Here is a 72,089-nt window from a genome sequence, read left to right as displayed (position 1 = left end):
TATAATCCTCACCACCACTATATATAATTCTCACCAACACCACTATATATAATCCTCACCAACACCACTATATATAATCCTCACCACCACCACTATATATAATCCTCACCACCACTATTATTATCCTCACCACCACCACCACTATATATAATCCTCACCAACACCACTATATATAATCCTCACCACCATCACTATATATAATCCTCCCCACCATCACTATATACACTCACCTAAAGGATTATTAGGAACACCATACTAATACTGTGTCTGACCCCCGTTCGCCTTCAGAACTGCCTTAATTCTACATGGCATTGATTCAACAGGGTGCTGAAAGCATTCTTTAGAAATGTTGGCCTATATTGATAGGATAGCATCTTTCAGTTGATGGAGATTTGTGGGATGCACATCCAGGGCACGAAGCTCCCGTTCCACCACATCCCAAAGATGCTCTATTGGGTTGAGATCTGGTGACTGTGGGGGCCATTTCAGTACAGTGAACTCATTGTCATTTGAAATGATTCGAACTTTGTGACATGGTGCATTATCCTGCTGGAAGTAGCCATCAGAGGATGGGTACATGGTGGTCATAAAGGGATGGACATGGTCAGAAACAATGCTCAGGTAGGCCGTGGCATTTAAATGATGCCCAATTGGCACTAAGGGGCCTAAAGTGTGCCAAGAAAACATCCCCCACACAATTACACCACCACCACCAGCCTGCACAGTGGTAACAAGGCATGATGGATCCATGTTCTCATTCTGTTTACGCCAAATTCTGACTCTACCATCTGAATGTCTCAACAGAAATCGAGACTCATCAATCCAGGCAACATACTGGATGTTTTTCCCTTGTCACACCATTCTTTGTAAACCCTAGAAATGGTTGTGCGTGAAAATCCCAGTAACTGAGCAGATTGTGAAATACTTAGACCAGCCCGTCTGGCACCAACAACCATGCCACGCTCAAAATTGCTTAAATCACCTCTCTTTCCCATTCTGACATTCAGTTTGGAGTTCAGGAGATTGTCTTGACCAGGACCACACCCCTAAATGCATTGAAGCAACTGCCATGTGATTGGTTGATTAGATAATTGAATTAATGAGAAATTGAACAGGTGTTCCTAATAATCCTTTAGGTGAGTGTATAATCCTCACCACCATCACTATATATAATCCTCACCACCACCACCACTATACATAATCCTCACCACCACCACTATACATAATCCTCACCACCACCACCACTATACATAATCCTCACCACCACCACCACTATACATAATCCTCACCACCACTATATATAATCCTCACCACCACTATATATAATCCTCACCACCACTATATATAATCCTCACCACCACTATATATAATCCTCACCACCACTATATATAATCCTCACCACCACTATATATTCATAATCATCACAACCACTGTATATAATCATCGTCATCACAACCACTATATATAATCATATCATCATTGTCATCATACCAGTGCCATTATCACCACCACAACAATCAGTGGAACTTTAATCATGAAAAGCAGGAGTATTGTGCTTTTCAGAACAGCATAAGTATGATGAAGATTGTACTGGACTGTATAACTGTATATTTGGTGAGGTGAACCAACCTGTCTGTCCATAAGCGAAGATACAGACATTGTATCCCTCGAAGGCATGGAGCAACATCTCTTCCCCAATGTCCTTATATACCTGGCGCTGGGAGGCAAATGCCTCATCCTCTGGCTGAGAGAGTGAAACGGTCATTACATTTGGCTCAACATAAATAAATGTGGGAAATAGTGAAATTGTCAGTGCACCCAGCTTGTAATGGAGGAGAACCAACACAGGATACTGGTTTACTGAAAAGTAGAAACTGTGGATAAGGCAGTTCAATGTGGTGATGGGGGGGCTTACCATAGTGTGTGATGTGGGGGGGTTTACCGTTGTGTGATGTGGGGCGGCTTATCGTTGTGTGTGGTATGGGGGGCTTACTGTTGTGTGTGGTATGGGGGGCTTACTGTTGTGTGTGGTGTGGGGGGGGCTTACCGTAGTTTGTGGTGTGGGGGGGCTTACCGTAGTGTGCGACCAGTAAGAGTAGTCAAAGGTAAAACTTTTGGCTTCAGTCTTCGGCTGTTTGGGGTTAGAGATGCCTGGAGAAAGTACAGACAGACAGACACACATATCACTTTGAAGATAGTCTGAACGCTGCTAATTAGACCATACTCTGAATTACATGTAGACTTTTGTTTGTAACTGTGTAGGTGTGTACTTGGTAGTACAGACATTGTTGACTGTAATTGTGTGGGTGCTTACTTGGTAGTACAGACATGTTTGACTGTAATGGAGTGGGTGCTTACTTGGTAGTACAGACGTGGTTGACTATAATGGTGTGGGTGCTTACTTGGTATTATAGACAGGGTTGATTGTAAAGGTGTGGATGATTACTTGGTAGTATAGACATGGTTCAGTGTAAAGGTGTGGGTACTGACAAGGTAGACCAAACAAAGTCAACACAACATAGACTGGAGTTTGGGTATTAATGACTCAAAAAGTTTCTGATATTATTCTGATATGAGTCTAAACCAGAATTGCTGTGGAGGTAACTGGGGCTTTCCTCTGTCCTGGTTGCATATGGAAATGTTGTCTAAACCAAAATGTATTGTTCCTATCTTGAATAAGTTCTGTATGTTTTATTCTTCAGTCAGTGTGTCAGGTTATCTCCATGGTAACCAAGGATTCTTTCTGCCCTCTAAAATACCGTAAAACCCTGAGCGGTTAAATGCAAAACAACAACAAAATGTAAAAGAAACTACTGTATTTAGAAGAAACTATCATTCTTAAAAGAAATCATGCTTAAGATTGTATGAACGGGGCCCAGGTCTTAACCCCTCACACCCTGAACATGCTGTATGAACGGGGCCAAGGTCCTAACCCCTCACCCTGAACATGCTGTATGAACGGGGCCCAGGTCCTAACCCCTCACACCCTGAACATGCTGTATGAACGGGGCCCAGGTCCTAACCCCTCACACCCTGAACATGCTGTATGAACGAGGCCCAGGTCCTAACCCCTCACACCCTGAACATGCTGTATGAACGGGGCCCAGGTCCTAACCCCTCACACCCTGAACATGCTGTATGAACGGGGCCCAAGTCCTAACCCCTCACCCTGAACATGCTGTATGAACGGGGCCCAGGTCCTAACCCCTCACACCCTGAACATGCTGTATGAACGGGGCCCAAGTCCTAACCCCTCACACCCTGAACATGCTGTATGAACGGGGCCCAAGTCCTAACCCCTCACCCTGAACATGTAAAAATAACAGCAGACTGCAAGGTCACATGACACAGGAATTCTGGGAGTGCTGCTGAGGCCTACTTCACGAGACACGTGTCATACACAAACACAAACAACACACATATATAGACAGATAGGTATGTATATACAGCTCTGGGAAAAAAAGAGACCACTGCACCTTTTTCTTTCCCTTCCAAAAAATATGAAAAGGATAGTTTTGAGTGAGGAACAGAAGCGTTCAAATTGCAGTGGTCTCTTCATTTTAACACTACTGTTCTTCACTCAAAACCTTCCTTTTCAAATGTTTCTTTTATTTTTGGAAAGAATAGAAAAAGGTGCAGTGGTCCAATTTTTGTCAGGAGCTGTATAAACATATATACACACACATACATACACTCACCTAAAGGATTATTAGGAACACCCTTTCGCCTTCAGAACTGCCTTAATTCTACGTGGCATGTATGTGTATGTATGTATGTATGTGCATATATATGCATGTGTGTGTGTACATATACACACACACACACACACACACACACACACACACACACATATATATATATATACACATATACATATACATACACATATATACATATACATATATATACATATATATACATATACACATATATATATATATATATATGTGTATGTTATATATGTGTATATGTACGTGTATGTTATATATGTGTATATGTACGTGTATGTTATATATGTGTATATGTACGTGTATGTTATATCTATATATCTATATATCTATATCTATCTATATCTATCTATATCTATCTATGTCTCTATATCTATCTACCTACCTACACATATATACAATGATGTGCAAATAGTTTAATCCCTATACTTATTTGAAAATAGTACAAAGACAATTTATCAAAAGTTGAAACTGAGAAATGTCAAAATTATTTCTCAGTTTTAATATATGCCCATTTGATGCCAACAACACGTCAAGTTGGGACAGGGGCACGTAATCTTGACTTCCATTGAGCTGCAGAGAAAGAACGCACCAAAATACCACCACAAGATTAACTTTCCTAAGAAATGGATATAAACCCCAACCACCCCTGCATTCGGGAAGGCTCCTCCCATCCTATAGACAACGCCTAAAACAGGAGAAACCGGTTTCTTAGACAGTTCAACACTGGAATGAAGGATCTATTACTGCTCTACAGGACTGCTTTAACACAACAGATTGGCAGGTGTTCTGTGATGCAGTTGATGGGAACATTGATGAATACACAGACTCTCTCAGCATGTATCTCCAAATGCATTGAAGATGTCGTTCCGATGTTCAATGTCAGGACTTTCCCCAACCAAAGGCCTTGGTTAAATGGTAATATCTGTGATGAGCTCAGAGCATGGTCCTCTGCCTATAGCTCTGGTGACCTGAAGGCTTTGAGGAGATCCAGATATAATGACCTATGGAAGGCAGTCAGGGATGAAAAGAGAATACAGGGATAAGTTGGAGTCTAACTACCACAGCTCTGACCCCAGACACATGTGGGGAGGACTGAGACACATCAGAGTACAAAGGGAGGAATAGAAATGATGCCTGTCCTTGCTGAGGACCAGGATGACTACATTCTTGCTGCATTTCCACTGGTGTTTTACCCCGGTACCAGGGCCACACCAGTGATTTATGCTAATGATCGCTCCAGAGTTTTCGGTTTCCACTATACATTTCGTACCAAGACTTAAGGAGGGGCTCAGGTGGGGAGGGAGGAGTAAACTATCAATGTGATTTGGTTTTCCATTACAAAAAAAAAGGCAATATTTTTCTGGTATTAAAATAAACAACAATGCCATGCTCAGCTTGTTTACAATACAGCATTTGAACTTAACTAATAAAACACTTTTCAAATTCCTGCGACCGGCTCCTTCTACACCTACACCTGACAATGCAACAAAACCAGTTTAATAAGTATTTTGTCAGAACTATCTTTCTTTAATAGAAGGATCTGGGAGAATTCTGAGGTAATTTTTTGTTATAGGTTCTGCAGGCAATGTCTCAGTCTCAGCACTCTGTTTTCTATTGAGTCAATGGCATCGTACCACATTCAGTCGTTCCAACTTTTTCTGTTCTGAGTCTTTGCTGCCCTTAATTTTCTTTTTTGTTGTCAGGGATCTGTTTGTTCGATCGAATGAAAACCATTAAGTGAAGCTTAAAGCAAACGATAGACATCGCTATTCGAATAGAACAACATGCCGCTTTTTCACACAACGTAACGCATCAATCTGCAAACCCTCCCTAAATCCTAAATTCCAGGCCTTGGCACCAAGTGAGAGCTGGGCTACTCGACCATGGCCTAGTGGCTGACTGGCGCTGGCCCGTGTCAGTGGAAACAGAAAATAATCTGGACTTTAGGGTGAAACACCAGTGTTTGGCACCAGTGGAAACAGAAAACCTGGACTTTAGGGTGAAACCCCAGTGTTTGGCACCAGTGGAAACAGAAAATAATCTGGACTTTAGGGTGAAACACCAGTGTTTGGCACCAGTGGAAACCAGATAGCATTCCAGGCTGTGTCATCGGGGGTGCCGACCAGCTTGCGGAGGTTTTCACCTCCATATTCAACCTCTCCCAGCTCCAAACAGACCACCATCGTCCCTGTACCGAATAAATCTTCCATCACCTGCCAGAATGATTACCGCCCTGTAGCACTGACCTCCATCATCATTAGGTTCTTCGAGCAGCTGATCAGAACTCACATCTGCCCCACACTTCCTGACACCTTGGAATCCTTTCAATTTGCATACCGCCCCAACAGATCTACGCACGATGCCATCGCCCTGACAACACATACCACACTCTCCCACCTGGATAAAGGCAAAACATACATGAGGATGCTGTTTGTGGACTACAGCTCAGCATTCAACACTATTGTGCCTGCCAAGCTTGTTCCTAAGCTCAGGACCCTGGGACTTAACTCCTCCCTCTACAATTGGATCCTGGACTTCCTGATCGGCAGACCCCAGGTGTACAGAATGGGCAACCTCACCTCCTTTGTACTGACCCTCACAGGGCTGTGTACTCATTCCCCTCCTGTACTCCCTGTTCACGCAAGAAAGCATGGCCACATACATTTTTTTTTTTACATTTACCACTGTTGCATCTCCTCTTTTTTTAACAGCATACTTCAACGGAGGAAACCAATTGCTGTAGTTTTGAAAGTGAATTGTTTTCCCAATCTTGCTTGATATAGGATTTCAGCTGCTCAACAGTTTCGCGTCTCCTTCGTCTTATTTGTTTGTTTCATAATGCACCAAATGTTTTCAATGGGGGACAGGTCTGGACTGCAGGCAGGCCAGTTTTTTACTACGGAGCCATGTTGTTGTAATATGGGCAGAATGTGGTTTGGCATTTTCTTGCTGAAATAGGCAATGCCCTCCCTGAAAAAGATGTCTGGATGGCAGCATATGTTGCTCCCAAACCTGCATATATTGTTCAGCATTAATGGTGCCTTCAAAGATGTGCAAGTCACTCATGCCATGTGCACTAATGCACCCCCATACCATCACGGATGTAGGCTTTTGAAATGTGCGGTGAGAAGTCAGATTCTACCTTTCCTTTTTAGCCTGGAGGACGCAGCGTTCATGATTCCCAAAAATAATTTCACATTTTGATTTGTCAGACCACAGGACAGTTTTCCATTTCGCCTTAGTCCATCTTAAATGAACTCAGAGAAGGTGGCAGCGTTTCTGGATCTTGTTTATATATTGTTTCTACTTTGCATGGTGGAGTTTTAACTTGCATTTGTGGATGCAGCGATTTACTGTGTTCATAGATAATGGTTTTTGGAAGTGTTCCTGAGCCCATGCGGTGATTTCCACTACAGAATCGTGTCTCTTTTTAATGTAGGGACACCTGATGGCCTGATGATCGCGGCCAACCAATATTGGTTGATTTCTGAAAGACTCATCCTCTCTGGGATGCTCTTTTTATATGCCGTCTTTGTACTATTGTCTATTGAATATAGGGTTTGAATATCTTTGCATTCTGTTTTTAATGACATTTTACAAAGCATACCAACTTTTGTGGAAACAGGGTTGTGTATGCGTGTATATATGTATATATAGCTTTGGAAAAAATTAAGAGACCTTTTTCTTTTCTTTCCAAAAAAGTCGAAAAGGAAGGTTTTGAGTGAGGAGCAGAAGGGTTAAAATTAAGATACCACTGCAAATTGAACGCTTCTGTTCCTCACTCAAAACTATCCTTTTCAAAATTTTTGGAAGGAAAAGAAAAAGTTCAGTGGTCTCTTAATTTTTTCCGGAGCTGTATGTACATTGAAATTAGACACTTGTTTTTGCCCCCATTTATCATGAGCTGAACTCAAAGATCTAAGACTTTTTCTATGTACACAAAAGGCCTATTCCTCTCAAATATTGTTCACCAATCTGTCTAAATCTGTGTTAGTGAGCACTTCTCCTTTCCCGAGATAATTCATCCAACTCACAGGTGTGGCATATCAAGAAGCTGATCAGACAGCATGATTATTGCACAGGTGTGCCTTAGGCTGGCCACAATAAAAGGCCACTCAAAAATGTGCAGTTTTACTGTATTGTAAAACGCACCTATGTTCGTTGTCCATAACACACGCCTGCCCATACCATAACCCCACCGCCACCATGGGCCACGCGATCAGCAAACTTTTCACCCACAAGACGCCAAAAACACGCCGCCTGCCATCTGCCTTGTACAGTGAAAACCAGGATTCATCCATGAAGAGAACACCTCACCAAAATGCCAGACGCCATCAAATGTGAGCATTTGTCCACTCGAGCCGGTTACGACGACGAACTGCAGTCAGGTCGAGACTCCGATGAGGACAAAGAGCATGCAGATGAGCTTCCCTGGGACGGTTTCTGACAGTTTGTGCAGAAATTCTTCGGTTATTCAAACCGATTGTTGCAGCAGCTGTCTAGGTGGCTTGGAGGTGAAGATTCTGGATGTGGAGGTCCTGGGCTGGTGTGGTTACATGTGGTCTGTGGTTGTGAGGCCGGTTGGATGTACTGCCAAATTCTCTGAAATGCCTTTGGAGACGGCTTATGGTAGAGAAATGAATATTCAATTCACAGGCAACAACTCTGGTTGACATTCCTCCAGTCAGCATGCTAATAGCACGCTCCCTCAAAACTTGCGACATCTGTGGCATTGTGCTGTGTGATGAAAGTGCACATTTTAGTGTGACAAGTCATCAATAGTCTTGATTAAGGCACACCTGTACAATAATCATGCTGTCTGATCAGCATCTTGATATGCCACACCTGTGAGGTGGATGGATTATCTTGGCAAAGGAGAAGTGCTCAATAACACAGATTTAGACAGATTTGTAAATAATATTTGAGAGAAATAGGCCTTTTGTGTACATAGGGAAAGTCTTAGATCATTGAGTTTAGCTCATGATAAATGGGGGCAAAAAACTAAAAAGTGTTGCGTATATAATATTGTTCAGGGTATGTGTGTGTGTGTATATATATAATGTACACTATGGAGTGGAAGACTGAACACCAAGGAGGTACAGACTGAACACCAAGGAGGTACAGACTGAACACCAAGGAGGTACAGACTGAACACCAAGGAGGTACAGACTGAACACCAAGGAGTGGGAGACTGAACACCAAGGAGTGGGAGACTGAACACCAAGGAGTGGGAGACTGAACACCCTGAAGCGGATAAACACCCATCACCACAGGCTTCTCTAGGTATGCGTGTGTGTTGGTATGTGTTTTGGTGTGTGGGTTTAGGGTTGTGTGACCGGTTTTAGAGGGCAGATGTGAAAGAGACCAGGTGCAGATCAGGTGTCTGGGAGGATAAAGGGAGAGAAGGATTGAAAGAAGGAAAGAGGCAACAAGAGCCCACTAGAAAGACAAAGACAAACTGAAAGGCGAACAGACGAAAAGAAAGACCATATCCAGAGGCGTAACCTGGACTAGCCAATCTCTTTATCCAGAGGGGTCACCTGGACTAGCCAATCTCTTTATCCAGAGGGGTCACCTGGACTAGACCATCTCTTTATCCAGAGGGGTCACCTGGACTAGACCATCTCTTTATCCAGAGGGGTCACCTGGACTAGACCATCTCTTTATCCAGAGGGGTCACCTGGACTAGACCATCTCTTTATCCAGAGGGGTCACCTGGACTAGACCATCTCTTTATCCAGAGGGGTCACCTGGACTAGACCATCTCTTTATCCAGAGGGGTCACCTGGACTAGACCATCTCTTTATCCAGAGGGGTCACCTGGACTAGACCATCTCTTTATCCAGAGGGGTCACCTGGACTAGACCATCTCTTTATCCAGAGGGGTCACCTGGACTAGACCATCTCTTTATCCAGAGGGGTCACCTGGACAAGACTATCTCTTTATCCAGAGGGGTCACCTGGACTAGACCATCTCTTTATCCAGAGGGGTCACCTGGACAAGACCATCTCTTTATCCAGAGGGGTCACCTGGACAAGACCATCTCTTTATCCAGAGGGGTCACCTGGACTAGACCATCTCTTTATCCAGAGGGGTCACCTGGACAAGACCATCTCTTTATCCAGAGGGGTCACCTGGACTAGACCATCTCTTTATCAAGAGGGGTAACCTGGGCTGGACCATCTCTTTATCCAGAGGGGTCACCTGGACTAGACCATCTCTTTATCCAGAGGGGTCATCTGGACTAGACCATCTCTTTATCCAGAGGGGTCATCTGGACTATACCATCTCTTTATCAAGAGGGGTAACCTGGGCTGGACCATCTCTTTATCCAAGGGGTCACCTGGACTAGACAATTTATCCAGAGGAGAGCATTTAGCAAATGCAAAAACAAAATTCCTCATCTGTGAGATTTATGCAAAGGTGCTGTGTGTGTGTGTGTTTGTGGTGTGTTTGGTGAGTGTGGTGTGTATGTAACTTACAGGTGGAGTTGCCCTGCATCTGGATAACACACTTGGCGTCTCGGCTGGTCTCCCGGGTGTTGAAAGGTCGCACACGGACCGCCACCTTCACCGAGGCTCCTGCCATGATGACCTCTGAACCCTTAAACACAGAACAAATCGGCGTCACTCAGAACCAAACAGAACCCTAACCCTCCTGCCATGATGACCTCTGAACCCTTAAACACAGAACAAATCGGCGTCACTCAGAACCAAACAGAACCCTAACCCTCCTGCCATGATGACCTCTGAACCCTTAAACACAGAATAAATTGGCGTCACTCAGAACCAAACAGAACCCTAACCCTCCTGCCATGATGACCTCTGAACCCTTAAACACAGAATAAATCATTACAGCAAAGAACGTTTTAGAGTCATGCAGAACCAAACAATATCTAGTTCCTCTATAGAACCCATAAGTCTTGTTTGAAGTTAATGTGTTCCCCAGGATGGGCAGATAATGTTCTACTCTTCAGCCGAGTGTCATGCATGTTTAGAAAGAATGTTCTGGTTGAACGCCAGGGAGGCTTTTCCTTAAGACAACATACACAGCTGTTCACAGTTGGATCTAGTGTGTGTGTCTGTGATTATGTATGTGTCTGTGATTATGTATGTGTGTCTGTCAGATGCCGGAGCACACAGCCACATCTCTTCAAACACATTCCAACAGCGTGATGGTGTGAACTGACTTCACCGTGTGAAGTTCCATCCAACACCCAAACATGAGTCATCATTATCAATCATGTCACCAAAACATTGTCATAACCAGTCGTCATAGCCAGTTGTCAATAAAACATCATAACCAATCATAAATATATAATTATAATCAATCATTATAATCAGTAATCATCCATATCCTCATAATCAATAGGCATTTAATCAGCCATCAATTATTAATTAATCATTAGTCATTTACAACAGTACCAATGGTAAACTAAAAGCTTTGTACCTGAAATCCACCAGTGTATGAGCCAAAATAAACCCAAAGAAATGAAAGTAATCCCTCCATTTTGATTGACCCCATTATATTTAAAAATCACAGTGTAATCACAGTGTACCAGACACACACACACCCACCAGACACACACACACACACACACACACCAGACACACACACACACACACACACACACACCAGACACACACACACACACACCAGACACACACACACACCCACCAGACACAGACACACACACACACACACACACCAGACACACACACACACCAGACACACCAGACACACACACGACACACACACACACACACACCAGACACACACACACACCAGACACACACACACACCAGACACACACACACACCAGACACACACACACACACACACACACCAGACACACACACACACACACACCAGACACACACACACACACACCAGACACACACACACACACCAGACACACACACACCCACCAGACACACACACCCACCAGACACACACACCCACCAGACATACACACCCACCAGACACACACCAGACACACACACACACACACACACCCACACCAGACACACACACACACCCACCAGACACACACACACACCCACCAGACACACACCAGACAAACACACACACACACACCAGACACACACACACCCACCAGACACACACCAGACACACACACACACACACACACCAGACACACACACACACACACACACCAGACACACACCAGACACACACCAGACACACACACCAGACACACACACCAGACACACACACACACACACCAGACACACACCAGACACACACACACACACCAGACACACACACACACACCAGACACACACACACACACCAGACACACACCAGACACACACACGACACACACACGACACACCAGACACACACACGACACACCAGACACACCAGACACACCCACACACACACACCAGACACACACACGACACACACACGACACACACACGACACACACACCAGACACACACCAGACACACACCAGACACACACCAGACACACACCAGACACACACACACACACCAGACACACACACACCAGACACACACACACCAGACACACACACACCAGACACACCAGACACACACACACACACCAGACACACACACACACACACCAGACACACACACACACACCAGACACACACACACACACCAGACACACACACGACACACCAGACACACCAGACACACCCACACACACACACCAGACACACACACGACACACACACGACACACACACACACACACACCAGACACACACACACACACACACCAGACACACACCAGACACACACACACCAGACACACACACGACACACACACGACACACACACGACACACACACGACACACCAGACACACACCAGACACACACCAGACACACACCAGACACACACCAGACACACACCAGACACACACACACCAGACACACACACACCAGACACACCAGACACACACACCAGACACACACACACACACACCAGACACACACACACCAGACACACACACACACACACCAGACACACACACACCCACCAGACACACACCCACACCCACCAGACACACACACACACACACACACCAGACACACACACACACACACACACCAGACACACACACACACACACACCAGACACACACCAGACACACACACACCAGACACACACACGACACACACACGACACACACACGACACACCAGACACACCAGACACACACCAGACACACACCAGACACACACACACCAGACACACACACACCAGACACACACACACCAGACACACACACCAGACACACACACACACCAGACACACACACCAGACACACACACCAGACACACACACCAGACACACACACCCACCAGACACACACCAGACACACACCAGACACACACACACCAGACACACACACACACCAGACACAAACACACACCAGACACACACACACACACACCAGACACACACACCCACACACACCAGACACACACACACACACACACACACACACACCAGACACACACACCAGACACACACCAGACACACACACCAGACACACACACCAGACACACACACACCAGACACACACACACACACACCAGACACACACACAAACACACCAGACACACACACACACACACACACCAGACACACACACACACACACACACACACACACACCAGACACACACACCAGACACACACACACACACACCAGACACACACACACCCACCAGACACACACCCACACCCACCAGACACACACACACACCCACCAGACACACACACACACACACCCACCAGACACACACACACACACACCCACCAGACACACACACACACACACCCACCAGACACACACACACACACACACACACACACCAGACACACACACACACACCAGACACACACACACACACCAGACACACACACGACACACACACGACACACACACGACACACACACACACGACACACACACGACACACACACACACACGACACACACACCAGACACACACCAGACACACACACACCAGACACACACACACCAGACACACACACACCAGACACACACACACCAGACACACACACCAGACACACACACCAGACACCCAGACACACACACCAGACACACACACCAGACACACACACACACACACACCAGACACACACACACACACACACACACACCAGACACACACACCAGACACACACACCAGACACACACACCAGACACACACACCCACCAGACACCCACCAGACACACACCAGACACACACACACCAGACACACACACACCAGACACACACACACACACACACACACACACCAGACACACACACACACACACACCAGACACACACACACACCAGACACACACACACACCAGACACACACACACACCAGACACACACACACACACCAGACACACACACCAGACACACACACCAGACACACACACCAGACACACCCACCAGACACACACACACCCACCAGACACACACACACCCACCAGACACACACCCACCCACCAGACACACACCCACCCACCAGACACACACCCACCCACCAGACACACACCCACACCCACCAGACACACACACACACCCACCAGACACACACACACACCCACCAGACACACCAGACACACACACACACACACACACACACCAGACACACACACCAGACACACACCCACCAGACACACACACACACACCAGACACACACACCAGACACACACCCACCAGACACACACCCACACCCACCAGACACACACCCACACCCACCAGACACACACCCACACCCACCAGACACACACCCACACCCACCAGACACACACCCACACCCACCAGACACACACACACACCCACCAGACACACACACACCCACCAGACACACACACACCCACCAGACACACACACACCCACCAGACACACACACACACACACCAGACACACACAGGTAGAGCTGGTTTGTAATTTAGACCTCAGCACCCTGTAATAAAGACACAGACACACAACATTCCAGATGACACACAAAAACTGTGAAACACCTCAAACAGACAGACAGATACCAGTGACTGACAGACCTGATCGAAAGAAAGACTTGACAAACAGACATGATAAACAGACAAAAAGAGAAAAAGACAGACTGCAGTGACTGAAAGACTTGACAGACAGACAGACCGCAGTGACTGAAAGACTTGACAGACAGACAGAGCACAGTGACTGAAAGACTTGACAGACAGACAGAGCACAGTGACTGAAAGACTTGACAGACAGACAGAGCGCAGTGACTGAAAGACTTGACAGACAGACAGAGCGCAGTGACTGAAAGACTTGACAGACAGACAAAGCGCAGTGACTGAAAGACTTGACAGACAGACAGAGTGCAGTGACTGAAAGACTTGACAGACAGAGCGCAGTGACTGAATGCCCTTACAGACAGACAGAGCGCAGTGACTGAAAGACTTGACAGACAGACAGAGCACAGTGACTGAAAGACTTGACAGACAGACAGAGCACAGTGACTGAAAGACTTGACAGACAGACAGAGCGCAGTGACTGAAAGACTTGACAGACAGACAGAGCGCAGTGACTGAAAGACTTGACAGACAGACAAAGCGCAGTGACTGAAAGACTTGACAGACAGAGCGCAGTGACTGAAAGACCTGACAGACAGACAGAGCGCAGTGACTGAAAGACTTGACTGAGCGCAGTGACTGAAAGACTTGACAGACCGACAGACCGCAGTGACTGAAAGACTTGACAGACCGCAGTGACTGAAAGACTTGACAGACCGCAGTGACTGAAAGACTTGACAGACCGCAGTGACTGAAAGACTTGACAGACCGCAGTGACTGAAAGACTTGACAGACAGACAGACCGCAGTGACTGAAAGACTTGACAGACAGACAGACCGCAGTGACTGAAAGACTTGACAGACAGACAAACAGCAGTGACTGAAAGACTTGACAGACAGACAGACCGCAGTGACTGAAAGACTTGACAGACAGACAGACCGCAGTGACTGAAAGACTTGACAGACAGACAAACAGCAGTGACTGAAAGACTTGACAGACAGACAAACAGCAGTGACTGAAAGACTCGACAGACAAACAGCAATGACTGAAAGACTTGTTCGTCAGGAACACACATCAAACATGACATTAACAAGTAACCGTGGTAGCTATGGCAGAATCATAAAGGCCTAGCATGTAGTCTCAAGTCTGCCTCTACTGTACTAGCAAGTTAACAGTGTGTACACACACACACCTCAAAACTGGTCCCATCAGTCACTTGACTTTCTGTTTCACAAGATGTGTGTGTCTGTTTGTGTGTTTGTCTGTTTAGAGTTCTAAAACAGCAGAGTGGAATGTGTTCAAGGAGGCAGAGCACCCCTGACATCACAGGAAAGGTATTTTTAACCACACACACATGAGAGAAAGAGGATTAGGACACAGTGTAGGGAAGTCCAATGTGGATAAGCATACGTGTGGTGCGTACGGTGTGTATGTGTGGTGTGGTGCGTACGTGTGGTGCGTACGGTGTGTATGTGTGGTGTGGTGCGTACGTGTGGTGCGTACGGTGTGTATGTGTGGTGTGGTGCGTACGTGTGGTGCGTACGGTGTGTATGTGTGGTGCGTACGTGTGGTGCGTACGGTGTGTATGTGTGGTGTGGTGCGTACGTGTGGTGCGTACGGTGTGTATGTGTGGTGCGTACGTGTGGTGCGTACGGTGTGTATGTGTGGTGTGGTGCGTACGTGTGGTGCGTACGGTGTGTATGTGTGGTGCGTACGTGTGGTGCGTACGGTGTGTATGTGTGGTGCGTACGTGTGGTGCGTACATGTGGTGCGTACAGTGCGTGTGGTGCGTGCGTGTGTTGGTGTGTCTTAACATCTGTCTGTGTCTCAATATGGGGTCTTAGTGCTGGAAATCCCAACTTAATGATGTGATTTCCAATGCATTCAGCACTCTGTGGATATGGATAGTGCACGGACTCCAGCCTCAGTCCACTCCTTGTGAAGCTCCCCAAAGTTCTTGAATCGGCATTACTTGACAATACTCTCAAGGCTGCGGTCATCCCTGTTGCTTGTGCACCTTTCCCTACCACACTTTTCCCTTCCAGTCAACTTTCCATGAATATGCTTTGATACAGCACTCTCCGAACAGCCAGCCTAATCAACAATGACCTTCTGTGGCTTCTGGACAACTGTCAAGTCAGCAGTCTTCCCCATGATTGTGGTTGTGTGTACTGAAGGCTTAGGGAGTTGATTAGCTGATTAGAGCTCTTTTCTGTTCAACATTTCTGTATTACATTTTTTATTCTAATATTTTGAGATACTTGATTTTTATTTCCATGAGCTGAAAGCCATAATCACCAAGACTGAAACAAAAAAGGCTTGAAATGTTTCACTTTGTGTAATGAATCTAGAACATATATTTAAAAAATCCACGATATTGAAATGTTTTCAGATGCACCTGTATATTTGACTATTGTCACAAAGAAAATATCTAGTTTTTCCATTTGGTTTTTCTGTATCTATTTAGTCAATTATCGTCTCATCAATGTGGTTGGATTGATTTCCTGCCTGTTGGGCCCTGTCCGGGGCCTCCCCCGGGTAGGGCCACAGTGTCGCCGGACCCCCCCGTCTCAGTCCCAAGGTCTTAAGCTGCCATACTATTGTGCTGGGGGATTGGGTCAGTTCTCCTTCCCCACTAAGTTTTCCTTCTCCACTATAAATCGCTGAATTTTCCCAGTCTCCTCTGGTTTTAAACTTTAGGAGTACATGAGGTCCTGGTCCACACCTGCAAAGTACCTGGTTTGGGGGGTCCGTTGCTGTCCCTTTCCTTGTCCATCTGGTCATACTTCTGAACTAGTCTAAATTTAAATAGACTCTGGTCTATTAAGGTCAGGAGACTGTGATGGCCACTCCAGAACCTTCACCTTTGTCTGCTGTAACCACTGGAAGGTCAGCTTGGCCTTGTGCTTAGGGTCATTGTCGTGCTGGAAAGTCCAAGAGCGTCCCATGCACAGCTTTTGTGCAGAAGAATGCAAAATGTCGGCCAGTATTTTCTGATAACATGTTGCATTCATCTTGCCATCAGCTTTCACAAGATTCCCTGTGCCTTTAGAGCTCACACACCCCCAAAACATCATTGAGCCACCACCATGCTTCACAGTGGGGATGGTATTCTGTTCACTATAGACCTTGTTGACCCCTCTCCAAACATAGCACTTATGGTTGTGACCATAAAGCTCTATATTGCTCTCGTCACTCCATATGGCATACACATCCTCTCTCTCTGAATTTTCTCTGCTTATTTTACTGAAGAGTAAGATTCAACAAATGTATTAGGCTAAATAATTATTCACAAAACGAAATACCAATGATCACAAATGATCAAACAAACTTATTACACGGTGTTCCTCTTCCCAAGTATCGGCAGCTCTCACCCGGCAAAACTGGCGAACGTTTCGGTTGACGAGACGATAATCGACTAAATAAAAATGTAAAAAGTTTCACCTATAGTTGCATGGTTCCTGTTTGCTTTGTTCAACAGAAAATAGTTGGTCACCGTTCCCATTTGTTTATGCGCCTTGATCCATTTTAATAAAATGTTTTCCACTAGCGACAGTAACCCTGATCCATATTACCACAATGTTTCCCACTAGCGACAGTAACCATGATCCATATTACTACAATGTTTCCCACTAGCGACAGTAACCATGATCCATTTTGCCACAATTTTTCCCACTAGCGATAGTAACCATGATCCATATTACTACAATGTTTCCCACTAGAGACAGTAACCATGATCCATATTACCACAATGTTTCCCACTAGAGACAGTAACCATGATCCATATTACTACAATGTTTCCCACCAGCAACAGTAACCATGAACCATATTACTACAATGTTTCCCACTAGCGACAGTAACCATGATCCATATTACTACAATGTTTCCCACTAGCAACAGTAACCATGATCCATATTACTACAATGTTTCCCACTAGCGACAGTAACCATGATCCATATTACTACAATGTTTCCCACTAGCGACAGTAACCATGATCCATATTACTACAATGTTTCCCACTAGCGACAGTAACCATGATCCATATTACTACAATGTTTCCCACTAGCGACAGTAACCATGATCCATATTACTACAATGTTTCCCACTAGCGACAGTAACCATGATCCATATTACTACAATGTTTCCCACTAGCGACAGTAACCATGATCCATATTACTACAATGTTTTTGTGAAGGGCAGTAATAAGCTGTAGTAATGAGGATCTGGTGTGGTAACAATGGAGATTCATGGGTGTTCTGTGAATGCGGAGCTAGCAGCCGGAGGCTGGGATGATCACAGGAAGCCCTGTGACAGTGAAGGCTACTATAAATCATCCTTTCCTTTATTTAACTAATTTATCAAGCAACCGTGCTTTAGGTCTATGTGTGGCTATTAATGTGGATATCACATCACTCCTTCAGCAGTTACATTGGATCCCTGTAAAGTACCACGCTTACGATTCTGCTCCTCACCTTCAAGACCATTCACAACCTCACTCCTCTGTACATCACTGTACCTCCTTCATATCAACATACCCACCTGTACTCTCAGGTCTCCTTCTAGTCACCTCACTGTACCTCCTTCATATCAACATACCCACCTGTACTCTCAGGTCTCCTTCTAGTCACCTCACTGTACCTCCTTCATATCAACATACCCACAGTACTCTCAGGTCTTCTTCTAGTCACCTCACTGCACCTCCTTCATATCAACATACCCACCCGTACTCTCAGGACTTCTTCTATTCACCTCACTGTACCTCCTGCCTGTTTGACCACTATGGGGTTTAGAGCCTTCAGCTGCTCTGCCCCTCCCCTCTGGAATTCTCTTCCAGCAGACATCCGTAACATTAACTCACTTTCCATTTTCAAAACCTGTCTGAAAACTCATCTTTTCACACTGGCATATCCAACATGATCACTTTTCATCTGCTTTTAGCATTGTTCTGTTTGTTTTTATCTTTATTGTAATGTGTCTTGTATGATGACCTTGAGTGCTTAGAAAGGCGCCTAAATTATTCTTATTATTCTTATTATCCTCTGATCGTCCCAAACTGGTCGATAATGTCAGTTATTTTACCTACATCACCAAAATGAGATCAAAATAAAGAAATATTCAAAAATAAATCCATTACAATTTAGTTAAGTGTGGTGTAATTTTCGTTTTGTACATTTGTAGGGCCTAATAAACAAATACTGTAGCCTGTGTTCTTAGAAGTTACCGTTCTATGTACAGCTCTGAAAAACATTAAGAGACCCCTGCACCTTTTTCTTTCCCTTCCAAAAAAAGTTGAAAAGGAAAGTTTTGAGTGAGCAACAGAAACATTCAATTTGCAGTGGTCTCTTAATTTTAACCCTTCTGTTCCTAACTCAAAACCTTTCTTTTGGACTTTTTTGGAAAGGAAAGAAAACGGTGCAGTGGTCTCTTAATTCTTTCCGGAGCTGTATTCTTTTTTTAGTCGTTCTTTTTCATATGATAAGACCTTTAATACAAACACATTCTTGTATTTTTTCTAATTTACCTCTAGTTTAAAGCAAACAAATTCTGTAATTCATATTTTTTTTGATTATTCTATATATTTTGATGATGACCCAGTAGATTAACTGATGCTCTGGCTGGTGATGCTGTGGAGGAGAATGTCCATGCTCTATGTTAATGACGAGAAACAGTGTTTGGCTCTGGCTGTTAATGTTCGTCTGAAAGGCTTGGCGGTTCTCTAGTGTTAACCCAGGTGTAATTAACATCAACCACATGATAACATTACACATGGAGATACAAGGGTTAAATTGCTTGGGCAAATAAAGCTTTTTCCCAACATATCAGTTATGACTCGTAGCAGTCTCTGTCCAATGTCCTCCGGGTTGTTCTGTAAATCAAGCTGCTGCCTGATGATTCAAGCTGCCACTGACCACACCCACCTTATTGTCCTTGTCCTGCCACTGACCACACCCACCTTATTGTCCCTGTCTTGCCACTGACCACACCCACCTTATTGTCCTTGTCCTGCCACTGACCACACCCACCTTATTGTCCCTGTCTTGCCACTGACCACACCCACCTTATTGTCCGTCTTGCCACTGACCACACCCACCTTATTGTCCTTGTCCTGCCACTAACCACACCCACCTTATTGTCCTTGTCCTGCCACTGACCACACGCACCTTATTGTCCTTGTCCTGCCACTGACCACACCCACCTTATTGTCCTTGTCCTGCCACTGACCACACCCACCTTATTGTCCTTGTCCTGCCACTGACCACACCCACCTTATTGTCCCTGTCCTGCCACTGACCACACCCACCTTATTGTCCCTGTCCTGCCACTAACCACACCCACCTTATTGTCCCTGTCCTGCCACTGACCACACCCACCTTATTGTCCCTGTCCTGCCACTTACCACACCCACCTTATTGTCCCTGTCCTGCCACTGACCACACCCACCTTATTGTCCCTGTCCTGCCACTGACCACACCCACCAGATTGTCCCTGTCTTGCCACTGACCACACCCACCAGATTGTCCCTATTCTGTCCACCTGGTTATGCAGCTAACTTCTGAATTCTTTTTGAGGACTCTGGTCAAAGCCGACATGCATATATTGACATGCTTTTCTCTGATCATGCAAAAACATTGATGTGGCTCAAAAGGTCATGCGCTCTTATAATGTTCACCCGGCACAGCCAGAGGACTGGCCCCCCCTCAGAGTCTGGATCCTCTATAGGTTTCTTCCAAATATTGGAACCTACTAGGGAGTTTTTCCTAGCCATTGTGCATCAACATACCCATGTTGCTTGCTCTTTGGGGTTTCAGGCTGGGTATCTCTAAAGGCACTTTGTGACACCTGCTGAAGTAAAAAGGGCTTTAAATTTGATTGATTGATTAACCTTTGTTCCAACACTTTATCCCCCTATAGAAACATTGTTGCCCAGTATACCATGTGAGTGTAGGGCAGTGTGTATTTTGGCCAGAGTTAAGCATCTTACATCACTGCCAAAGTAGGCCTGGGAGATGTGGGTATCCACACAGTGAGGCGTGAACCACAACTAACGCCTGGTCCAGCAACTTCAGGTTTGACCCTAACCCTGGCTGAATAAAACCCTGGCGCATGTTTCTACATTACATACAGTTTTAAAATGTTATATCACACATCTGGGGACCGTTAATTCCAGCAAGACTTTTAAAGACCAGGGTATAATGGGTGTATTCCAAACGGAGACCTTCAGATTGTCTACGCCTCGTTCCTGGGACAGTGTACATGTTCATAGTTTCAGCTAATCATCATAGTGTGTGTGTCTGTGTGTGTGTGGTCATTCTGCTGTTATTGAGTAATTGAGGATAGAATGGAGGGCCATGTGATCAAGGCTCTGTACTGTACTGTCCTTAACAGTGTGTTTCTGCTGGGGTTTGTTCTGGCGTCATTTATGTATCGTTTCCACTGGTGCCAAACACTGGTATTTTACTTTAAATTCCAGAAATGTTTCTGTTTCCACTGACACGGGTCAGCGCCAGTCGGCCACTAGGCCATGGTCGAGTAGCCCGACTCTCACTTGGTGACAAGCCCCGAAATTTAGGACTTAGGGCGGGGTTTGTGGATTGACATGTTACGTGCTACAAAAACACAGCATGTTGTGCTGTTTGAATAGAGATGTGTATCATTTGCTGAGTCTTTAGGCTTCTTGTAATGGTTTTCATCCAATCTAACAGACAGATCCCTGATAAAATAAAGAAAATAAAGCAACGGTACAGGGAAGCAAAGACTCCGAACGGAAAGAGTTGGAACGACCGAAGGTGATTGTCTCAATAGAAAAACAGTGCGCTGAGACCGAGACGTGGAACACAGAATTACCTCAGAATTCTGCCAAATCCTTCCATTAGAGGTAGATAGTTTTAACAAAATACTTATTAAATTAAATAATGAATACACTGGCTTACAGTTGCAGTGTCATGAGTGTAGGTAGAGAAGGTGCCGGTCGCAGGAGTTTGAGGAAGAAATGAGTTTTATTATTCAAGTTCAAACGCGGTATTGTAAACAAACTGAGCATGGCGTTATTGTTTATTTTATTTTACTACCAGAAGAACATTGCCTTTTATTTTTGGTAACTGGAAAACCAAATCGCATTGATAGTTTACTACTCCCTCCCCAGGATGTTGGTACTATAAAAAGTACCAACATCTATTTAGCTTATCTTGGCCCACCACACTCAAATGTGAATGAAAAAGATCAATGACATTTAATGGCAGTGGACATTCAGTCCTGATCCCTTTTGTGAATGAGAAACGGCCAAACACAGTTAACAGCTCTGAGAGTTCTAGCTACAAAAGCACCACATACAAGATCACAGCAGTTATTCAGGGCAGAGGGTTTCACTGACAGAGAGGAGCGGAATCAGACAGTTGATGGAATGTAATGATGGGGTAGCAGGCTGTTAGCTGTCTGCCTTTCCTGTCTGTCTGTCCAGCTGTCAGCCTCCACCTACAGTACACACATTGGCTATTTCACACACACTCATTCTAACACTGAGCTAAAAATAGCATCGCTGTCCCTCCACCCAGTTGGTAAAGAGTCCCCAGTTTCAGTACAGGAACAACAAACCACGACTTCTAACAGCCTGATTTACTTACGGTTGTCCTGTAACAACCAAAACAATACTGTGTCTGTGTCAAATGGGGTCAGATAACTAACAAAACTAATTGTGTTGACGCCTAATAAAGGATTTCCACTTCTGCCACTTTATTTAAGTGGAACAAGTAATGACAGCGGAGCTAAAATCCAAGGCACCTAGTTGAAACAACCCCCCAGGTCTGTCACCAACCCTACACAGACAAACCATGGAAAACGGTCACAGCAGAGGATATGAATTGGGTCTAATCATCCTACACACGACAATACATTTGTAATTATTAGTACAGGAACAAAAACTACTAGTACACACCACAGCCTACCTGATAAAAGACATCCGGTGCCCTGTGTTCTCTCTTGTTCTTTCTCTCAAACAAATACATATTTCGGTTTGTATGTAATTATATGTTAGCTTTTGCATTTCTTGTGTTATTGTGTGCAGTCCATTCATGCGTGATGTGGTTCAAAATGGGTTCTGTCATCTGACAACAGGTTGGACAGGTGGAGGCTTTAAGCTAATAAGTATTCACTATCCAAGTACAGAGCTACTACATCTGGGGAAAACTCTATGGGCTATTAGCTTCTATGGTAGGCTACCGGTTGTGACAACTGTTGTCATTAACCAGCGGACCTTCATTACGTACCCAGGTCAACATCAGTGCAGACCGCCCAGGGCCACGAGCCACCCGGCATAAAGTATGTCCGAGAAATGACACTGGATGACGGTTTTCTCCAAATCTAATTTGTTTTTCTAAAACCACGTAAACAAATCGACAACCTCTATAAATAAACACATGAGCTGCAATGTTTTTGATCTAAGCAGAAACTACAAGCTAACTTTAGAGTTACTGAGCACACACACACTATGAGCTGACCTGGCCTACTGAGCCGGTCCCGTTGCCAAGTTATGACTCACCGGAGAAAGAACGGTGTGTCTTGTGGCTCACCGACGTCCGGTTAGATAGTCCTCATTACCCCTAGTTTACCGCAACATATAGAGAAAAGGACCATAGACAAAAACTTCAGGAAATAAAAAAAACGTCTCCTTCTCCCCTATAGGAGCTGGAACAGTCTTTTCTCTCTGTTGCAGGCCGGGCGGACCGGACCACTAGTCACACAGTGTGGGGGAGCAAAGACACACGAAGCGGAAAAAGTTGGGTGGGGGCGCTATGTCCTTTAGGCGAACTGAAACTCCTATCGGCCAGTAGGTAAAAGTTCCAACCCGATTAAAAATGGTGTTAATTAATACCAACAGGTTAACGGTCGATGAGATAGACGTTATTCCCGGGAGGCCAGAACCTGGGGGAGAAACGGCAACTTCAGCGTCCGTCCGTGTGGTCTGATCTGGCGAATCACGGCGGACGAAAAGGCAGGCGGAGTGAATTCTGGTCCCGTTCTGTCTGTTCTCCGGACCGGAGTTAATTTGACCTCTGGTTCCCGTGCGACATTTCTAAGGGCAATTCCGCTCTTCATTAATTAACAGACCGGTTGGAACGGAAATATTAAAACAAAATAAAAAAAGAAAAGTTGTTGGCCTCGGCCCGCGCCGTGTGTCTACTGCCCTCGCCTCGCCTCGACCCCCCCTCCTCTCCTCGCGCTACTCCGCGGAGCCAGCCGGTCACCATCTCCCGCGTGACGTCAGGGGTGGGACCGGCGAGTGAACTGGCTTAAAGGGGCCGTGTTAGCGTCGGAGTCAGGGCTAGAGCAAAACATTTGGACATCCAAGTATCCCTTCACAGCCAGTAGCATCACAGACAGTATCCCTTTACAGCCAGTAGTATCACAGACAGTATTTCCCCACAGCCAGTAGTATCACAGACAGTATTTCTCCACAGGCAGTAGTATCACAGACAGTATCTCTTCACAGCCAGTAGCATCACAGTCAGTGTTTATCCACAGCCAGTAATATCACAGACAGCATCTCTACACAGCCAGTAATATCACAGCCAGTATTTATCCACAGTCAGTAATATCACAGCCAGTATTTATCCACAGCCAGTAATATCACAGACAGCATCTCTACACAGTCAGTAATATCACAGACAGTATTTATCCACAGACAGCATCTCTACACAGAGGAGGGCTGTCGGACACATACTATATATTTTTTTGTGTTTTACTATGTGGTTGTCACAGTCAGACATCGGCTGTGAGGTTAACCTACACCACAATACAGTCGTATATATATACAGCTTCCTAATTTTTCATCCCTGGGGGGTTTCCTGTAGGGACAACCGGCCCCTCGGCCCAGCATCATCACACTGTCAGTTGTACAGACTAGTGTTGCTGATGCTTGTTAGGCACGGAATGTGTGATGTTATAATCACATAAATCTTTTCTAAATTGATCACCACTTCAGGGATGTTTTAACCTTTAGAAAATAACTATAGTTTGATGTTACAATCACATTAATCTGTCATAAACAAATTGCTATAGAACATATGCTGTTATGATCAAATTAACTTGTTATACAATTAAATTATATTTTCATCATTTGAAGACATACTTATCCAGAGCAATTAACCATTATATGCCATTAGCCTGTTGTAAAAAATTATACAATCATGAATCACTATAGCATGATATTTGTACCTGTTATAAATCAGGCATGGTTGCATGATGTTATAACTTGTTGTTAACTAATAACTACAGAATCATTTTCTAACAGGTTATAAACTCATCACAACAGTATGACACCATGATCTTTTATAACAGTATCAGTCTCATTTGTGAACTATTTATAATCCTGCCATGACATCATTATATTAACCACACATAGAATCTTGACACCGTCATAATTAGATGGAACATTTTTTATTTGTATTAATACAAATATACATATTATAACCAGTAGTAGTTTAACCAGTAGTAAAAAGGTTTTTACTCTGAAATGTAGACTACATTATGTTGATTCTGCTCATAACTAACTGGGTTTCAAAAAACAGTAAGACAGACAGACAGATAGGCAGACAGATAAACAGGCAGTAGACAGACAGACAGCAGGCACACAGACAGACAGTAGGCAGACAGAAATACAGACAGTAGGCAGACAGACAGATAGACAGTAGGCAGATAGACAGGTATATGCAGGTAGACAGATACAGATAGGCAAACAGAAAACAGGCAGTGAAAACAGACAATTCAGTATTGTGAAATGTATCTTGGGACACACACACAGACAGCACTGATTAAATACACGCAGCAACATTCTCACACTAATCTGATCACCTGCACACATGCAACCAGTTCACTACTTTAGAGTCCTATTCCCTATTCAGTTCACTACTTTAGAGTCCTATTCCCTATTCAGTTCACTACTTTAGATTCCTATTCCCTATTCAGTTCACTACTTTAGATTCCTATTCCCTATTCAGTTCACTACTTTAGATTCCTATTCCCTATTCAGTTCACTACTTTAGATTCCTATTCCCTATTCAGTTCACTACTTTAGATTCCTATTCCCTATTCAGTTCACTACTTTGGAGTCCTATTCCCTATTCAGTTCATTACTTTAGAGCCCTATTCCTTATTCAGTCTACTACTTTAGAGTCCTATTCGCTATATAGTACAATACTTTAGAATCATATTCCCTAAATAATGCTCTACTTCAGGGATTGGGCTTCCCATTTTGAAGTAGCCAATCTCCCAAACCTTCTCTGTCACCGATGGGAGCAGCACTACCTTGATTTACAGCCAATAGCAGATTGTGGAGAAGTGTGGATGTAATGTGTGTGTGCGTGTGTGTGCGTGTGTGTGCATGTGTGTGCATGTGTGTGTGCTTTCTGACACTGAACCTTTTTACTGACCTTTTTTCAGAATTTACCAAAACTCCATTCAGTAGACACACTACAACTTAAAGATTGCATTAATTGGCTTCCATAAAAACTTTCTGTTCTGTCTTTGACAAATATACAGCACCAGTCAAAAGTATGGCCACAACTACTCATTTAAGGGTATTTCTTTAGTTTTATTATTTTCCACATTGTTAAATTATAGTGAAAATGTTAAATCTATGAAGTAACAGATATAGACTCATTTAGCATCCAAAAAAGTATTAAACATATAAAAATACATTTCATTTTGTAGATTCTATAAAGTAACAAACCTTTGCCTTGATGACAGCTTTGCACATTCTTGGCATTTGTCTCAAACAACATGCCCCCCTGCTTGGTTATCACGGACACCCTCTGCAGGGCAGGTAAGAACACACACACATTAACACACACATGCACAGTACCACACACACATTAACACACACATGCACAGTACCACACACACATTAACACACACATGCACAGTACCACACACACATTAACACACACATGCACAGTACCACACACACATTAACACACACATGCACAGTCCCACACACACACTAAAACAAGTACTGGTGTTTTTTGGCGGCATGGATTGCCTTGGGTGTTGTTTTATGTGGCCATTCATTCTGTTGTTGCAATCATAAACTTTATCTGATCAACATCTAACTATAAACGTCTTATTTGGTTTCCTGAGTGTCCTGGGCTAACAAGACTGGATGTTCCTTGGACTCATCAGACCAAAGGACAGATTTCCACACGTCTAATGTCCATTTCTTGAGAAATAAGAATGCAAAGAGTGTGTAAAGCAAAGGCAAATGAGGGTTACTTTGAAGAACTTACGAAATTAAATGTATTCTGTTTAAAACATTTTTGGTTGCTAAATGTGTAAATACAAGTACATTTATAGATTTTATGTCTTCACTATTCAATATTCTTCTAAAAATGAAGAAATACCCTTAAATGAGTAGGGGTGTGGAAACGTTTGTCTTATAATGTGTATAAATTGATCTGTGATAATATATTGTGGTTGCATTCAGTGAGATTATGCGATCTTATAGCGCCCTCATGGGGCAAGTAACGGTTAACCATTTTCACTGTGTCTGAAGTAAGCATGTAGTTAACAACTTTCTTTCCATGTTCTACTTTTTGATTGACAGACATTTACCCACAGGAACTCCTCACCCCTCCAGAGACATGCCCCCCTGTACCCACATGAAACTCCTCACCCCCCCAGGGACATGCCCCCCTGTACCTACAGGAACTCCTCACCCCTCAGTGTCTTCACGGTCATGCCCCCCTGTACTTACAGGAACTCCTCACCCCCCAGGGACATGCCCCCCTGTACCTACAGGAACTCCTCACCCCCCAGTGTCTTCACGGTCATGCCCCCCTGTACTTACAGGAACTCCTCACCCCCCAGGGACATGCCCCCCTGTACCTACAGGAACTCCTCACCCCCCAGACCTCTTTACGTACCCTCCGATCTGCAACCACAAACACCCTCCAAACCCCCAGAACCAAGCTCTGCAGCATGGGTGATGGGGCTTTTTCATCTGCCGCTCCGAGGCTGTGGAACGCCCTCTCTGACCACCTGAGGGCCCTTCAGATTACAGATGTTTTAAAAAGAGACCTAAAAACGTATCTTTAAAAAAAAGCCTTTTATTAAATGTATGATCGTTGATTTCTTTTGTATTTGTATATGCTCTGTAGCCCTTTGAGATTGATAAAATGTAAAGTGCAATACAAATAAAATGTATTATTATTATTATTATTAGATTATTATTATTTAAAGACCCTCGTTGCCGTACAAATGTGTTCTTAACAGGGATTGTTCATAGATTTGACCGAAAGGTGGCGTAACAAAAAGAAAATCTCTTTTAAATCTCGCGTCTTTAACCAAGAAAAATGAAATCCCGTTCTCATTGTGTTGTCTGAGCGCGGCGGGAGTGTAAAAGCTAGTTAGCTTAGCTATCCTGCTAACGTCTTTTTTCTAATTTGTAGATTTGCTGACTTTTATTCAGGTACCTCGTATTTCCTATAGTAACTCTGTAATGTCATCCAAAATCACCGTTTGTTGCGTAATTTCAAGTTAGTAGATGTAAACGCTCCGAACTACATTTCCCCGGCATGTGTGCTCTTCGTAGCCGGATGTTAGCTAGCCAACTTCTTTTAGCTAACTTTCCGGATGCTAGCTAGTTAAATAGCAAAGGCAACTCATTTCATTCTTACGTTTACTCAAGTGTTAGTGTACTCGCTACAGGTGGCAAAGTCTGTACCTGTTGATTCAGAAACAGATGTGTACTCGTATTGGCTTGTTAATTACTATTAACGATAGTTATTTATTTGCATAGCTAGTTAGCCAATAACGTAGCCTCTGTTTTCTGTTCTGAGTTAGGGTACGTAGCTACATAGCCAGCTAACTAAATCTCATTGCGTCCATTGTAGTAAAGGGCGGAGGGCTAACTTTGGCTAACATCAAACCCGGGTTGTTTGGCTGAAGGTTTTCGTCTTTTCGGTAGAAACGGCCCTTTTGTAACTGCTGTTGTTGTGTTTTGACAATAGCTTCGGACTTGTATTACTTCATAGATAATGTTGTAGTTTTTTTGTAGGTTTTTGGTTGACTTGTGTCAGTGGAACCCTTTCTCTCACTGTCTCTCAGGATGGGTGACAGTGATGATGAGTTTGACAGGAGGAGGAGGGATAAGTTCCGTCGGGAGAGGAGTGATCTGGACCGCTCCAGAGAGAGGGAGGATCGAAGGAGAGAGGACTGGCCGGAGAGGTGAGGATCGAATGAAAGGTGTTGTGTGGTAACACTTTAATCAGTAAGGATGGAATGATAGGAGCTGTGTGGTAACACTTTAATCAGTAAGGATGGAATGAGAGGAGCTGTGTGGTAACACTTTAATCAGTAAGGATGGAATGAGAGGAGCTGTGTGGTAACAGTTCTAACAATCAGGATGGAATGAGAGGAGCTGTGTGGTAACAGTTCAAACAATCAGGATGGAATGAGAGGAGCTGTGTGGTAACAGTTCAAACAATCAGGATGGAATGAGAGGAGCTGTGTGGTAACAGTTCAAACAATCAGGATGGAATGAGAGGAGCTGTGTGGTAACAGTTCAAACAATCAGGATGGAATGAGAGGAGCTGTGTGGTAACAGTTCAAACAATCAGGATGGAATGAGAGGAGCTGTGTGGTAACAGTTCAAACAATCAGGATGGAATGAGAGGAGCTGTGTGGTAACAGTTCAAACAATCAGGATGGAATGAGAGGAGCTGTGTGGTAACAGTTCAAACAATCAGGATGGAATGAGAGGAGCTGTGTGGTAACAGTTCAAACAATCAGGATGGAATGAGAGGAGCTGTGTGGTAACAGTTCAAACAGTGAAGATGGTGTAAAAGAAAATTAAATCGATCTTGAGTCCAAAGTTCTATAAAGGTTTTTGAATTTTTACATGCCTATGGGATAATCGATATACGGCCACCTAGTATGACCTCACTCAGTAATCAAAGAATCTTGGTTGCTTGTTCACTGGCCACGCCCCCTACTCATATTACTCACGCATTGAACACAGAACAGATGCCAGGTCATTCTCTGGTCAAGCTTAGATGTCTTCAACAGATAATTTCTCATTTACCTAGGTCACAGCATACTAAACGAAACCACCATATAAATTTACATAAACTCATAACTGCCAATGTAACATAAAATAATAACATTGAAACATATATTGCTTCTCAATTTAAAATTTCTATCACAATGGAATGAGAGGTGATGTGTGTTAACACTTTAAACAGTGAGGATGGAATGAGAGGTGATGTGTGGTAACAGTTCAAACAGTGAGGATGGAATGAGAGGTGATGTGTGGTAACAGTTTACACAGTGAGGATGGAATGAGAGGTGATGTGTGGTAACAGTTCAAACAGTGAGGATGGAATGAGAGGTGATGTGTGGTAACAGTTTACACAGTGAGGATGGAATGAGAGGTGATGTGTGGTAACAGTTTACATAGTGAGGATGGAATGAGAGGTGATGTGTGCTAACAGTTTACATAGTGAGGATGGAATGAGAGGTGATGTGTGGTAACAGTTCACACAGTGAGGATGGAATGAGAGGTGATGTGTGGTAACAGTTTACATAGTGAGGATGGAATAAGAGGTGATGTGTGGTAACAGTTTACACAGTGAGGATGGAATGAGAGGTGATGTGTGGTAACAGTTTACACAGTGAGGATGGAATGAGAGGTGATGTGTGGTAACAGTTTACACAGTGAGGATGGAATGAGAGGTGGTGTGTGGTAACAGTTTACACAGTGAGGATGGAATGAGAGGTGTTGTGTGGTAACAGTTTACACAGTGAGGATGGAATGAGAGGTGATGTGTGGTAACAGTTTACACAGTGAGGATGGGTTAGGGTTGTGTTTTGATGATGTCTCTACAAGAACTGTTTCAAGTTTGTGTCTTTGTACAGGATGACCTCGTGGATTTACTATGCCTCTACAGAGAGTGTGTTTGTTTGACAGTGTGAAATGTCTGTACAGGGAGTGTGTTTGTTTGACAGTGTGAAATGTCTGTACAGGGAGTGTGTTTGTTTATTGACAGTGTGTTTGTTTGTACAGAGTGTTTTGTTGACAGTGTGTTTGTTTGTACAGGGAGTGTTTTGTTGACAGTGTGTGTGTTTGTTGACAGTGTGTGTGTTTGTTGACAGTGTGTGTGTTTGTTGACAGTGTGTGTGTTTGTTGACAGTGTGTGTGTTTGTTGACAGTGTGTGTGTTTGTTGACAGTGTGTGTGTTTGTTGACAGTGTGTGTGTTTGTTGACAGTGTGTGTGTTTGTTGACAGTGTGTGTGTTTGTTGACAGTGTGTGTGTTTGTTGACAGTGTGTGTGTTTGTTGACAGTGTGTGTGTTTGTTGACAGTGTGTGTGTTTGTTCACAGTGTGTTTGTTTGTTGACAGTGCTTGTCTGTACAGGGAGTGTTTTGTTGACAGTGCTTGTCTGTACAGGGAGTGTTTTGTTGACAGTGTGCTTGTTTGTTGACAGTGTGTTTGTTTGTTGACAGTGTGTTTGTTTGTTGACAGTGTGTGTGTTTGTTGACAGTGCTTGTCTGTACAGGGAGTGTTTTGTTGACAGTGTGCTTGTCTGTACAGGGAGTGTGTTTGTTTGTTGACAGTGTGTTTGTTGACAGTGTGTTTGTTTGTACATGGAGTGTTTTGTTGACAGTGTGTTTGTTGACAGTGTGCTTGTCTGTACAGGGAGTGTGTTTGTTTGTTGACAGTGTGTTTGTCTGTACAGGGAGTGTTTTGTTGACAGTGTGTTTGTTTGTTGACAGTGTGCTTGTCTGTACAGGGAGTGTGTTTTTTTGTTGACAGTGTGTTTGTTGACAGTGTTTGTCTGTACAGGGAGTGTGTTTGTTTGTTGACAGTGTGCTTGTCTGTACAGGGAGTGTGTTTGTTTGTTGACAGTGTGTTTGTTGACAGTGTGTTTGTTGACAGTGTGTTTGTTGACAGTGTTTGTCTGTACAGGGAGTGTGTTTGTTTGTTGACAGTGTGTTTGTTGACAGTGTGTTTGTTGACAGTGTGTTGTTGACAGTGTTTGTCTGTACAGGGAGTGGGATCGAGGTCGTGAGAGGAGGAGAGACTATGAGCGCGGCCGCAGAGAGAGGTTCTCTCCCCCCAGACACATCAGCCCCCAGCACAAACGCATGAGGAGAGACTGGTACGTGTCGGTGTGTGTCGGGGGGATGTGTGTCTGTGTGTGTGTATGTTAGGGTGTCGGGGTTGTGTGTGTGTGTGTATATGTTAGGGTGTCAGGGGGGTGTGTGTGTCAGGGTGTGTGTGAGTGTGAGATGATGTTGATCTTTGAGTACACTCTTAGTTCGCACAGGAAGCAGCACAGGTACAAATCCAGGCTGTTGTCAACTCATGTCTTGATTACTGAAACTCTGTGTTGGTGGGGCCCCGAGCCTGTTATCCAGGACATCATAACCTGCCTGGTGTGGGGCCCCCAGCCTGTTATCCAGGACATCATAACCTGCCTGGTGTTGGGCCCCCCAGCCTGTTATCCAGGACATCATAACCTGCCTGGTGTTGGGCCCCCCAGCCTGTTATCCAGGACATCATAACCTGCCTGGTGTTGGGCCCCCAGCCTGTTATCCAGGACATCATAACCTGCCTGGTGATGGGCCCCCAGCCTGTTATCCAGGACATCATAACCTGCCTGGTGTTGGGCCCCCCAGCCTGTTATCCAGGACATCATAACCTGCCTGGTGTGGGGCCCCCAGCCTGTTATCCAGGACATCATAACCTGCCTGGTGTGGGGCCCCCAGCCTGTTATCCAGGACATCATAACCTGTCTGGTGTTCAACATTCCCAAGTTTTCTAATGTCACTCCACTGCCCGCTCAACAGACTTTCAGCTGATTCTCAGATCCACCAGATCCACTACTAGACCAAGGTCTTAGTTTAGGGAGCCGCAAGGGGAACTTACCCTAGATTCAGTCAATGATCAAACCCTACGTCCCAACCCGGGCTCTGTACGTCCCAACCCGGGCTCTGTACGTCCCAACTGTCCCGGGTCAGTCTAGGACAGCAGGGGCCCGGGTCGGTCTAGGACAGCAGGGGCCCGGGTCGGTCTAGGACAGCAGGGGCCCGGGTCGGTCTAGGACAGCAGGGGCCCGGGTCGGTCTTCAGAAAACACCTGAAACTCTGCTATTTCCAGAGTACACAAACATTCTGTGAGCGTGTAGTCAGTGGGATTAGGGGTCTGATCAAGGTGTTCAGCCTGGCCTTAACGTACCGGTCTGTTCAGCCTGGCCTTAACGTACCGGTCTGTTCAGCCTGGCCTTAACGTACCGGTCTGTTCAGCCTGGCCTGTGTAGATTAGTCTTAGTGTCTCTGGCTGCTGGGCCACTTGGGGACCCCTCCAGTGGGACCCCTCCAGTGGGACCCCTCCAGTGGGACCCCTCCAGTGTGATGTTTTGAACTGTTCTGTCTCTCCTTAGGGATGATCACCGTGGCGACCCGTACCGGGGAGGTTATGACCTGCCTTATGGAGGGGCGGGGCCTCATTATGGTGGGGGTCATCCGGGTCATCCAGGGGCGTGGGTGCATCCAGACATGCCCCCCATGCACGGTCACCATGGTCACCCTCTGCAGGGCAGGTAAGAACACATTAAATACTGCAGGGATTTGTTGCATGGATCCTCTTGGTTTTACAACCCCCTCATACCCCTCCCCCAGGCTTGGAGGTCTGCCAGACGACCTCCCGCCCCCTGGTCATGGCCCCCCCACCATGAGGAGTTTTAAGGATTTCTTGTTATCGATGGACGACAGTGTGGACGAGACCGAAGCAGTCAAAAGATACAACCAGTATAAACTGGATTACCGACGACAGCAGCTGCAAGACTTCTTCCTCCAACACAAAGATGAGGAGTGGTGAGACGTCACACACATGTAGACACACACTCGCACACACACGCACACACACACACACGTAGACACACACACACACACGTAGACACACACACACGTAGTGGCTGGTGGATTTCAAAATCTACCAGCCACTCAATGTTTTTACCAGCCACTTTCTTGTTTTTAAGTAACAATGTGTAACTGCATGTGAAAATTAATACTACAAGATCTACAATACTTAAGCTGTTTATTTAATCTCAAGTCTCATTGAAACTATTAGTTTTGGCATCTTCTGAAGCGTGTTGACGACATACAGAGCAGTACATTATCAGATTTGTCTCGTCGTAAACTAACCAATCGCAGGACTCTCCATTGTCTGCTTTTCTCCATCGTTCTTTAAAAAAAAGCTTTTTGACTTTCGCCTCTTTGTCCACTGGGATGTTTTCTCAGATGTTTCCTATTAACGCCTGCGATGTAACGCCACATTTATTTAATGTGCATCGCCTCTAAAGTGTCCGGGTGAAACAGTATGCATGTAGACACACACACATAGACAAACTCATCAACACACTGTGTGTGAGTGTGTGAGTGTGTGAGTGTGTGAGTGTGTGAGTGTGTGAGTGTGTGAGTGTGTGAGTGTGTGAGTGTGTGAGTGTGTGAGTGTGTGAGTGTGTGTGTGTGTGTGTGTGTGAGTGTGTGTGTGTGTGTGAGTGTGTGTGAGTGTGTGTGAGTGTGTGTGAGTGTGTGTGAGTGTGTGTGAGTGTGTGTGAGTGTGTGTGAGTGTGTGTGAGTGTGTGTGAGAGGGTGTGAGAGGGTGTGAGAGGGTGTGAAAGGGTGTGAGGATGTCTCGATGCGTGCGTTGGCACACTAACATCGACACCTTGTCACATGGTCATTTCGAAAACTGTTCTTCCATCTTCCAGTCAGGTTAGTGGTCATACGGTCAGAGGTCAGGATTTAGTAAAGGTCATTTTGTCTCCGTAAAGGTTTCGTTCGAAGTACCACCCTGATGAGGTGGGCCTGAGGAAGGTGGAGTCTAAGGCAGCACTGAAGTCCCGATTGGGTGTCTTCCTTTTTCTGCTGGATAATGGTTGGCTGGACAGCTTGTCACTGGACATGGAACACGCCCCAAGCATTGTCAAACTCATGGATGCTGGTGAGAAGTCTAGAATATCCCTGAGTCAGATCCTTTGACATGTACTGTTGCTAAACCAACTATAACATTCAAGATAGTAACAGTATATATATATATATCTTGAATGTTATGGTATACTTGGTTTAGATAGTAACAGTACATTATATATCTAAACCAAGTATACTATAACATTCAGAATGGATAATGTACTGTTACTATCTAAACAAAGTATACCATAACATTCAGGATATACAGTATCTCACAAGAGTGAGTACACCCCTAACATTTTTGTAAATATTTGAGTATATCTTTTCATGTGACAACAATTAAGAAATGACACTTTTCTACAATGTAAAGTAGTGAGTTTACAGCTTGTATAACTGTGTAAATTTGCTGTCCCCTCAAAATAACACCACACACAGCCATTAATGTCTGAACTCCTGGCAACAAAAGTGAGTACACCCCTAAGTGAAAATGTCCAAATTGGACATAAAATGTCTGTGTGGCCACCATCATTTTCCAGGACTGCCTTAACCCTCTTGGGCGTGGAGTTCACCAGAGCTTCTCAGGTTGCCACTGGAGTCCTCTTCCACTCCTCCATGACGACATCACTGAGCTGGTGGATGTTAGAGACCTTACACTCCTCCACCTTCTGTTTGAGGATGGCCCACAGATGCTCAATAGGGTTAGGTCCGGAGACATGCTTCGCCAGTCCATCACCTTTCCTCTCAGCTTCTTTAGCAAGGCAGTGGTTGTCTTGGAGGTGTTTGGGGTCGTTATCATGTTGGAATACTGCCCTGAGGCCCAGTCTCCGAAGGGAGGGGATCATGCTCTGCTTCAGTATGTCAAAGAACAGGTTGGCATTCATGGTTCCCTCAATGAACTGTAGTTCCCCAATCCCAGCAGCACTCATGCAGCCCCAGACCATGACAATCCCACCACCATGCTTGACTGTAGGCAAGACACACTTTTCTTTGTACTCCTCACCTGGTTGCCTCCACACACGCTTGACACCATCTGAACCAAATAAGTTTATCTTGGTCTCATCAGACCACAGGACATGGTTCCAGTAATCCATGTCCTTAGTCTGCCTGTCTTCAGCAAACTGTTTGCGGGCTTTCTTGTGCATCATCTTTAGAAGAGGCTTCCTTCTGGGACAACAGCCATGCAGACCAATTTGATGCAGTGTGTGGCGTATGATCTGAGCACTGACAGGCTGACCCCCCACCCCTTCAACCTCTGCAGCAATGCTGGCAGCACTCATACGTCTATTTCCCAAAGACAACTTCTGGATATGACGCTGAGCATGTGCACTCAACTTCTTTAGTCAACCATGGCGAGGCCTGTTCTGAATGGAACCTGTCCTGTTAAACCGCTGTGTGGTCTTGGCCACCGTGCTGCAGCTCAGTTTCAGGGTCTTGGCAATCTTCTTATAGCCTAGGCCATCTTTATGTAGAGCAACAATTATTTTTTTCAGATCCTCAATGGCAATGAGGTGCCATGTTGAACTTCAAGTGACCAGTATGAGGGAGTGTGAGAGCGATAACACCAAATTTAACACACCTGCTCCCCATTCAAACCTGAGACCTTGTAACACTTACGAGTCACATGACACCAGGGAGGGAAAATGGCTAATTGGGCCCAATTTGGACATTTTCACTTAGGGGTGTACTCACTTTTGTTCCACCCAGAACAGGCCTCGCCATGATTGACCAACGAAGTTGGTTGAACAGTACTGACTGTCATTTGCAAGGCTTTGGAACTTTTTTTATATCCTGTTCCATCTTTATAAAGTTCCATTACCTTGTCATGCAGATCTTTTGACAGTTCTTTTCTGCTCACCATGGCTCAGTATCTAGCCTGCTCAGTGTGTCCACGTGAGAGCTAACAAACACAAACATATGGCAACACAGTTGCTGCTCCCAAGCAGGAAGGAGATGTGTAAGTTACAAGGGTTACTGCCCCATAATTAAGGTACAACTAGATCTGACTATAATTACAACTGTGCTTGCCATTAAATGTGTTGCTTCGATTAATTCTCTGTAAGACATTTTTTTTTTTTCCAGTTTCAATCCTGGCAGTGTTATGCGTCTTTGGAGCAAATAAAAATGTAATATAACAAGTGAAAAAATTAACCATCAATGTGAATTGGTGGGGAGAAAGACAGTCCAACTCTGACACCTATGCTGTGTGAATATTTCTGTATGTGCTAAAAAGGAATTTCGCGGCAACCCTAGCGCCGCCTGTGTTGCCGCGTTGGGCTAGCACCGCCTGTGTTGCCGCGTTGGGCTAGCGCTGCCTGGGTTGCCGCGTTGGGCTAGCGCCGCCTGTGTTGCCGCGTTGGGCTAGCGCCGCCTGTGTTGCCGCGTTGGGCTAGCGCCGCCTGTGTTGCCGCGTTGGGCTAGCGCCGCCTGGGTTGCCGCGTTGGGCTAGCGCCGCCTGGGTTGCCGCGTTGGGCTAGCGCCGCCTGGGTTGCCGCGTTGGGCTAGCGCCGCCTGGGTTGCCGCGTTGGGCTAGCGCCGCCTGGGTTGCCGCGTTGGGCTAGCGCCGCCTGGGTTGCCGCGTTGGGCTAGCGCCGCCTGGGTTGCCGCGTTGGGCTAGCGCCGCCTGGGTTGCCGCGTTGGGCTAGCGCCGCCTGTGTTGCCGCGTTGGGCTAGCGTCGTCTAGGATATTAACCAATAAGTATGTGTGTGTATCTACCCAGCGGTGATTAAGATGGAGGGTGGGACGGATCATGATCTACAGGTCCTAGAAGCTCCACCCCCAGGGGAGACAGTGGTTGAGATGGCCCCAGCTGGGGAGGACAAGGAAAAGGCTGCCCCCCTGCCCAAGACTGAGGAAAGTCCAGAAAGTCCAAAAGAGACACCGACACACCCTGACCTCAAGGAAAAGGTTCAGTATGTCTTTTGATTGGCATATTTTATGACTCATATCAGTCAGGGTCCCAACCTGAGTTATGTATGATTTATTCTACGTAGCAGATGTATTGATTTGATCAAACCGTGAGATGGTTTAGATAATTAACGACACCTATTGCTCATCTACAGAATACATAACGTGTTTTCTATGTTCCAACTGCATTCAGACTGTAAGCTAAACTGTAAGCTGACTACATGTTTGGTGCTGTAAGGTGTCTTTTTTTCTTGTTTCTACCTCCATCTTCAATGGATAAGTGGAACGTACACAGGAACAGACAGGCCCAGGGTTCTGCGCCTTAAGGGTATTTATTAACAAATCGTGGATAAACTTAATAAAATTGAGAAATAAAAACCCAGCCAAGATCATCCTGCTTTTCTTGCTTCTTCCATTCTCTGCTGACGGAGCTGCTTTTCGGGAGCCTGTCATGCTCCCCTGGCAAGGCCTGATTTGGGGCAGGTGAGCTTCGTCAGGGGGTGGCAGCTGTGCTGTGTTCAAGGACCCCGTTTGGCAGCCCCTGGCCAGTTAGTTCTCCCTGGGGTATTGGCCCAATCTGATACAGGAGTGTGTGTGTTCTTACCAATGTCAGTGTTTTTTTGGCATGGGAAATCTATGTTTAAAGCAACTGGAAAACAAGAAACCAGTCAAGCCCAGTTCAGCCGGTCCGCAATTGTTGTTAACCACTACACCACAGAGCTGTATCTTTGCCAAGACATTTGCTCTTCTTGGCTCGGCTTACGCGGTCCGGCAAAAAGAAAGCTATGATGCAAATGAAAACAAAATTCAATGTTAAATTAGTTATTACATTTACACTCACCTAAAAGATTATTAGGAACACCATACTAATACTGTATTTGATCCCCTTTCGCCTTCAGAACTGCCTTAATTCTACGTGGCATTGATTCAACAAGGTGCTGAAAGCATTCTTTAGAAATGTTGGCCCATATTGATAGGATAGCATCTTGCAGTTGATGGAGATTTGTGGGATGCACATCCAGGGCACGAAGCTCCCGTTCCACCACATCCCAAAGATGCTCTATTGGGTTGAGATCTGGTGACTGTGGGGGCCATTTCAGTACAGTGAACTCATTGTCATGTTCAAGAAACCAATTTGAAATGATTTGAGCTTTGTGACATGGTGCATTATCCTGCTGGAAGTAGCCATCAGAGGATGGGTACATGGTGGTCATAAAGGGATGGACATGGTCAGAAACAATGCTCAGGTAGGCCGTGGCATTTAAATGATGCCCAATTGGCACTAAGGGGCCTAAAGTGTGCCAAGAAAACATCCCCCACACCATTACACCACCACCACCACCAGCCTTCACAGTGGTAACAAGGCATGATGGATCCATGTTCTCATTCTGTTTACGCCAAATTCTGACTCTACCATCTGAATGTCTCAACAGAAATCGAGACTCATCAGACCAGGCAACATTCTTCCAGTCTTCAACTGTCCAATTTTGGTGAGCTGGTGCAAATTGTAGCCTCTTTTTCCTATTTGTAGTGGAGATGAGTGGTACCCGGTGGGGTCTTCTGCTGTTGTAGCCCATCCGCCTCAAGGTTGTGCGTGTTGTGGCTTCACAAATGCTTTGCTGCATACCTCGGTTGTAACAAGTGGTTATTTCAGTTGCTCTTCTATCAGCTTGAATCAGTCGGCCCATTCTCCTGACCTCTAGCATCAACAAGGCATTTTCGCCCACAGGACTGCCGCATACTGGATGTTTTTCCCTTTTCACACCATTCTTTGTAAACCCTAGAAATGGTTGTGCGTGAAAATCCCAGTAACTGAGCAGATTGTGAAATACTCAGACCAGCCCGTCTGGCACCAACAACCATGCCACGCTCAAATCACCTTTCTTTCCCTTTCTGACATTCAGTTTGGAGTTCAGGAGATTGTCTTGACCAGGACCACACCCCTAAATGCTTTGAAGCAACTGCCATGTTGATTGGTTGATTAAGATAATTGCATTAATGAGAAATTGAACAGGTGTTCCTAATAATCCTTTAGGTGAGTGTACATTACAAACTATATCCAGTGTTGTAAAAATGTCTCTTTCAGCAGGATGGCCAAGAGACCAAGCAGAATGGAGAGAAAGAAGAGGGAGAGGAGGGTGAAGAGAGGGAGGAAGGGGAGGAGGAGGAGAAAACTACGATGAAGAAGCCAAAAGAGGATGTCGAGCCTAAGAAAGTGAGTTTTGGCTCAAGGTGTTACAGTTCCTAAATACTAAACTCAGTGAATCGGTCTAGTACTAGAGAGAGTAGAAAATCAGCAGACACCTCACCCTCTCCACATCCTGACCCCTGACACTGGGGCTCCCCACATCCTGACCCCTGACACTGGGGCTCCCCACATCCTGACCCCTGACACTGGGGCTCTCCACATCCTGACCCCTGACACTGGGGCTCTCCACATCCTGACCCCTGACACTGGGGCTCCCCACATCCTGACCCCTGACACTGGGGCTCCCCACATCCTGACCCCTGACACTGGGGCTCCCCACATCCTGACCCCTGACACTGGGGCTCCCCACATCCTGACCCCTGACACTGGGGCTCCCCACATCCTGACCCCTGACACTGGGGCTCCCCACATCCTGACCCCTGACACTGGGGCTCCCCACATCCTGACCCCTGACACTGGGGCTCCCCACATCCTGACCCCTGACACTGGGGCTCCCCACATCCCTGACCCCTGACGCTGGGGCTCCCCACATCCCTGACCCCTGACGCTGGGGCTCCCCACATCCCTGACCCCTGACGCTGGGGCTCCCCACATCCCTGACCCCTGACGCTGGGGCTCCCCACATCCCTGACCCCTGACGCTGGGGCTCCCCACATCCCTGACCCCTGACGCTGGGGCTCCCCACATCCCTGACCCCTGACGCTGGGGCTCCCCACATCCCTGACCCCTGACGCTGGGGCTCCCCACATCCCTGACCCCTGACGCTGGGGCTCCCCACATCCCTGACCCCTGACGCTGGGGCTCCCCACATCCCTGACCCCTGACGCTGGGGCTCCCCACATCCCTGACCCCTGACGCTGGGGCTCCCCACATCCCTGACCCCTGACGCTGGGGCTCCCCACATCCCTGACCCCTGACGCTGGGGCTCCCCACATCCCTGACCCCTGACGCTGGGGCTCCCCACATCCCTGACCCCTGACGCTGGGGCTCCCCACATCCCTGACCCCTGACGCTGGGGCTCCCCACATCCCTGACCCCTGACGCTGGGGCTCCCCACATCCCTGACCCCTGACGCTGGGGCTCCCCACATCCCTGACCCCTGACGCTGGGGCTCCCCACATCCCTGACCCCTGACGCTGGGGCTCCCCACATCCCTGACCCCTGACGCTGGGGCTCCCCACATCCCTGACCCCTGACGCTGGGGCTCCCCACATCCCTGACCCCTGACGCTGGGGCTCCCCACATCCCTGACCCCTGACGCTGGGGCTCCCCACATCCCTGACCCCTGACAGTGGGGCTGTCCCCTGGTCATCACTAGTGAGCCAGCTAACATTAGCCTCTGTGTAATGCTACTTCCTTTCAGGGCAGAAAGAGGAAACGGAGTGTGTCTGCAGACAGTGAAGAGGGGAGTGGTTCTGACTCTGACTCCTCCCACTCTGACAAACATGAAGAGGAAGAAGACCGAGAAGAAGAAGAGGAGGAGGGAGAAGGTGAGCAAGAGGGATGTCAAAGAGTGCAGATGCACAACCACGTTTCCAAAAAGTTGAGACACTCAAAATTCAAATAAAAACAATGCAATGATGTGCAAATAATTTCTCTGTATTTTGTTGGAAATAGTACAAAGACAATTTCAACATTTGATATGTTGAGAAATGTGTTTTTGGAGAAATACATTCCCATTTTGGTTTGCTTGATATAGGATTTCAGCTGCGTAACATTTCAGGGTCTCCTTTGTCATGTTTGTTTGTGTCCTAATGCACCAAATGTTTTCAGTGGGTGACAGGTCTGGACTGCAGGCAGGCCAGTTTAGCACCTATACTCTATTACTACGGAGCCATGCTGTTATAATAAACGTGCAGAATGTGGTTTGGCATTGTCTTGCTAAAATAATCCAGGCCTTCCCTGAAAAAGACGTTGTCTGGATGGCAGCATATGTTGCTCCAAATCCTGTATATGTTGTTCAGCATTAATGGGCCTTCACAAATGTGCAAGTCACTCAAGCCATGTGCACTAATGCACCCCCATACCATCATGGATGCTGGCTTTTGAACTGTGTGCTGATAACATGCCGGATGGTCCCTCGATTATTTTGATTTGTTAGACCGTAAGACAGTTTTCCACTTCGCCTCAGTCCATCTTAAATGAACTTGGGCCCAAAGAACGCGGCAGCGTTTCGGTATCGTTTCTGTGTCTGTTTTCCTATTTCCATGGTAGAGTTTGTGGATGTAGTGACATACTGTGTTCACAGACAGTGGTTTTCAGAAGTGTTCCTGAGGCCATGCAGTGATTTCCACTATAGAATCGTGTCTCTTGAATGCAGTGTCTCCTGAGGGCCCGAATATCACGGCCATCCAATATTGGTTTTCGGCCTTGTCCCTTGAATACTGAGATTTCTACAGATTTTCTGAATCTTTTAGTGATATTATGTACCATAGATGATGATATTCCCAAACTCTTTGCAATTTTATGTTGAGAAACGTTATTCTTAAACTGTTGCAATATTTGCCTGCTCCGTCTTAACCCCTCCCCTCTCTTCTGACATCTTCTCAGGGATGTTCTTTTAAGACCACTGCGCCTTTTTCTTTCATTTCCAAAATAGTCGAAAAGGAAGGTTTTGAGTGAGGAACAGAAGGGTTAAAATTGTTCCTCAATCAAATGTTCCTTTTCAACTTTTTTGGAGAGGAATGAAAAAGTGCAGTAGTCTCTGAATTTGTTCCAGAGCTGTATTTTAAGAAACAACATTTCTCAGTTTCAACATGTGGTATGTTGTCTTTGTATTATGTTCTATTGAATATAGGGTTTAAATGATTTGCACATCATTGTATTCTGTTTTCATTTACATTTTATTCAGCGTCACAGAAACGGGGGAGTGGGATCAGTCTGGACTCTTCTGCCAAACACTGATGTTTTACTCTATAGTCCAGATTGGTTCTGTTTCCACTGACACGGGTCAGCGCCAGTCGGCCACTAGGTTATGGTTGAGTAGCCCGGCTCTCACTTGGTGCCAAGCTCCAGACTTTAGGACTTATGGCGGGTTTGTGGATTAACGTGTGACAGGGTGTGAAAACGTGGCATGATGTAATATTCCAATAGCGATGTGTATCGTTTGCTTTAGGCTTCTCGTAATCGTTTTCATCCGATCCAACTAACAGATCCATGATAAAATAAAGAAAATGAAGCAACAGTACTGGGAAGCAAAGACTCTGAATGTGGTATGATGCCGTTTACTCAGCTGAGACTGAGACATTACCTGCAGAACCTATAACACAAAATGACCCAAATCCTTCCATTAGAGGTAGATAGTTTTCACAAAATACTTATCAAACTAAATAATGAATACACTGGCTTACAGTTACGAGTGTAGGTGGAGAAGGAGCCGGTCGCGGGGGTTTGAGGAAGACATTTTTTATTTCTCAATTTCAAAAGTCTGGAGCCAACATTGGTATAAATCACATGTGACCCTGGTACCGGGGTGAAGCGCGGCATTAGATCACTCTGAATAAGCACAGCTACACTCCAAGACACACAGGCTGTCCCCTGATGTGTCATGACTTCATAACTAACTGAACGTCTGTCTGTCTGTTTCTCTGTCTGTCTGTCTCTGTGCGTGCGTGCCTGCGTCTGTCTCTGTGCGTGCGTGCCTGCGTCTGTCTCTGTGCGTGCATGCCTGCGTCTGTCTCTGTGCATGCGTGCCTGCGTCTGTCTCTGTGCGTGCGTGCTTGCGTCTGTCTCTGTGCGTGCGTGCCTGCGTCTGTCTCTGTGCGTGCGTGCCTGCGTCTGTCTCTGTGCGTGCGTGCCTGCGTCTGTCTCTGTACGTGCGTGCCTGCGTCTGTCTCTGTGCGTGCGTGCCTGCGTCTGTCTCTGTGCGTGCGTGCCTGCGTCTGTCTCTGTGCGTGCCTGCGTCTGTCTCTGTGCGTCTGTCTGTCTCTCTTTGCACATGCTTGTCTCACTGGTAGAAGGTGGAGAACGTCGTAAAGAGAGGCAGAAGGAGAGGGGGAGGGAACAGGCCCCCCCCCGGCCAAGACCTCTTCATCTGACCACCTCCCTCTTCATGAGGAGCCTCGCGCCTTCAATCTCTAAAGAAGAGATCACCGCTGTAAGCAACACACACACACTCTACGTACTCAGCGACACACTCTACGTACTCGGCGACACACTCTACGTACTCGGCGACATGAGTGCAATATGGCCATTCGAGGCATCATTACCGTTTTTCTAGAAGCAGTGCTATCTCAGATTTTATTTTTCAAAATAAAAGCCATTATTGAAATATATAAGTTAATATAGTTAAATCTAGTCTTTAAATGTTATGTTTAATGTCTGTTCTAATGTTGTTGTCTGTTTTTCTTTACAGATTAACTATATTGCCTTGTACATTTCAATGATGGCTTTTATTGTGATAAAGAAAATATAAATGCTGCCAGCATAATATCCTAAAATAACACTAATGAAGCCTTGATTGGCCATCACTAATTTATACACACAAAAACTCCTCCCACCACTGTTTGCATTAGTTGTGTCGCAGATACCCCGGCTTCCTGAGGGTGGCGCTGTCGGATCCCCAGCCTGAACGCAGGTCAGACCACCTTCTCTTGTTCACATGCTTCAGGTTTCTGCTCTGTACACTGCATTTTAATTCTGTGTGTGTGTAATGTGTGTTGTAGATTCTACAGGCGTTGCTGGGTAACGTTTGACCGAAGCGTCAACATCAAAGAGACCTGCTGGAACCTTCAGAACATTCGGGTGAGGAATGCTGTGTAATAAAACGATGACCTCATACAAACAATAGTATTATTAAAAAACACAAACTTGATTTAACTGTTTACTTGTACATTGAGGTGTGTGTGTGTGTGTGTGTGTGTGTGTGTGTGTGTACGTACACACACTGTGTTAATGTTTTTAATAATGTATAATTAATTAATGTCTTCTAGCTTCGGGACTGTGAACTGGCTCCTGTAGTGAACCGTGACCTGGCCCGACGGGTTCGTAATGTCAGTGGTCTGACCCAACACCGCCCGGTGCTCCGTAACGACATCAAGCTCTCTGCCAGACTCATCCAGGCACTCGATGAACGGGGATCGCTATGGGGGGGGTTGGGCGAAGATGAAGACGAGGAGGAGGAGGAAGAGGGAGAAAGGCAGGTTAGTCTGTCCATGGACCCCATCCCACCCATTAGTCTTGCTAGCTACATCAGTAGACATTGTCTGGATGTTAAGGTGCCATTTCTACCTGTTCTACTGGAGTGTTTGTAAATAGTAACAGCTGTTATGCAGAAAGGGTTTCCAGCACAGAGCCTTGAGGAACGCCTTTTCAACCTTCTCTGTGTTCAGTTCCCAGACTCCAACCCCGTCCTTAGGAACATCACGGATTACCTTATCGAGGAGGTCAGCGCAGAAGAGGAGGAGCTTATGGGCGTCAATGCTAGCAATGACCCCAGTGACCCCTCAGACTCCACGCCAGGAGAGGTTACTGTGGAAACGGATGAAAAGCTGATTAAGGTTCCAGACTCTGTCTAATAAGAAGTGTTTATTGACATGTCCAGTTTCTGTCCCTGGATCAGGTTCTAGATGTTGATCCACTAACATTCTAGATGAAAGCTTGTATTTCTTTGTAGACCAGAGTGATAGAATGGAATCTGTACTTGCTTCATCCATTTTTAACATGAATTATATGTACACATTGAAGAATAAATGCCACAAACACTATATAGACTGAAAACACTGTCAGGATTGGCGTGGTTAAAACTGTCATGCTGATGTGGACTGAGCCCTGAAGCCCTTTAGAACCTAACCTTGACCCTCAAGGACATGACCTCAACCCTTTAGAACCTAACCTTGACCCTCAGTGACATGCCATGAACCCCTTAGAACCTAATCTTGTCCCTCAAGGACATGACCTGAACCATTTAGATCTTAACCTTGACCCTCAAGTACCCTTACTTGAAGCCTTTAGAACCTAACCTTGACCCTCAAGGACATGACCTCAACCCTTTAGAACCTAACCTTGTCCCTCAAGGACATGACCTGAGCCTTTTAGAACCTAACCTTGTACCTCAAGGACATGACCTCAACCTTTTAGAACCTAACCATGACCCTCAGTGAAATGCCCTGAACTCTTTAGAACCTAACCTTGTCCCTAAAGGACATTTCAAGGACAATTACCTAAAGCCTTTAGAACCTAAACTTGAGTTTAACACTCAAGGACATGACCTGAACCCTTTGGAACCTAACCTTGACCCTCAGGGACATGACCTGAGCCCTTTAGAACCTAACCTTGACCTTAACCCTCAAGGACATGATCTGAATCCTTTAGAACCTGTCTCTTGTACAGCCCATAATATGATGTGTTGGTCAAGGCTAGATTGAGGGTTAAGTTTAGTCATTAAGATATATGAGTAAGGTTAGGTTTAGGTGCTATGTAAAAAAAATTTTTATTATATTTTGATTGGCACTTATTTGCTGGTCCTCACCTTGATAGTAAAACCTGATTGTGCGCGTGTATGTGTGCGCGCAGGTACTGGACAGACTCCTGCTCTACTTGCGGCTGGTGCACAGTGTTGACTACTATAACAGCTGTGAATATCCTGCTGAGGACGAGATGCCTCATCGCTGTGGACTTATACACGTTAGAGGGCCTGTTCCACCCAACAGAGTCACACAGAATGAAGGTTGGTACACGCCCTCAGAGGAGGTTGGTACACGCCCTCAGAGGAGGTTGGTACACGCCCTCAGAGGAGGTTGGTACACGCCCTCAGAGGAGGTTGGTACACGCCCTCAGAGGAGGTTGGTACACGCCCTCAGAGGAGGTTGGTACACGCCCTCAGAGGAGGTTGGTACACGCCCTCAGAGGAGGTTGGTACACGCCCTCAGAGGAGGTTGGTACACGCCCTCAGAGGAGGTTGGTACACGCCCTCAGAGGAGGTTGGTACACGCCCTCAGAGGAGGTTGGTACACGCCCTCAGAGGAGGTTGGTACACGCCCTCAGAGGAGGTTGGTACACGCCCTCAGAGGAGGTTGGTACACGCCCTCAGAGGAGGTTGGTACACGCCCTCAGAGGAGGTTGGTACACGCCCTCAGAGGAGGTTGGTACACGCCCTCAGAGGAGGTTGGTACACGCCCTCAGAGGAGGTTGGTACACGCCCTCAGAGGAGGTTGGTACACGCCCTCAGAGCTTCTGGAATTCTGTTTTTATCTGGAGATGTTTCATTTTTGTACATATTTGTTGAATTACTTTCAAGAAAAAATTCTAATTGTGTGTCGTGTGTGTCGTGTGTGTCGTGTGTGTCGTGTGTGTCGTGTGTGTGTGTGTGTGTGTGTGTGTGTGTGTGTAGTGTCTGAGTGGCAGCGTGTCGTGGAGGAGCGGTTAGCACCTCTGTTTAGTGTGTGTGAGAGTGTCTCTGAGGAGGAGGCTGTCCGTCTGGGGAAGAAGGACCCAGAGGCAGAGGTGGAGAAATTTCTGACCGCCAACACCCAGGAGCTGGGCAAGGATAAGTGGCTTTGTCCACTCAGCGGGAAAAAGTTTAAGGTACAATGAGCTCTGACCTCCAAAAAAAAATGCAACCAGGCAAGCCTAGTTCAGCCACCCTGCAGTAGTGTTGATCATTGCTGCCCTCCCGAGATTCAAACCAGATAGCATCTATGAATTTTATAGCTTTTGCCCCTGGCTGTTTTTACAGCTTATTAGCCATTCATGAATGACATTGATACAATAACTACTGTATCAATATAGGTGACGATAACAGACTTTTCCATGAAGTGAAAAGACGAGAGAAAGTGTTTGTCTATCCTGAACAAATCCTTGTTTGCCACTGGCCGTTTTAACAGCTAATTAGCCATTTGTGAATGACAGAGTATCTATCAATATAGGTGACCATATCTAGTGAGGCTTCATTAGCGTTATTTTAGCAGGAGGATATTATGCTGGCAGCACTCAGATTTTCTTCATCACAATAAAAGCCTTCATTGAATTGTATAAGGCCATATAGTTTACAATCTAGTCTGTGAAAAAGAACAGACAAGAAATACATTGGAACGAACATTAAACATAAAATGTGAAGACTAGATTAACTATATTAACTTATATCTTTCAATGATGGCTTTTATTTTGAAAAGGAATATCTAAGTTAGCATTGCTAGCATAATATCCTGCTGCTAGAAGAACAGTAATGAAGCCCCGAATGGCCATCACTAACAATAAAAGATGAGCATCGTGTAGCCAGCGAAGTGTTTGTCTATCCTGACAAAATACTAATATCCACCAAAACTATTTTGTTTTAGGCTTCCTATTACACAGCTATGTAGGACTGTAGCCAGCAACGTTTTTGTCTGTAACAAACAAGTTTTGTTGAATGGTGAAATAAGTTGTACATTTCTAAAGAAGACAACAGCAATTTAATATGATTATACAGATGAATGGTATATTTAATATGACTATACAGATGATTGGTATATTTAATATGACTATACAGATGATTGGGATATTTAATGACTATACAGATGATTGGGATATTTAATATGGTTATACAGATGATTGGGATATTTAATATGGTTATACAGATGATTGGGATATTTAATGACTATACAGATGATTGGGATATTTAATATGGTTATACAGATGATTGGGATATTTAATATGGTTATACAGATGATTGGGATATTTAATATGGTTATACAGATGATTGGGATATTTAATATGGTTATACAGATGATTGGGATATTTAATATGGTTATACAGATGATTGGGATATTTAATATGATTATACAGATGATTGGGATATTTAATATGGTTATACAGATGATTGGGATATTTTATATGGTTATACAGATGATTGGGATATTTAATATGGTTATACAGATGATTGGGATATTTAATATGGTTATACAGATGATTGGGATATTTTATATGGTTATACAGATGATTGGGATATTTAATATGGTTATACAGATGATTGGGATATTTAATATGGTTATACAGATGATTGGGATATTTAATATGGTTATACAGATGATTGGGATATTTAATATGGTTATACAGATGATTGGGATATTTAATATGGTTATACAGATGATTGGGATATTTAATATGGTTATACAGATGATTGGGATATTTGTGGGGCAATGTGTGTGTATTTCTGTGTAAATTAATCTATGTTCTTCTGTGTCCATCTTTTCTCTCTAGGCTCCAGAGTTCGTTCGCAAACACATCCTTAACAAGCATGGAGACAAGGTCACACAGGTCCGACAGGAAGTAGAATTTTTCAACAACTTCCTGTTGGATGCCAAGAGGCCTGCCCTGCCTGAGGCAAAGCCCCTCCCCCCACCTTCACACACACAGGGTAAACAAACAGACGCACACACAACACTCACGAACATAAAGATACATTGTGTCAAAAGAACAGCCAAACTTTTACATTCTGTCACCATGGTAATGGAATTACTCTTCTTAGGTGTGCCACCCGCTGGTATCCATGGTTACCCAGGTCAGGCTCCTCAACAATCTCTCCTGGGATTCCCCCCCCAGCCGAGACTACCAATGTCTGGGTTCCCAGGTACACACCTCAGTCTGAAGGCCCTACACATGTCTGGGTTCTAGGTACACACCTCAGTCTGAAGGCCCTACACATGTCTGGGTTCCCAGGTACACACCTCAGTCTGAAGGCCCTACACATGCCTGGGTTCTAGGTACACACCTCAGTCTGAAGGCCCTACACATGTCTGGGTTCTAGGTACACACCTCAGTCTGAAGGCCCTACACATGTCTGGGTTCTAGGTACACACCTCAGTCTGAAGGCCCTACACATGTCTGGGTTCCCAGGTACACACCTCAGTCTGAAGGCCCTACACATGTCTGGGTTCCCAGGTACACACCTCAGTCTGAAGGCCCTACACATGTCTGGGTTCCCAGGTACACACCTCAGTCTGAAGGCCCTACACATGTCTGGGTTCTAGGTAATTACACCTCAGTCTGAAGGCCCTACACATGTCTGGGTTCTAGGTAATTACACCACAGTCTGAAGGCCCTACACATGTCTGGGTTTTAGGTAATTACACCTCAGTCTGAAGGCCCTACGCATGTCTGGGTTCCCAGGTACACACCTCAGTCTGAAGGCCCTACACATGTCTGGGTTCCCAGGTACACACCTCAGTCTGAAGGCCCTACACATGTCTGGGTTCCCAGGTACACACCTCAGTCTGAAGGCCCTACACATGTCTGGGTTCCCAGGTACACACCTCAGTCTGAAGGCCCTACACATGTCTGGGTTCTAGGTAATTACACCTCAGTCTGAAGGCCCTACACATGTCTGGGTTCTAGGTAATTACACCACAGTCTGAAGGCCCTACACATGTCTGGGTTTTAGGTAATTACACCTCAGTCTGAAGGCCCTACGCATGTCTGGGTTCTAGGTAATTACACCTCAGTCTGAAGGCCCTACGCATGTCTGGGTTCTAGGTAATTACACCTCAGTCTGAAGGCCCTACCCGCCACAACTGCAGCCTAGCCAATCATAGTGCAGTATATCTATGTGGTCATGTGTTCTAACCTGCAGGTGGGCCTCCGTACCCTAACCAGTTTGGGGCAGGCCGAGGTAACTATGACAACTTCCGTGGACATGGAGGAGGTGGCGGGGGGTACCCTGGGAAGCCTGCTCGCACCCCCGGAAGGTATGACTCTTCCCTCAACTCTTTGGTCTGATATCACATAAAAAGGTCCTTTACTGCTCAGACTAGTCCCCCCCACCAGACTAACTGGTATTGTCCTTTACAGATCAGACTAGTCCCCCCCACCAGAACTAATTGGTTCTGTCCTTTACTGCTCAGACTAGTCCCCCCCACCAGACTAACTGGTATTGTCCTTTACAGATCAGACTAGTTCCCCCCACCAGAACTAATTGGTTCTGTCCTTTACTGCTCAGACTAGTCCCCCCCACCAGATTAACTGGTATTGTCCTTTACAGATCAGACTAGTCCCCCCCACCAGAACTAATTGGTTCTGTCCTTTACTGATCAGAATAGTCCCCCCCACCAGACTAACTGGTATTGTCCTTTACAGATCAGACTAGTCCCCCCCACCAGAACTAATTGGTTCTGTCCTTTACTGATCAGACTAGTCCCCCCCACCAGAACTAATTGGTTCTGTCCTTTACTGATTAGACCAGTCCCTGACCCACCAGACTAACTGGTACTGTCCTTTACTGATTAGACCAGTCCCTAACCCACCAGACTAACTGGTACTGTCCTTTACTGATTAGACCAGTCCCTGACCCACCAGACTAACTGGTACTGTCCTTTACTGATTAGACCAGTCCCTGACCCACCAGACTAACTGGTACTGTCCTTTACTGATTAGACCAGTCCCTGACCCACCAGACTAACTGGTACTGTCCTTTACTGATTAGACCAGTCCCTGACCCACCAGACTAACTGGTACTGTCCTTTACTGATTAGACCAGTCCCTGACCCACCAGACTAACTGGTACTGTCCTTTACTGATTAGACCAGTCCCTGACCCACCAGACTAACTGGTACTGTCCTTTACTGATTAGACCAGTCCCTGACCCACCAGACTAACTGGTACTGTCCTTTACTGATTAGACCAGTCCCTGACCCACCAGACTAACTGGTACTGTCCTTTACTGATTAGACCAGTCCCTGACCCACCAGACTAACTGGTACTGTCCTTTACTGATTAGACCAGTCCCTGACCCACCAGACTAACTGGTACTGTCCTTTACTGATTAGACCAGTCCCTGACCCACCAGACTAACTGGTACTGTCCTTTACTGATTAGACCAGTCCCTGACCCACCAGACTAACTGGTACTGTCCTTTACTGATTAGACCAGTCCCTGACCCACCAGACTAACTGGTACTGTCCTTTACTGATTAGACCAGTCCCTGACCCACCAGACTAACTGGTACTGTCCTTTACTGATTAGACCAGTCCCTGACCCACCAGACTAACTGGTACTGTCCTTTACTGATTAGACCAGTCCCTGACCCACCAGACTAACTGGTACTGTCCTTTACTGATTAGACCAGTCCCTGACCCACCAGACTAACTGGTACTGTCCTTTACTGATTAGACCAGTCCCTGACCCACCAGACTAACTGGTACTGTCCTTTACTGATTAGACCAGTCCCTGACCCACCAGACTAACTGGTACTGTCCTTTACTGATTAGACCAGTCCCTGACCCACCAGACTAACTGGTACTGTCCTTTACTGATTAGACCAGTCCCTGACCCACCAGACTAACTGGTACTGTCCTTTACTGATTAGACCAGTCCCTGACCCACCAGACTAACTGGTACTGTCCTTTACTGATTAGACCAGTCCCTGACCCACCAGACTAACTGGTACTGTCCTTTACTGATTAGACCAGTCCCTGACCCACCAGACTAACTGGTACTGTCCTTTACTGATTAGACCAGTCCCTGACCCACCAGACTAACTGGTACTGTCCTTTACTGATTAGACCAGTCCCTGACCCACCAGACTAACTGGTACTGTCCTTTACTGATTAGACCAGTCCCTGACCCACCAGACTAACTGGTACTGTCCTTTACTGATTAGACCAGTCCCTGACCCACCAGACTAACTGGTACTGTCCTTTACTGATTAGACCAGTCCCTGACCCACCAGACTAACTGGTACTGTCCTTTACTGATTAGACCAGTCCCTGACCCACCAGACTAACTGGTACTGTCCTTTACTGATTAGACCAGTCCCTGACCCACCAGACTAACTGGTACTGTCCTTTACTGATTAGACCAGTCCCTGACCCACCAGACTAACTGGTACTGTCCTTTACTGATTAGACCAGTCCCTGACCCACCAGACTAACTGGTACTGTCCTTTACTGATTAGACCAGTCCCTGACCCACCAGACTAACTGGTACTGTCCTTTACTGATTAGACCAGTCCCTGACCCACCAGACTAACTGGTACTGTCCTTTACTGATTAGACCAGTCCCTGACCCACCAGACTAACTGGTACTGTCCTTTACTGATTAGACCAGTCCCTGACCCACCAGACTAACTGGTACTGTCCTTTACTGATTAGACCAGTCCCTGACCCACCAGACTAACTGGTACTGTCCTTTACTGATTAGACCAGTCCCTGACCCACCAGACTAACTGGTACTGTCCTTTACTGATTAGACCAGTCCCTGACCCACCAGACTAACTGGTACTGTCCTTTACTGATTAGACCAGTCCCTGACCCACCAGACTAACTGGTACTGTCCTTTACTGATTAGACCAGTCCCTGACCCACCAGACTAACTGGTACTGTCCTTTACTGATTAGACCAGTCCCTGACCCACCAGACTAACTGGTACTGTCCTTTACTGATTAGACCAGTCCCTGACCCACCAGACTAACTGGTACTGTCCTTTACTGATTAGACCAGTCCCTGACCCACCAGACTAACTGGTACTGTCCTTTACTGATTAGACCAGTCCCTGACCCACCAGACTAACTGGTACTGTCCTTTACTGATTAGACCAGTCCCTGACCCACCAGACTAACTGGTACTGTCCTTTACTGATTAGACCAGTCCCTGACCCACCAGACTAACTGGTACTGTCCTTTACTGATTAGACCAGTCCCTGACCCACCAGACTAACTGGTACTGTCCTTTACTGATTAGACCAGTCCCTGACCCACCAGACTAACTGGTACTGTCCTTTACTGATTAGACCAGTCCCTGACCCACCAGACTAACTGGTACTGTCCTTTACTGATTAGACCAGTCCCTGACCCACCAGACTAACTGGTACTGTCCTTTACTGATTAGACCAGTCCCTGACCCACCAGACTAACTGGTACTGTCCTTTACTGATTAGACCAGTCCCTGACCCACCAGACTAACTGGTACTGTCCTTTACTGATTAGACCAGTCCCTGACCCACCAGACTAACTGGTACTGTCCTTTACTGATTAGACCAGTCCCTGACCCACCAGACTAACTGGTACTGTCCTTTACTGATTAGACCAGTCCCTGACCCACCAGACTAACTGGTACTGTCCTTTACTGATTAGACCAGTCCCTGACCCACCAGACTAACTGGTACTGTCCTTTACTGATTAGACCAGTCCCTGACCCACCAGACTAACTGGTACTGTCCTTTACTGATTAGACCAGTCCCTGACCCACCAGACTAACTGGTACTGTCCTTTACTGATTAGACCAGTCCCTGACCCACCAGACTAACTGGTACTGTCCTTTACTGATTAGACCAGTCCCTGACCCACCAGACTAACTGGTACTGTCCTTTACTGATTAGACCAGTCCCTACCCACCAGACTAACTGGTACTGTCCTTTACTGATTAGACCAGTCCCTGACCCACCAGACTAACTGGTACTGTCCTTTACTGATTAGACCAGTCCCTGACCCACCAGACTAACTGGTACTGTCCTTTACTGATTAGACCAGTCCCTGACCCACCAGACTAACTGGTACTGTCCTTTACTGATTAGACCAGTCCCTGACCCACCAGACTAACTGGTACTGTCCTTTACTGATTAGACCAGTCCCTGACCCACCAGACTAACTGGTACTGTCCTTTACTGATTAGACCAGTCCCTGACCCACCAGACTAACTGGTACTGTCCTTTACTGATTAGACCAGTCCCTGACCCACCAGACTAACTGGTACTGTCCTTTACTGATTAGACCAGTCCCTGACCCACCAGACTAACTGGTACTGTCCTTTACTGATTAGACCAGTCCCTGACCCACCAGACTAACTGGTACTGTCCTTTACTGATTAGACCAGTCCCTGACCCACCAGACTAACTGGTACAGTCCTTTACTGATTAGACCAGTCCCTGACCCACCAGACTAACTGGTTTGCTCTCTTGTTTGTAGGGGCGTGCGTGGAGACCCTCGTAGCATCATCGAGTACAGAGATCTGGACGCTCCAGACGATATGGATTTCTTTTAAACATTTCACCTTTATCTACTTTTTAGTTGTTTTTTTTTACTCTGTGTTCATCGTTTTTGTTCCCATAGTAACAGTTCCCTTCCAGTACCTAACACTGAGGTGGTGTGTATGTTGAGAGTACTTTGAAAGTGTGTGTGTGTTTTGAATACCCATGTGTGTTGAACCCATCCCGCTCCAATAAAGATCTACATAGGGATTGAAATGATTGGTCTGATTTCATTCTCAACAGGCGGTGTGTCTGTGTTTATATTGCAATTTCTAGACAGGTGGGGTGTGTTTCTGTCTGTGTTTATATTACAGTTTCTAGACAGGTGGGGTGTGTTTCTGTCTGTGTTTATATTACAGTTTCTAGACAGGTGGGGTGTGTTTCTGTCTGTGTTTATATTACAGTTTCTAGACAGGTGGGGTGTGTTTCTGTCTGTTTATATTACAGTTTCTAGACAGGTGGGGTGTGTTTCTGTCTGTTTATATTACAGTTTCTAGACAGGTGGGGTGTGTTTCTGTCTGTGTTTATATTACAGTTTCTAGACAGGTGGGGTGTGTTTCTGTCTGTGTTTATATTACAGTTTCTAGACAGGTGGGGTGTGTTTCTGTCTGTGTTTATATTACAGTTTCTAGACAGGTGGGGTGTGTTTCTGTCTGTGTTTATATTACAGTTTCTAGACAGGTGGGGTGTGTTTCTGTCTGTGTTTATATTACAGTTTCTAGACAGGTGGGGTGTGTTTCTGTCTGTGTTTATATTACAGTTTCTAGACAGGTGGGGTGTGTCTGTTATATACAAATTTGGCACATTTAAACACAGAAACAGTCACATGATCTTTCATCTGAAATGTCTCAACAAAATGTAGGCAAAATAGTAGGCATCAGCCTCTTCTATTGTATTAAAGTGTTAAGATTTGCTTACCCTATTCTACTAACCCTATTATATCCCATTAAAATGTAAGGATTAATTTACCCTAACCCTATTCTATCCTATTTAAATGTTAGGATTAGTTTACCCTAACCCTATTCTATCCCATTAAAATGTAAGGATTAATTTACCCTAACCCTATTCTATCCCATTAAAATGTAAGGATTAATTTACCCTAACCCTATTATATCCCATTAAAATGTAAGGATTAGTTTACCCTAACCCTATTCTATCCTATTTAAATGTTAGGATTAGTTTACCCTAACCCTATTCTATCCCATTAAAATGTAAGGATTAATTTACCCTAACCCTATTCTATCCTATTTAAATGTTAGGATTAGTTTACCCTAACCCTATTCTATCCTATTTAAATGTTAGGATTAGTTTACCCTAACCCTATTCTATCCTATTTAAATGTAAGGATTAATTTACCCTAACCCTATTCTATCCCATTAAAATGTAAGGATTAATTTACCCTAACCCTATTCTATCCTATTTAAATGTTAGGATTAGTTTACCCTAACCCTATTCTATCCTATTTAAATGTTAGGATTAGTTTACCCTAACCCTATTCTATCCTATTTAAATGTTAGGATTAGTTTACCCTAACCCTATTCTATCCCATTAAAATCTTTGGATTAGTTTACCCTAACCCTTTTCTATCCTGTTAAAATCTTGGGATTAGTTGACCCTAACCCTATTCTATCCTGTTAAAATCTTGGGATTAGTTGACCCTAACCCTATTCTATCCTTTTAAAATCTTGGGATTAGTTGACCCTAACCCTTTTCTATCCTATTAAAATCTTGGGATTAGTTTACCCTAACCCTTTTCTATCCTATTAAAATCTTGGGATTAGTTTACCCTAACCGTATTCTATCCTATTATAGTCTTGGGATTAGTTTACCCTAACCCTATTCTATCCTATTAAAATCTTGGGATTAGTTTACCCTAACCCTATTCTACCCTATTAAAATCTTGGGATTAGTTTACCCTAACCCTATTCTACCCTATTAAAATCTTGGGATTAGTTTACCCTAACCCTATTCTATCCTATTAAAATCTTGGGATTAGTTTACCCTAACCCTTTTCTATCCTATTAAAATCTTGGGATTAGTTTACCCTAACTGTATTCTATCCTATTATAGTCTTGGGATTAGTTTACCCTAACCCTATTCTATCCTATTAAAATCTTGGGATTAGTTTACCCTAACCCTATTCTACCCTATTAAAATCTTGGGATTAGTTTACCCTAACCCTATTCTATCCTATTAAAATCTTGGGATTAGTTTACCCTAACCCTATTCTACCCTATTCAAATCTTGGGATTAGTTTACCCTAACCATGTCATGTCCTATGAAAGTGTTTTCCATCACTAATGAAAAGCGCAAACTAACAACATAGAACTGTTTGAATTTGGTTCTTTAGTCTATAGAATAATACCAACAAATATATTTTGGTATATATAAATGATGTATGGTAAATGACCTGCAAGGTAAACTGGCCATGTTTTCTGCGAAGGTTTTAGAGCAGCAGCACCTGGTCAGGTGTTGAACCTGTAGTTGTAATACTCAGTCAGCAGAGGGCGACATCCAACAACACGACTTCCCACAATGCATCGCAGTGTTGTTGTTTGGGTTGAACATGGCGGCAGTGAGCTGTCCACTGCAGAGAACCTTCTCCCGTTTCAACTTGTCCCAGGCCGGCAACACTCCGGTACTTTGCCGGGAGCCGTTATGGGTGTTATCTGTGCAGAGGTACGGGAGAGACCGGGGCTTCAGCCTGTATTTCCCCCAGGCTATCACCACCGGTGACAGCCTCTACGACGCCACGCTGACCGATGGGGACTGCAGGTGGGTGTGTCGAAGGGTAGCTAGTGTGTAGACGGCCGACTGGCCTACTTTTAAGTTGGTTAGTGACTGTTATGTTGACTAAACACTACAGACGTTGGGCACGTGGCAAAACAATGGCATGGGCTACGCAGCTGAAATCACTGTCAGAATGAAGTTATTCTCACAGTCACCACACATAACCAGAATAGTGACCGCGAGTTGAATTTTCTCCGGTTTTGACGCCTACGATAATATTAGCCGACCTATACGAAATGTGATTTGGTGACCTACTATCGACGCATCTTTCTTAGAACAATGATGGACTCTATCTGGTGTTTTATCTTTTTGAAATAGGACTTGTTAGAAGATTAGGCAACTACTTATCATAGATCTGTAACATGGCGCTGCCTTCAAGATAACACATTGTATGGAATTTATCACGATATTTGAGGAGAAAAGGTGTGTGGGTAAACAATCTGCGGAAGGATGATTTGCATTTGATGCAACGACCTCAACTCCATACTGGTAGGCCGTGTGAATCTGCTTGCTTTGCATTTCAAAAAAGTTCGATGATTGGTTATCATTGGCTTTTGACGACAATGACTTTAAGCTAAGAGTGCAGATGTAAATCACAATTTATTTGCGTTTTGCACGTCCATCGCTGGTGTCCCTAAATAAGCACAGGTTATGTTCGCGCGGGTAAAACGTATTGGTGTGCGGTTGTTCAGAATTGCGAACTTGAATTCGCGTGCCTCGGGTTTCTGCCACGTTCTTGACTATATTGGTGGTTGTGGAACAAAACATCAGACTACTGCAGATGTGTTGTACGCGGGAAAGCAATGGATATCCTGATTTGTGTATACACTAATGTCAGTAACATCTTTGAGAAATTGCCATTTCATTTTCAACAATGTTTTAAAAACAAATAACAGAATAGGCTAACAGATCGTTAGATTTTGGGTTATGTTCAGTTAAAATGTCAGATTCTGGAAGATCAGTGGTTATTAGGTTAATTGGAATGACTGAATATCTGTCAGACCTTTTGTGTGTAGAGATGTGGCCCAATCATATTGAAGTGCAAAGCAGTGGTTTAGAAACTCTTTCCAAAGGCCCTGTGCATAACCCATAAGGTAAAAAGCAAATTAAGGTTTTGGCCAGCTATGTAAGCTCTAACATTGATTGATCCCACAAAAGGTGTTCAGTTGGTTATATTGCTATTTGTCTTCTAATGCCGCTTAATATGAAAGTAATCTGAAAGTAATTCAGATGAATGAGTTTGAGTAATCAAAAAGTTACCTTACTGATTACCAATGTGGAGAGGTAATTTCTAACTGTAAAGGATTACATTTTAAAAGTAACCTACGCAACCCTGCTAAAAGAATAGCATTGAATTCACACAGGCAACACTACAGCCTATAGGGATCTATTAGATCTTAAATCATTAAGAGTAATGAGTCGATTTCAGAGGTGTAGGCCATAATTTTATTACCATAATTGTTTTCACATATTTAGACTATTTTACTTGTCCTTGCATCTCAATCATAAAATAAAAACCAAAGAAGAGTCCGTAAGACAAAATAGAGAACATATGACAAGAACACTGCTCTTACGAATTTACTCTGTCGGCCACTCTGCCAACAAGCCTCCCTCCCCGTTGGCCGCCACGGTATGAGATTTAGCCGTTAACTTCACTTTAAACTCCTCATATCCTGACTTTATGAACGTGCATTCTTCTGAGGCACGAGCCATCATGCAAAACTCGGCCTGCGTTGCCAAACGCGCCCCTTTGAAGTGAAAGTGGCCAGACTTCAATTAAGTTACAACACAGAATCAACTTACAAACATCTTAATCACCGTCGTAGTACCGTTTACCATCAAACTAGGCAATCGGAGATTGTCAACCCTGTCTTTCCTTGATAACCCTGAGTGTAATCTGAGTAGGTTGAACACCCTTTGTAGTACATGTTATTGGTCTTCATTAAACCGGTCTGCTGGTACACCTCCATCTGCATCATGTTATTGGTCTTCATTAAACTGGTCTGCTGGTACACCTCCATCTGCATCATGTTATTGGTCTTCATTAAACTGGTCTGCTGGTACACCTCCATCTGCATCATGTTATTGGTCTTCATTAAACTGGTCTGCTGGTACACCTCCATCTGCATCATGTTATTGGTCTTCATTAAACTGCTCTACTGTTACACCTCCATCTGCATCATGTTATTGGTCTTCATTAAACTGGTCTGCTGGTACCCCTCCATCTGCATCATGTTATTGGTCTTCATTAAACTGGTCTGCTGGTACACCTCCATCTGCATCATGTTATTGGTCTTCATTAAACTGGTCTGCTGGTACACCTCCATCTGCATCATGTTATTGGTCTTCATTAAACTGGTCTGCTGGTACACCTCCATCTGCATCATGTTATTGGTCTTCATTAAACTGGTCTGCTGGTACACCTCCATCTGCATCATGTTATTGGTCTTCATTAAACTGGTCTGCTGGTACACCTCCATCTGGATCATGTTATTGGTCTTCATTAAACTGGTCTACTGTTACACCTCCATCTGCAGGATTCGTGTTACTCTGGACCCAAGTCTCAACAGGCTGGTGGAGAGAAATGTATTCCACTGCGGAGCTCAGCTACAGCACGTTAACTTTCTACCCAGGCTGGCTGCACAGGAGGAGGAGGGAGAAGCAGCGGAGGAGGTCTGGTGCAGGACATATAGGGTGGTCAGTTTGGAGGTGTCTGAGGAGGCAGAAGGTGATGGTGAGAGTGAAGGCCTGGTGGCTGGAGTTCAGGTGGAGAGGCTGTTGTGGTACGGAACACCACGCATCCAAGAAGTCCCTGGAGGTCCAAGGGACCGGGAGAGGGCTCCTAGCCTGCTCCCTCTGAGGGCCAAGAGGAGCTGCTATCTGGCCCTCTGGAATAACCAGGACCACTATGGACCAGCCTGGAGGGAAACCTCTGCCTCTATCCAGACTGACTCAGAAGAACCAGCCTCGGAGTCAGCTGGTAAGAGTCTTTGTTCCTGGACACATCAGGGCCAGGTGTCTGTCGTGTTACTTCACAATATATCACTTATTCTCTGTGTCTGTCGTGTAACTTCATAATATATCACTTATTCTCAGTGGTTATGTTGTCCAGTAATCTACATGGGTGAGTAAGACAGATAGTTTTAATGAATATCTGGTATGTTTTCCCCTTATTGGGTATCCAGTACTTGAAAGTAACTTGAATTAAATGAGAAAAGTGGCTTGAGGGAGTCCCCTCGCCCCAGGCAGTTAGGAGGTCCCATTTGCCCCAGGCAGTAAATGAGGTCCCTGATGCCCCGGTCAGTCAAGTATGTCCCTGATGCCCCAGAGAGTTAGGAGGTCCCCCTCGCCCCCCGGCAGTTAGGAGGTCCCCCTCGCCCCAGAGAGTTAGGAGGTCCCTGATGCCCCAGTCAGTCAGGGTGGTCCCTGATGCCCCAGTCAGTCAGGGAGGTCCCTGATGCCCCAGTCAGTCAGGGAGGTCCCTGATGCCCCAGAGAGTTAGGAGGTCCCCCTCGCCCCAGGCAGTTAGGAGGTCCCCCTCGCCCCAGAGAGTTAGGAGGTCCCTGATGCCCCAGTCAGTCAGGGTGGTCCCTGATGCCCCAGTCAGTCAGGGAGGTCCCTGATGCCCCAGAGAGTTAGGAGGTCCCCCTCGCCCCAGGCAGTTAGGAGGTCCCCCTCGCCCCCCTGGCAATGCTTGGCCAGTGTGTATTACAGTTGCTTCATCAGGGTTTAGCCTGTATGAGGAGCAAGTTGCATGTATGATTCCATGTTGACTGTTACAAACCTGTTTTGCTGTGTTGCTGTGTGTGGGCCCAGGTCTAACCCTAACCTTTACCCTAACCCTAACCCAGGTTTACGACCTACAGTGACACTGCGGAAGCTGCGGGAGGACTTCCTGTCCCATAGTGGGGGAGTCAGTACCAGGAGGGGCATGGCCAAGGGGATGCTTGTTGTGAGGGTTTTAAACAAGTCCAGAGTGATGTATTATGGAAAGTCTGACAGCAACTGTAAATGTCCTTATAAGGTCAGTATAACGGTCAGACACACACACACACACACACACAATATTGACTCAACTGGATATGTGCTTTTTTGGCATGAATGGATGGCTGCCTTCATTCCAAATCAGACATCTTGTAGCAACAGTAATATTGCTGTATATTATTACAGTATTATTATATACAGTATACTGTAGATATACTGTAAATGATGGAATAGTAATTTTACTGTAGAGATACTGTTAGTGATGCAATATTAATATTACTGTAGATGTACTGTAAGGGATGGAATAATTATAGTGATTTTACAATAGATGTACTTTAAGATACAGTATATACAATAAAATTACATTAGATTTGCCAGTGCTTACAGATTATTCCAATGAATTAACAGATGAAATAAAAAAACATTTATAAGCAAAAAGAGTTTACAGTTTAATTACAAGTATTAAAGTTAGCAGTCCTCCAGAGATTTGGGTTAAGCTAGGAGTCCTCCAGAGATTTGGGTTAAGGTAGGAGTCCTCCAGAGATTTGGGTTAAGCTAGGAGTCCTCCAGAGATTTGGGTTAAGCTAGGAGTCCTCCAGAGATTTGGGTTAGTGTAGCAGTCCTCCAGAGATTTGGATTAAGCTAGGAGTCCTCCAGAGATTTGGGTTAGTGTAGCAGTCCTCAGAGATTTGGGTTAAGCTAGGAGTCCTCCAGAGATTTGGGTTAAGCTAGGAGTCCTCCAGAGATTTGGGTTAGTGTAGCAGTCCTCAGAGATTTGGGTTAAGCTAGGAGTCCTCCAGAGATTTGGGTTAGTGTAGCAGTCCTCCAGAGATGTGGGTTAAGGTAGGAGTCCTCCAGAGATTTGGGTTAAGGTAGGAGTCCTCCAGAGATTTGGGTTAAGGTAGGAGTCCTCCAGAGATTTGGGTTAGGGTAGCAGTCCTCAGAGATTTGGGTTAGGGTAGCTCTCCTCCAGAGATTTGGGTTAGGGTAGCTCTCCTCCAGAGATTTGGGTTAGGGTAGCAGTCCTCAGAGATTTGGGTTAGGTTAGCTTTCCTCCAGATATTTGGGTTAGGGTAGCTGTCCTCCAGAGATTTGGGTTAGAATCCTTTTTGCAAATAGTGGTATGTGTTTAGATTATAGATTGATGTGTTTGTTGATGTTCTAGTGTTTGATCTTAGCTGATGATTTTTGCCAAATTACTGTCTGGCTTGTACTTTTTTTATGACAATGATTTTGATGATAAAATTCTAGATCACAATCCAATTTCCCAAGGTCTTCCTTACAGTTTTAGGAAGTGACCAACAACGTTTTCTAGGACCAACAACATTTTGTATGTTTTCATTTGGACTTAGGTCCGGAGTTTAAAATATATCTACTTTCCTGATGTGGACTTTTTCTGAAAGATCATAATTATAATGGTTTTATATATTTTAATTCAAAGTGATGAAAATCCCTTTCTTTCTCTCACTCTCCTCTTTCTCCCCTCCTTTCGTTTTTTCTCCTTTCTCTCCCTTCCCCCTCCAGGCGGTGCTGGAGGTGTGCGACACTTCGGTGGGGGGCTGTATGTGCGTGCTGTGGAACAGTGTGTGTGTGTGTTGGTATGTTAGGCTACAGCCTGGTCAGTTGTTGAGGCTGAGAGGCTACAGAGTCAAGGAGAGGTATGACACCAGAACTACTGACCAACAGGACATAGGTAACGCACACACACACACTTTATAGATACCCAATCTGTCAGTCTGACACCCAGGCCTGGTCAGTCAGGACCACAGTTTAGAGCTGCTGTATTCAATTCACTATTGATTGGTTGTTGCTTTAAGTTGCACTACCAAGATGGCGCTGCAAATGGCCGCCTCGGTTAGTCTGTTACATTTTTTGTCTTATTTTATGTGTTAAATCAGTGTGTGGCAACAACTTTTAGATAGTTTTCTAAAGAGAGGAGCTCATAAACAGCAGGTAAACCACTCCTCTGGATTTATTCCTGGATTTTCTAACATCTGTTGAACTACTGGACATTCTGGTCAAAGCTACGTCCGCTCTGTGTCAAGCAGTGAAACGCCGTCGGTGAGGTAAGCATGCCAGGGCACTGGAACGCTCTAGACGCCGTGGACTACGGACTACCTGGAATATTCCTCGCCAACGAGTGATTACTCAACAATAAACTGGACAAACTTCACTTTCTGTTGGGGACAAACAGAGATCTGTCCTCATCTTGTGTTTCACAGAACCGTGGCTGTGTGGGTCCATACCAGATCTATACCGGGTCCATACCGGACTCAGCCCTGCAATTGCCCAAGAGATCGTGACACAGAACTCTCGGGCAAAATGAAGGGAGGAGGAATATGTTTCTACATTAAAAACCACTGGAGCAACGATGTGACTGTCATACTACAGTCCTGTTCTCCTGACCTGGAATCAGTTATATCAACGATGTGACTGTCGTACTACAGTACTGTTCTCCTGACCCGGAATCAGTTATATCAACGATGTGACAGTCATACTACAGTACTGTTCTCCTGACTTGGAATCATTTATATCAACGATGTGACAGTCATACTACAGTACTGTTCTCCTGACCTGGAATCAGTTATATCAACGATGTGACTGTCGTACTACAGTACTGTTCTCCTGACCCGGAATCAGTTATATCAACGATGTGACAGTCATACTACAGTCCTGTTCTCCTGACCTGGAATCAGTTATATCAACGATGTGACAGTCATACTACAGTCCTGTTCTCCTGACCTGGAATCAGTTATATCAACGATGTGACAGTCATACTACAGTCCTGTTCTCCTGACTTGGAATCATTTATATCAACGATGTGACAGTCATACTACAGTACTGTTCTCCTGACCCGGAATCAGTTATATCAACGATGTGACAGTCATACTACAGTCCTGTTCTCCTGACCTGGAATCAGTTATATCAACGATGTGACAGTCATACTACAGTCCTGTTCTCCTGACTTGGAATCATTTATATCAACGATGTGACAGTCATACTACAGTACTGTTCTCCTGACCTGGAATCAGTTATATCAACGATGTGACTGTCGTACTACAGTACTGTTCTCCTGACCCGGAATCAGTTATATCAACGATGTGACAGTCATACTACAGTCCTGTTTTCCTGACCCGGAATCAGTTATATCAACGATGTGACAGTCATACTACAGTACTGTTCTCCTGACCTGGAATCAGTTATATCAACGATGTGACTGTCGTACTACAGTACTGTTCTCCTGACCCGGAATCAGTTATATCAACGATGTGACTGTCATACTACAGTCCTGTTCTCCTGACCCGGAATCAGTTATATCAACGATGTGACAGTCATACTACAGTACTGTTCTCCTGACCTGGAATCAGTTATATCAACAATGTGACTGTCGTACTACAGTACTGTTCTCCTGACCTGGAATCAGTTATATCAACGATGTGACAGTCATACTACAGTCCTGTTCTCCTGACCCGGAATCAATTTTATCATCAATGTGACTGTCGTACTACAGTACTGTTCTCCTGACCTGGAATCAGTTATATCAACGAAGTTATATCAACCGGAGGCTGCATGTGAAGCTGGGGAAGCACCTGTCTGACCATCAGCACTGGCTCCCCTTAAGGCTGTGTCCTGTTCCCCCTACTATATGTCCTGTTCACTAACAGCTGAACCTCCAGTCACCCCTCTGTCAAGCTCCTGAAGTTTGCGGATGACACCACCCTCATCACCACGACTTATCATCCAAACTGCAAAGAGGATGAATGACTGCAATCTGTCATCTCTACACGACCAACACACCTCCAGGACACAGAGGAGAGCGGCAACGATTGTGGCTGATCCTTCTCACCCTGGAAATGGTCTAATCAGAACTCTCCCCTCTGGCAGAAGGCTGAGGTCTGTCAGGACCAAAACCTCTCACCACAAAAACAGTTTCTTTTCTACAGCAGTAGGCCTCATTAACATGCCCCCAGAACCAAACTGACTATAGCCCGCTCCCAACATAAACACACAACCCTCAACTGGACAAATCTATAACCCCTCCCCATATACCCACACAACCTTCAACTTGAAATATCCATAAACCCTCCTCACATTCATATACAACCCTCAACTGGACAATTCTTGCACCTTACATACAGTGGGGAGAACAAGTATTTGATGAACTGCCGATTCTGCAGGTTTTCCCACTTACAAAGCATGTAAAAGTCTGTAATTTTGATCATAGGTAATCTTCAACTGTGAGTGACGGAATCTAAAACAAAAATCCAGAAAATCACAATCAAATTGACAGAGATGGGGACAAGTCACACATGGTCAAGTCCAAGCAAGTCTCAAGTCTAAACCATCAAGTCTCGAGTCAAGTCTCAAGTCACAGTTCAGATAAATCAAGCAAGTCAAGTCAAGGGTTCACCCCTAAGCAAGTCAAGTCGAGTCCTTATAAGTATCAAGTCAAGTCACAGTACTAAAGAGATGAACACAGACACACGCACTGTCCTCTGTTTCTGACGTGCGCTCGGTGCGAAGCTCGATTTCAAAATCAAATATTTTTTGGGGGGACGGAGGGATCTTGAATCAGCCTGAAGGGGTTGTATTCGCTATAACAACCGCCTCGCTATACCTTATCCCGCTTATTACATGGCTACCTACCAATTAAATCTATAATTTGACACAAAATAGTGATTTCAAAAGGAATTTATTGATTTAAAAACGATTGTATTGCTTCCTCTAAAGAAAATAGTCCGTTCCGTCTCTGGTTAGAATCCTGCTGCGTCCATAGCAACGCGCTGTTTTTCATGGCAACGGTCTGTTATCAAGAAATAACACGCATTCTGCACTGGAATTCAGCCAATCCATGTAATAAGGGCTAATAATAACAACCTTATAAACTAATTATTGTGACTGAAAAACTGCCTAATATGTAATTATGCTGTAATTATTCTTGTCTGTATGAGTAAAAAAAAAAACTCTTCAAAATGTTTAGGTGCTAGTACTACAATACTCGGCCCTCATTCAAGGGGGTTGCGGTTGGTGGGTGTCCCTTTGGTTGATGCCTGGCAATGGATTGGATTGATTTCCTGCCTGTTGGGCCCTGTCCGGGGCCTCCCCCGGGTAGGGCCACAGTGTCGCCAGACCCCCCTGTCTCAGTTCCAAGATGTTACGCTGCTATATTATTGTGTTGGGGGATATGAGGAATGCACTTCTAACTTTTCTCAGTCTCCTCAAGTTTTACATTTTAGGAGGAGATGAGGTCCTGGTCCACACCTGCAGAGTACCTGGTTTGGGGGGCCCGTTGCTGTCCCTGTCCCTGTCCTTGTCCACCTGGTCATACTTTTGACCTAGTCTAGAATCAAATAGACTCTGGATTTAGCCCAGAGAAATGTATTTATTATTCCAATTGGCACAGCCAGAAGAGGACTGGTCACCCCTCTGAGCCTGGGTCCTCTCTAGGTTTTTCCTTGGGGTTTAAGGCCGGGTGTCTCTGTAAAGCACTTTGTGACAACTGCTGTTGTAAAAAGGGCTTTATAAATACATTTGATTGATCTGTGATAGCCAGAATTCTTACTGGTTGGTAGGTGATCAAGTACTTAAGTCATGCTATAAAATGCAAATTAATTATTAAAAGAATCATACAATGTGATTTTCTGGATTTTTTAATTTTCATTCCGTCTCTCACAGTTGAAGTGTACCTATGATAAATTACAGACCTCTATATGCTTTGTAAGTAGGAAAACCTGCAAAATTGGCAGTGTATCAAATACTTGTTCTCCCCACTGTATTTGTTAGTATAATTTTTAGTAATTCATTAATGCTCAGTCTACTGTCATAATGTTCAGTTAACTATTGTTATTCTTTTTTTAAATTGTTTGTTGTGAAAACTGTCTGATTCTGATACAGTATTATATTATGGAACTTCCACCTCCTCCTCTCTCTCTTTCTCCCATCACTCCATTTCACTCTCATCTCTCTCGCTCTCTCCCTCTCATTCCCATCACTCACTCTCAACTCTCTCGCTCTCTCACTCCCATCACTCACTCTCATCTCTCTCACTCCTATCACTCCATCTCACTCTCATCTTTTTCTCTCTCTCTCCCATCACTCACTCTCATCTCTCTCACTCCTATCACTCCATCTCACTCTCATCTTTTTCTCTCTCTCTCCCATCACTCACTCTCATCTCTCTCACTCCTATCACTCCATCTCACTCTCATCTTTTTCTCTCTCTCTCCCATCACTCACTCTCAGTCTCATCTCCCTCTCACTCCCATCACTCCATCTCACTCTCATCGCTCTCTCCCTCTCACTCCCATCACTCCATCTCACTCTCATCTCTTTCTTTCTCCATCTCACTCTCATCTCTCTCCTATCCCTCCATCCGTCTGGATCAGATCCATTTCAATTCAGTTTATTTGCATGGGAAACATTTGGTTCACAAAGCAAGTGAAAAATAATAGTAACTTGATCTGTCTCACTCCATTTCTCCTTTCCTCTCTCTCTCCTCCCCCTTTCTCCTCTCTATCTCACAATCAGAGATCAGTCTAAACTCCAGGAATCCGTCAGCTGAGATCTCAATCCTCCCAGAATCCTCTTTGCCTGCTGATGTCCCTCTGTCACGCCCCTCCTTTTCTTTCTGCAGTGGGTAAGACATCTCTCTCACGCACAAACACACATGGGTTTATGTCCATGGTAACCCAGACTTTGTATCTTTTCCAGGAAGGAACTCTTCAGTTTAACCCCTGGCAACATCTGTGACGTCATTGGCCTAGTGTTGTTCTCTGGCCGTCCTGAACGAATCAGGAGCAAGAGTGGGTTACCACGGTGATGGTTATGATTTACAATTTTATAAGGATCACCATTAGGTATCACCAAAAGGAGTCCACATAAAACATGAACGAATACAAACATTGTCCATACAACATGAACATCTAACGTGATGTAATACACAACATGAACATCTAACGTGATGTAATACACAACATGAACATCTAACGTGATGTAATACACAACATGAACATCCAATATGACGTAATACACAACATGAACATCCAATGTGATGTAAAACAGAACATGAACATCTAACATCACGTAATACACAAAATGAACATCTAACGTGATGTAATACAGAACATGAACATCTAATGTGATGTAATACAGAACATGAACATCTAATGTGACGTAATACAAAACATGAACATCTAATATGACATAATACACAACATGAACATCTACCGTGATGTAATACAGAACATAAACATCCAATATGATGTAAAACAGAACATGAACATCTAACGTGATGTTATACACAACATGAATATCCAACTAATGTAATTGGATTTTGAACCATTATAGATTATTCCAATTTGCTACAGGTCTGTTACATGATTGGGTATTAAAAGAACATTCCAGATAGGATGGGTCTTTCAGAAGTGAGAATGGTAATGGTCTGTGAACACAGTACGTCACTGCATCCACAAATGCAAGTTAAAACTTGACCATGCAAAGAAGAAACAATATATAAACAAGATCCAGAACCCCTTCTGCCTTCTCTGGGCCCGAACTCATTTAAGATTGAGGCGAAGTGGAAAACTGACCTGTGGTCTGACAAATTAAAACTATAAATTATTTTTGTGAATCATGGATGCCGCGTCCACCGGACTAAAGAAGGAGAGGGATCAAGTGGCTTGTTATCAACGCACAGTTCAAAATCCAGCATCCCTGATGGTATGGGGGTGCATTAGTGCATATGGCATAGGCGACTTGCAAGAAGACACCATTAATGCTAATCAATATGTACAGGTTATGGAGCAACATATGCTGTCATCCACAAAACGTATTTTTCAGGGAATGCCTTCAGCAAGACAATGCCAAACCACATTCTGCACGTATTATAACAGCATGGCTCCATAGTAAAAGAGTCAGAGTGCTAAACTGGCCTGCCTGCAGTCCAGACCTGTCACCCATTGAAAACATTTGGTGCATTATGAAACAAACAAACATGACAAAGGAGACCCTGAAATGTTAAGCAGCTGAAATCCTATATCAAGCAAAAACTGTAAAACATTTCACTTTAAAACTACAGCAATTGGTCTCCTCAGTTCCAAAACGCTTACGGAGTACTGGTAAAAGAAGAGGTGATGCAACTTTTTTTAAACATGTTGCTGGCAACAAATTCTAAATGTATTTTTCCAAAAACAATAACATTTCTCAGTTTCAACATTTGAAAACATTTGATAAATACAGAAATAAGTGATTTGCATATCATTGCATTCAGTTTTTATTTGCATTTTACATTGCATCCCAACTTTTTTGGAAACAAGGTTGTAATACAGAACATGTACATCCAATTTGATGTAATACAGAACATAAACATCCAGCGTGACATAATACAGAACATGAACATCCAGGGTGACGTAATACAGAACATGAACATCCAGCGTGACGTAATACAGAACATGAACATCCAGCGTGACGTAATACAGAACATGAACATCCAGCGTGACGTAATACAGAACATGAACATCCAGCGTGACGTAATACAGAACGTGAACATCCAGCGTGATGTAATACAGAACTACATCTATAATTAAACAACATGAATTTACTGAAACCGTGGTTTACTTGGAAGTTGGACACTGATGTTCTATAGACAAGACATAATACAGAACATTTACAGACCTACATACATACTAATATAACCTTTGCTTTAAATGATTATATCTTCCCTGTGCAGTCGGACAAGGGTCGGAGCTGTTGGAATATCGGTGGCTCCGATTGGAGGATGGGACTTCGGATCAACCAATAATGATCAAACTGTTCTCAACATCTCAACCAGAGATTCACAGCAAGATATACCCATGTGAGATACCCACAGACAGACATATACCATCATGAAACCATCTTGCCAAGTATGGTTATTCTCTCTCTCTCTCTCTCCATTTTCAAATTAAGTTTAATGTCTTGGGAAACATTTGTCTACATTGCCAAATCCAGTGTGGAGACAAGAAATCAGTCAAGCCTAGTTCAGCCAGCCCTCTCGGGATTCAAACACGGGTTGCCCACGTGTTAGGCTGTGATGTTAGCCACTACGCCACTGAGCGAACAGTTCTTGTCATTATATAATTTTGTCATGCATTAACATTACATTAAGTTTGAATATATTGTTAGACACCATTAAGCATTATGTTAAACTGAGTAACATTTCTTATTAAGTTCAGTATCTATGAACTGTATGACTTTTGCCACTGGCCATTTTAAAAGCTTATTAGCCAGTAATATGTCGCTAGACACCATTAAGCATTGTGTTAGAGTTAAAGTTTTTATTAAGTTTACCTCCATCACAAATAGCATCTATTAACTGTATGGCTTTTGCCACTGGCCGTTTTAACAGCATATTAGCCATTCATGAATGACATTGATACAATAACTACTGTGTCAATATAGGTGACGATAATGGTCTTTTTCCTCTAGTGAAAAGACGAGAGAATTGTAGCCAGCGAAGT

The 72,089-nt window shown here is 44.8% G+C and overlaps 2 protein-coding genes across 5 annotated transcripts in view; one reads left to right on the top strand and one right to left on the bottom strand.

Moving 5' to 3' along the window:
* si:ch73-375g18.1 (kinesin-like protein KIF1C) overlaps positions 1–25,032 on the bottom strand; it is a 61,343-nt gene extending 36,311 nt beyond the window's left edge. Inside the window, exons 1-4 of the mRNA XM_029117472.2 lie at positions 24,342–25,032; positions 10,215–10,335; positions 2,075–2,151; positions 1,630–1,744 (exon numbers count right to left, since the gene is read on the bottom strand). Coding sequence (XP_028973305.2) covers positions 1,630–1,744; positions 2,075–2,151; positions 10,215–10,320 — 298 coding nt within the window. The 5' untranslated portion in view covers positions 10,321–10,335; positions 24,342–25,032. The remainder of the gene's footprint in view (positions 1–1,629; positions 1,745–2,074; positions 2,152–10,214; positions 10,336–24,341) is intronic.
* Positions 25,033–29,154: 4,122 nt separating this feature from the next.
* On the top strand, positions 29,155–56,028 carry LOC105008921 (serrate RNA effector molecule homolog). 4 transcript variants are annotated; one of them, XM_010868291.3, is made up of 20 exons: positions 29,155–29,264; positions 29,903–30,022; positions 32,845–32,955; positions 34,240–34,398; positions 34,478–34,672; positions 35,635–35,804; positions 38,488–38,675; positions 40,762–40,890; positions 42,248–42,374; positions 44,841–44,980; positions 45,399–45,460; positions 45,549–45,627; positions 45,816–46,025; positions 46,215–46,382; positions 47,398–47,551; positions 48,215–48,408; positions 50,062–50,218; positions 50,330–50,431; positions 51,431–51,545; positions 55,757–56,028. In XM_010868291.3, exons 2-20 carry the CDS (start codon positions 29,904–29,906, stop codon positions 55,830–55,832), a joined length of 2,655 nt encoding a protein of 884 aa, XP_010866593.1. In that variant the 5' UTR covers positions 29,155–29,264; position 29,903; the 3' UTR covers positions 55,833–56,028. The 4 variants fall into 4 exon arrangements, with proteins under 4 accessions (XP_010866593.1, XP_010866592.1, XP_010866589.1 ...); XM_010868290.3 differs by having other exon boundaries at positions 32,830–32,955; positions 40,765–40,890; XM_010868287.3 differs by having other exon boundaries at positions 32,830–32,955.
* The last annotated feature ends 16,061 nt before the right edge of the window (positions 56,029–72,089 follow it).

Source organism: Esox lucius, chromosome 24, assembly GCF_011004845.1.
Source record: "Esox lucius isolate fEsoLuc1 chromosome 24, fEsoLuc1.pri, whole genome shotgun sequence".
Taxonomy (NCBI): Eukaryota; Metazoa; Chordata; class Actinopteri; order Esociformes; family Esocidae; genus Esox; species Esox lucius.
The sequence above is the reverse complement of the archived record's forward strand: the minus strand, read 5'-3'. Positions and strand labels throughout refer to the sequence as shown.

What these genes read in the sequence shown, in the direction of transcription:
- LOC105008921 (XM_010868287.3), top strand. Translation starts at nt 29,904, where the DNA reads ATGGGTGACAGTGATGATGAGTTTGACAGGAGGAGGAGGGATAAGTTC. An exon ending in CAACACAAAGATGAGGAGTG is followed by an intron (nt 34,673 to 35,634) that starts GTGAGACGTCAC and finishes GTCTCCGTAAAG; the next exon opens with GTTTCGTTCGAAGTACCACC. An exon ending in AGGAAGAGGGAGAAAGGCAG is followed by an intron (nt 46,026 to 46,214) that starts GTTAGTCTGTCC and finishes CTCTGTGTTCAG; the next exon opens with TTCCCAGACTCCAACCCCGT.